Source organism: Cryptomeria japonica, chromosome 2 (assembly GCF_030272615.1).
Source record: "Cryptomeria japonica chromosome 2, Sugi_1.0, whole genome shotgun sequence".
Classification (NCBI taxonomy): Eukaryota; Viridiplantae; Streptophyta; class Pinopsida; order Cupressales; family Cupressaceae; genus Cryptomeria; species Cryptomeria japonica.
This window is the reverse complement of record NC_081406.1, coordinates 51,675,024-51,747,112: the sequence shown is the minus strand read 5'-3', so window position 1 is coordinate 51,747,112 and position 72,089 is coordinate 51,675,024. Positions and strand designations below refer to the sequence as shown.

Genomic DNA, 72,089 nt, shown 5'->3' with positions numbered 1-72,089 from the left:
TCACTTTGAGTCTTTTGAGAGATCTGCTGAAGTGAAGGTTCACTATGAGTTTAATGCTAAGAGGGTTCAAACTTTGAAAAGAATGATAGTTGATGATAGAGCCACATTAGAAACTTGTGTGAAAAGCATGCAAGATAGTTTAACAGAAGGCGGCAATATTTACAAATCATGCTTATCACTATTAAAATTCATTGAGAACATTGAGAAGAAATACAAGGAGCATAAGGATGAGTAAACACAAATATGTACGTCAGTTGATCCATTATCAGTCTTGGTGAGTATCCATCAAGATCAAGTGATATCATTACTTGAGAAGATCAAGAATTTGAGCCATGATAAGGAAAGAATAATTGGGAGAGTTAGTGAACTTAGGAGTCATATTACTCCCAAGTTGGACACTATGTTTAGTGCCTTGATAGATAATCAAGCTGCATAGGCCAGTAGTGAACCGACAGATCTCAAAGCAGTAGAAGCACAAGCATATATGTTCAATGGGCTTATAACGATTTTAGAATGCCTCCAGAAGGGTTGGGATAGCCATTTGGATTCGCTGAAGAAAACTTATGCAAATATCTTCAAATTTTTGTAAGGACTGTGTGTATATATGTATATAGAATTTTGGCTTGAATTTTGATTTCTGGATCCCTATCTTTTCCATTGATGTCAAAGGGGGAGTGTAGAGGAGTAAAAAATGTTGATCTAAGGGGGAGCCTTTGATTTATTTTTTTGAATCTGGTTGTTAGCTTTTTTGGTTTTGACACTTAGTCATTTTTTTCTACGTAGATGATCAAATGTTGTCATTGATGGAAACTGGAGTCAGATATTTTATCGGCAATTCTTAATTTGTTTATACTAGAAGATAGATTAAGTTATGGTGAGATTCGGTGAGATAAAACATGACATTTGGCAGAGTGTACAATATTTTGATTGGCAGTTCATTTTGGTTGGATATTTGGTGTTGCGGATCTTGGAGAAGCATTGTGGATGTGTAATCTACCTTATTCCAGGGTTGTGCTCTTTGATGATAATTCTTGAGTAAGTTGGAAGGTCTGGTTTTTTGTTAGAACAATGTTCATCAACAATAACATGTGGATATTCATTGTGCAGATCTTGTGGATCATTTTTGGTGATCATTTGTATGTTTGAGGATGTTTAGCCAACATTTGGGAAGCATGTGGACAATTATTTTTGGTCCACATGATTGTTTTGATTTGGAGTGAGTTGACTTGTCATACACATTTCATTTGCATGTTATGCATTTTTGGGCCGACATGTGAAAGACATAATTTGATGTTGCGGATATGAGAAAGCGATTGATGAACATTTTTTATATTGGTGATTGTGTGGTAAGTATTTGTGAGTGATTGTGTGTAGTTTTACGTGCACATGTGAAGGATTTGTGCTCCAATAAAATGTTGAACAATATAATAGAGCAGTGTAGCTGAGCAGAGTAAGATTATGTGTTTTGTGATTAACAAGAACTATACTTAGACATCTATTGATGCTATTCAATAGTTCAAACCTTCTTGTAATCTTTTGTAATAATTTTGTAAGGTAATGAGCCTTCTGGGGTTGTAGCCCTTATTATAAATTGAGCAACGAGCTCTAGGCAATGTGCCTGAATGCATGTGCATTCCCCTTATGTAATATTTTTATACTTCTAACAATGTATATTAATATTGTGGGTCTCAATCTCATCGTGGTTTTTCCCTTAACCGGGTTTTCCACTTATAAATCTAGTGTTATGGTGTTGTGGATATTTGCATGATGTATTTGCATCTTTCTTTTGTTGATTTAGATTATATGGCTGAAGAATCAGATTAATAATGTTAAAGATTGTAGAACATTGATTCACCCCCCTCTTAGTGTTCCTTGATTCCAACAACTACATCATCACAACTACATTCGTTCCCCATTAAGCTCTTGTGCAAGCATTAAAATCTGAGAGCAACCATAGCAAAAACAAGATCAAATGGAGATAGGAGAACAAAGAAGATGAAACCCATTTGAATGTGTGAAGGTATCATTTGTTTTATTTTATAGTTTTGCATGTTTGATGGTTCTTCATTGATGTGTTGTTGAATTTTATTATAGATCTAAGTTTTTTTGGTTGGAACTAGGGTTTGCAATATTTAGGGTTCAAATTTGACACATACATTTTGACACACCTGGTGGGACTCTTGTCCCTTGTTTATAACTTTTTCTTTGAGCTTTTAGTGCTTTCAGATTTGCAGACCATTTTGCATCAATTTATGAGCAATTTTGTATTTTTGGCAGTTTTTGTTTCTTTCGTCAAATCCTAATTCTTACTATGTTTTTTGGTTATTATCGAGGTGTATGCAGTCATTATGAACATGTATAGAACATATATCCCCATGTTTTTATTTTTTTTAATTCTATCCTAACATAATTTTGTTATTTTCTATTGCGTTTGTGGCAGGTTTAGGCATGTGTGTGATTTGTTTCGGTGTATATGGTTTAAATAGGATTTTCTAGATTTTTTTGCATTTTATATTTGTGTTGCAGATTTAGTAGTTATTGGCACACATATGATCATTTCTACTATGTATACAATTTTATATAGATGCGTCTGTGCAAACTCCTAATGTGTTTTTGTTTTGTATTGTTGTGTCTATGGTTTTGTAGGTATCCTATGCTTTTGGAGTTGTTTTTCATTTGTCGAAGACCCTCTTGTATTATTTTCTATTATTATCTCTCTCTAATCATTATGTTTGCAGGTTGGGGGTTACCATTTGAAACTACCGTTGGCATTGTGTTGTCATTGATGGCAACCGATATAGAATGTTACTAGTATAGCTTGTCACCAGTAAGAAGAGGATGTCAAATGATATTTTGGTCATTGGATTCACCACTACACAAGTTAGTGTTGGAGACATAAGTTGGGACGTTGACTGGTGAATAGGCATTAGAGACATTTGGCATTATGGTAATGCCAACCAGTGAGTATTGTGTTAGAAGTGTATGGTTACCAATCAGTAAGCAAGCAAGGTTGAGCTAATAGAGAAAGTGTAGGAAACCGGTATGCAGTTAGATGTCATACAACAGGCCTCCCATAGGATAAAGATGTTCTTCACCGAATGAAGAGAAGAATGACAGAAACTGTGTTGCCTCAGATAGAAAAGAAGACATATGGAAGTCTACCAGGTTATGTGTAGAAGATGTATCCGCTCAAATAAGGAAGTCATATTGGTGTAATACTGGAAGCAAACTGAGCACAATATGATGACAACCATTCCCATCAGTCATTGGCCAACAGGTGACAAGGATCCACTCCCACTGGTAAGTGTTAATGCTTAGCTTATCTCCCAACATGCATGGAATGCATTATAACTCTTCAAGATAGATTAGTCAAGAAGTTAAAGGCAGGTGATTGCGAGCTCACACTGAATGAACAAGTAAAAAACAAAGATGCCTCAGGTGCATGAAACCAAAGATGTGCACCAGATCAACAACAAAAAACATGATGAGCTACCGGCATAGAAGAGGAAGAGCGAGTTGTGATGTGTTTGCCACTTTGGCAAGCCGATTTAGAGGAACCAGTAAAATGAAGATGAAGGTTAGGGTGAGCAACTATAGACATGGATGTTATCGAAATGCAGATGGAGTTTGGTGTCACCAATGTGCATGGTATGTTACCAATATACAAATAGGAGATATTATCAGTATAGATGTCCACCGGTAAAGATAACAAAGAGAGAAAAGAGTGCAAAAGTGAAAGGCTCCCATCAAATGAAGATGAGCAAGTAGTAGATTGACAAGTTTGGTGATCGGGCTAATGTATCCCTCCTACAGAACAAGAGATTGCATGGTTCAAAGGTTGATCGGTTAGTGCATGATCGGTAGGGAAAGAGGACCACTTGTATAAAGTATACATCGGTTGTGTGTTGTGGTTGGTGACTGAGCCTAAATTGAAACAATGGATTGAGCTAAGATGGATGTCGACAAAGAAGACACATGGACTCCAGGTGTCAAACGTGAAGTTGCAAATAGACCATGCATTGTCGGTGAGGTAGTTGGTGATTAGTCGACATTAATATCAATTGCATAAATCATGGGTCGAGAGTAGAAGGATGCGGCTCGAGGAAGATTAGAAGGTTGATAGATGTGATGCAACAATCGATGCAAGATATCTAGGTGAAGATCGAATTTGGTGAAGGAAACAACTGAGACATTTATGGTGACTGACAGAGCAAGGCTGAAAAACAAGTTACGGTTTTCTATATTTAGCAAACGTGTATTGGAAGCAAAAACACAATGGAAGTGATTGATTTGTTGTAGGAAGTCAATCCCCAAGCAAGATTTGATTGGATTCAATAGGGATTGGGTCGGTAGAAGAAAAACCTATCGCCCCAAATTTGAAGTGATATTTTTGGCGGGAACGTGCAGAGATAAATAGGCAGACCAAAGATTAGAGTGTTTGACGATGCTGCCAGATGCTGCAGGCTAGAGAGAAGAGAAGAAGAGCATGACAGTGCCTTGTGTAGTCAAAGTGCAAGTTGCAGAAGATAATAGCAATTGAGTGTGTGGAGGTGCGACCGGTAGCAGGGTTTAATAGAGGTGTAACTAGTGATGTCAAGGTGACCGGTGAACTGTCATTGAGTATGACAGTGGTGTGAATAGGCAACGTGCGTACTATTAAGAAGGAAGTAGAGAGGAAGGCTACACAGAGTGAACTAGTGGAAAGAGTGGTTTAGGAGATCCAACAAGGCAGATAATAGTGCAGAGGTTAACTGGTAAGTTGAGTAACTAGTAATGAGTGCATGTTTTCACAGTTCATCTAACTAGAAGAGTTAGAACCAGGGAGTTAGCAACAGTGAGAAAAGGAGGGAGCAGAGAGTGAAGCAAAGTGTGAATCGACAAAGAAGAGGTAGAGTGGCAGAAAGAGAATATAATTGATAAGGTTGATGAGGAGTGAAACCGATAGAGGAATCATTTTCAGAGGTTACATAACTCATTTGTAATTGGGTCACAACTATTGTATTATTTGTAATCATTGTGATCACTGAGTTGGTACTCAGTGCAGGGGTTGGTGCTCCTTGGGTTGGTGCCCTAAACTTTGTAATATAGTGTTTACTGTGAGGCTAGATTGGAGCAGTAGACTCCAACAACATTTCTCACCGAGGTTTTTCCTATACTGGGTTTTCCTCATATATCCTATGTTGTGTGATGAATCCTTGTGTGTGCTTGCATAATTTTCTCTTCCCTTATCTCATCGGTATGTCATCTTGGTCTTTGATATGCTAACCGATATTCACATTTAGGATTAAAAGGGTAAAGATTGGAAACCACTAATTCACCCGCCCCTCTCAGTGGTATCTTGTGTTCTACAACTACTAATCCATTTTATTTGAACGGGTCATTAGGTGTCTATTTGTGATTTCATAGAATAGCTCACATTTTAATTTGGTCATTAAAAATAACTCTTGTTTGAAGTGCCTTGCACACTTGTACCCTTTATGTTGTAGAACCCTAAGGTGTTTGTGAAATTATCCTCTCACCTTGCCTTCATGGACTTTGGGTGTAAGATAAATTACTAAGCATCTTCTTTTTCTTTTTAGAGGGCCTACCTTTGGAGATTTGATCAATCCAAAAGACAACGACCCAAATAATTTTTTTCGTCGACCAACTATATAAAAGGTAAAGGTGAAAAATGGAGCCTAACTTGGGAGTATATGTCATGAGTGTCAATTTGGGGGTAAAATCTCTTTTTTTAGGGTCACACAGGGTTGATTAAATCCTTAAGAGGCTTACTAAGCAAGCAAAAGTACACGAGTCCCTCAAGCAATGACTAAAAACCTCATTTTTAGAGACCCACCCTATTGATTGAATTATTGGTGTCACTCTTAGTGCAAAGGTGTAGCAACAGACCTTGAAGTTACTCACCACCTGGCTCTCTTGAGAGGAGACAAATTCCTCGACTTTGCATATGGTATACGTAGCTTTTCAAGGATAGGGTGATTGGGTCATCCTTCCAGTCCTAGAGGCCCCTACCTCTCCTCTCTTGCAAAGACAAGATTGCAAAGCACCCCTTTAGGTAGTGCACTTTTGAGTCGAAGGAGATTCAAAGTGTAGGCTTGAGTTTTCTGCCATTGGACATTGACCTTAGGAATAGGAACCGTTTGGTGTGTCTTCTTTTGTGATAAGACTAGTGGAAATTTGGGCTTTGATGAGCCTATGCCATACCCTTATTACCATTAATCACACAACAACCATTGTGTCTTCTTGTTTGCAATATTTGTTGCCATAATTATCAACAAATAATTAGATTTGATCACATTGATGTACCTAAAAACAAGATTCAAATTTGGGCAGACATTAGGCAAAACATATTTTTCATTAAAAATGCATATTTGGACATTAATCTTACATATGAGTCATTTTATAGTGCATATATGGGACATACAAGAGCGTATCCTAGACATAATATCGTATATTTGACATATTATTGCCTCAATGGTTATGTAAAACTGTGTATTTGAATATTTATAATGCATATTTAGGCATTTTCATTACGTATCTAGATCTTTATAATTCCTATTTGAATATTTTCACTGCATATCTGGTATTCTTTCTATGTATTTGGTCACAGAGATTGAAAGATATTCTCAGTTGATTTCTTAGGATTCCCAGTCAGTCAACCATTATGTCTCCATTTTTGTCTTTCCATCTTCAATCTATTTAGACCTTCATTCATGCAAAAACATCAAGATTCTCAAAGTCAAAAAGTTGTCTTGATGTCCTCACTATCTTGTAATCAAAACTTTTGTTATCACTTGGTGGTTTCCCTCTTAGATCTATCATCTAGGGTGCCATTATAGTCTCTTGAGTTAGGATAACTTACCTTGGAGTTTGTCATCCCCTAGTTAGTCATATCTTTCTTGAGCTATCAATTTGTTCTATCTATCATAGTCCTAATCCTATCATCATTTGGAATTTTATTTTAGGACCTTTGCAAGGTAAAATTTTGATTTTGGTCATTGTTACATATTTCCTCCACCATCATCTTTGGTCATTCAATTATCCACCCAAGTCAAACATTTTTCCTTTTATGGTTGAAAATAGATCCCAAATACTTAGAAGAGAAGACAAGGAAGCTCGAACTTAAGACATGGATACATATGCCTATGATGAAGAAGAATTTTACAATACCAAGAATTTTGAAAATCACAATAGTATGAATGATTCAGATGAGGATTCATTAAAATCAGTATAACTTAAAGATTATTTGTCCAACTCAAGATTCAACAAGGTGATTGAGACAATTTTACTCAATAAACCACAACGTTATTTCATGATCTTTCCCAAGAGGGTGTCAAGTTACCTCCTGATTTTGATGTATTTGAACTTGTGGAGGAAAATCAAGATAATTTTGGTACTAGCCAAAATAGACATAGAGATATCCCCATGTTTGAGTCACCTTCATCCCTTTTGCAAAAACAACATATTCCATTCCACACACACACTTGATAAATCCATGAGAAAACTCATACCAATGAATTTCATGGTTGAAGAACTATCAATACACATACTAATGACCAATATCAAGTTCAATGTCAAGATACCAATCAAGGTCATAATCATGGTCATGCATTCATTAGACAACCATGTACTACCTTTGATGAGCACCATCACGATCATACTCAAGGCCAACATCAGGATACCCACCAAAGCCATAATCACAGTCATGGTTATGCTAGACAACCTCATGTTACATGTGAAGATCAACACCAAGGTCATTATTTCACTACCAACCATACTCATGGTCATGATGCTCACACTCATTCAAGGCCTTATGCTTAATATCAAAATTATGATCCTCATAGCTACATTCCTCCACCTAGCACCAGATATCTCAAATACATTTCTCCTCTTGGTGGTCATCATAATTATTTCATGTTGGATATTGCTAAAGAGTTTGTTGGAATGATGTGTTGTCATTGATTTCAACATATTCTTCTGTGTATTCTAGTGTTGTAGTCAAATTGGATGAGTTGGTTTGGTCAGTGTGTTGCAGTTGAGCTATTGTGGTTTGATGGGTTTAGAGATAGTAATCTCTAGTTGATTCAGCAAAAGTTTCAGAGGTTCACATGATGACTTTATTGAGTTATGTGATCCGGTATTATGGTTGGTTATTTAGTTGTTTGTGTTATTCGGTATTCTGGTTTGTGCTCCGCATTGCTCTGGAATTGCTATATCTTAGTTTGCGGATTTGGCAGAGTGTTTGGGATATTTATATGTGTCCTAAACTTAGATGATTCATGGTTTGGAAGCCCACAAGTGAATCTTTCAGGTTTACAGTCAGTTTAGTGTGTGTTCTTGAGGTTCGGTATATTAATGATGGAGATTCTAGTAAGTAGTGGTGTTGCGGTTGTTTCTATGGCATTCACATTGCATGTGGATGTTTCTAGATCATTTTCTATCTGTGTTGATGGTCCTCATTGACCATTATGTGCTTTATTGATCATTTTATTGATTTGAGGGTGTTCTTCTGTTAGGCCCAATATGGAAAGCTAATGTACTGAGAGGGGAGGGGTGAATCAGTACTTCAAAACTTTTCTTCAACAATAACTTTACTGTTATGCATAAACCGAATAGTTCAGTAACATAATATAAAGCTAAAACAAATAGATAAAAATCATACATGATTCACTCCATAACACATATATTTTGGTTACGCAGAAACTCTTGGTTAGAGAGAAAAACTGTAGTGGGGATGGCACCCACAACTTCACTACTGCAATAATAAAGGTTGCTCGGTTAGATCTACATGTTTAGCTATTTCTGATAGCTTACCCTATTAGGAGTATCAAGATCTATTAGATCTACCTTGCTAAAGGATTTTACAACACTTATCTAAATGCTGCACCTGGTTAGAGGCTTTACAATTTATAGACTTGATTAGAGTCTTTTACCCTGTTAAAGGTTTCTTTTACAACTTTAAAATATTACAATAAAATCATTACAAATATCTACAACTTTACATTTGGAATGTTATAGCAGATTCTATGTGCTCAGAATAAGATTACCTTGCTTATAGCATACCTCGGTAATCCATATAGTAACTCGGTAAACCCTTCTATTTACTCCGTTCGTTGACTGTTCTATGAAATCCTTCTCGGTGACCTCTGTGTCTCTGTAACAGTCATAACACTTAGTGCTTTCACATGTCTTGCTTCATATATTTCTATATCTTCCTTTCTGTCATGCTACATGTATATATCTGATCTTAATCCATGTTGTATAAATAGATCTCTTATGACGGTGATCCATCGATTGCTTCGATCTTACAAACATGTTTTATCGAATGAATAACCATGCAAAATATTTCATTGGTTAGATGACCTCAAAATCGTACACAATCTTTAAGTGCAATTTCCAATGTGATAATGGTTAGATGTTCCTCGATCTTGTAACATGTTTTCATATGTATGTCCAGGTTCAATGAATCTGGTAACACGTTTCACTCAGTGTATATCAACTCAGTGTGTCATCTTTGCTGCTCGGTAGACATGGAATGATACTCGGTAGATAGCTCGGTGTATACTACGCTCTGAGACTACTTTCTTCTATAACCAACTGGACTATGCATATCGACTGAATATCTCGGTAGAGATAACCGACTAGAGTATATAGATTAACTTTGAACATAAAACTAATGGTAACTTGATAAGTATTAACAATCTCCCCTTTTGACATTAGTTGAGATGTTTGACAAAAACTACTTTCAAAGTTATAACTCAATAATCTATATACTTGCAAAATTTGACTATATTGACAGTATATACAATAGTCAATGAAATAATATATCCAGATATACTCCCCTTATCGATATATTGTACAAAACTCTGATTTTGCATGCTCGGTGATCAATGTTTTGTTCGCACTTGTTCTTTGCTTACTATTTTGTTTACTACTCGGTACACTGCTCTTGGATACTCTACTCAGTATACTCTGCTCAGTATACTCCCCCTGTATACTACACTCCTTTTGTTTGATACTATACTATACTTTGATGCTTTGAATACTATATCACTCCCCCTTTTTGACAAACATCAAAATTTAGTTACCATTCGGTGGTGGCAACTGGTCAAAAATGGATTTATACTTTGTCCGTGCTTCGGTGAGAGTGACAGAGAGGGCACCCTTTACACTGTCCATTAAAGAATTCTGCGCTTGAATATTAACCAATAATGATAATAAGCCATCTAAAGTGCTTCCCTCTTGTGTAGTAGATAATGATGTGGCTCAGTTAATCTATTCTTGGACGGATGAAAGATGAGGAAGGAATAATGTTTGAACTATCATTATGTCCATCCTAATCTTGTGTTCTTCATTTCTTAGGTCCAATTGTTGAGCCATGAGTTGTTGTAACTTTGTATAGCTGGCTTTGTGGTCAACTTATTTGAGAGATCGATGATCTCTTTCTCAATTGATTCTGTTTTATTTTTGATGTCTTTAATGAATAAAGAAAATGTACAGAGTTTCTGAAATAAATAATGAATGTGCTTGAGTTGAGGAGTCAACTCAGCAATAAATTTGACAAGTTTAACTTTGCCAATAGCTATAGCTTTATGTACCTCTTCTATCATTTTTGCAGTGAGCTCCTTGTCTTTTAGCTTGCTCAAATATTCCGATGCATCTACTCTAGATGTCTCTATCTTTGTTAGGAGTTCATCCAATTGAATGTGGATGGATGCATCTGTTGACACTGTAGCTTCAGGTAGCATATCTACTAAGAGTGCTTTCACCTTCTAAAGTACTTTATTTTTCTTTTGAATCACCATTTGCTTCTCTTGTTTGGCCTTTGCTTTGCATAGTTCACCAAAATCAATGAGTGCTTGCCCCTTTAATTTGGATATATCAACATTGGGCAACACTATTGGTTTTGACAAATCTACTTTGAAACTATGCTTTTTCATCTTCTTTTCTTTACCTTTCACCGATGGAACTAAGACAATGGCTTGTGAGGCTTGATGACCCTCAGTAGGTTGCTCGGTACAGGCAACACTTTGGTCAGTTTCTTTAGCCTCTGTAGAGTCCTTTGGTGTCTCAGTACTCGGTGTCTCAGTTACAACATTTTCAGTGCTAGAAGGTGCTTGAGATGTCTGTTCTTGAGTAGTACCTTCTCCTGCTGTAGACTTGTGACCTTTGGTGCCTTGATCTGTATCCTGAGGGGCTTCAGTTGAGAAAGATTGGTTGACTGGTGGATAAGGCTGAACTTGTTCCAAGACTAATTCACTGGATACAAGTTTTGCATATGCATTGCCTTCTATCATTTCTTGTTCCGTTGCCTCAGTATCCATGATATCTTCATCTATTTGAATGGTGTCAGCAAGGTCTTGCTCGGTAATCTCAGGATCTTGCTCGGTGACATCAACTATTTCAACTTCAGCTTGCTCACCAGCATCCTTGATTTTAAAGATTTCCTGCCACTTTGCTTTTGTCTCATTTTCTACTTCAATATACATCCCATTCATTAGTTTTAAGGCTCTTTGTTTGACGAGAAACTTTGTGTTGTAGGTTGTCAGATGTTCTTTTATTTCAGCTACCGACATGTCTAGAAAGAGATGTACCAGACTTCTTTCTCTGATCTGTTTCTCTGAGTCCATTGCATACTTCCACCTATTGTCAATATGTAAATATAATTCATTTGGAAGTGACTTAGATAGTTCTAATGGAGCCAACAAGAATTTTAGAAGTGTGCAGATGACAGCTTCTTCAATTTGTCTCTTTTCATCATTATTTCTGGTTTCATACTTAACATATCTGAATCATCCAAATCCACCATATTCTTTCAGATTAGCACAAAAATTTTCAACACTATGTACATTTACCTTCTTGCTCTTGACAATCTGAAATTTGCTAGCATCTTCAGACTCTATGTCACTAGACTCTTTTGCCAAAATGAGTCTCCAAGTAGATTTCTTGTAGGTCTTTGTTACCTTGGAAACAATAACACTCTTTGTTTTCTTACTCGGTGAAGCTACATATGCTCTTGTTTTAGGTCGCTTTGCTCGAGGAATCGGTGAGACCTTTGATGTGTCCTGTTTCTTTCTTTTCAACACTTTTCCCTTAGGCAATTTGGTGCTTAGTGTTATAGCTGCCTCTTGGGCTTCAGATTCCTCTTCGGTAATGGCTATAGTGCCTTTGACAGGTGTGGAGGAATAATATTCTCTGAATTTCTCCGATAATGCCTTTATCATCTTTGTTGCCTTTCTTGTAGCTTTGGGTACTACAATGCTCATCTTTACTTTTTCCTTTTTTTCTTCATAGGTTCCATACGTCAGCTCGGTAGCATGCCTTGGTAATGTGAGAAATGCATCAATTTGCTGTTGTGTGATGTCAAATTCAATCTCGTAACGCATAGGAGACAAAGATTGAGTTCTTGGTTCCACAACATTCACATAACAGTAATCAGTGTCTACTTCAAAACATATGTCAGCTTTGTATTTTTCCACTAGCTTGGGTGGAATCCGGTACCTGTTATGCATTTTCTCTTGAAACTTACTGAAGTAATCATCCATAATATCATTAAAATGATCTCCTAGCTTCTTAATGAAGTCATTGATCTGATGGGTGATTGGTTGGTGTAGTTCCCAAACAACTTTACCGACTGATGGAAAGAATTTTTCAAAATAGAAAAACATGCATACAAGTAGTGATCCAAACTTTAGTGTATTAGCTGAGTTGTTCTTCTTCAGCTTCCTGATGGTGTTCAGATTCTCAAATAGGTTTTTTAGCAACACCTCACATAGATCAATTTTCATGCCCTTTTTCACAATTTTGTATGCTAGGTCTACTGTTGCACAAGGTACACTATTTTCCCTTGCCGATTGGAAGAAATAGTAACCTATTACTCTAATGGCAAATTTTAGTTCTGCATCACTGACATTGTTCAATTTCAGTCCTCTGCAATCTGATTCCACTCTAGTTAAACTGATCAATTCCTTCTGTGATATCATCTTTTGAGCTCAGGCATGATCATAAATAGGGTAACCGGTAATCAGATGAATGATTTCCTTGGTAATTTTAAATGGTTGCTCCTCTAACCACATGAAATCATCGTGAACTCTACTCATAACAAACTTGACCCACTGGGGTTTGAACACACGGGGATAGGTTAGGGCTTCAATTAATCCCTTGATCTTAATGTGGTCATACTTTCTATTCAATTTACCATCTGTGTACAATTCATCATAGGTGTCTTTGATTTCAACATGACTAAGTTCTTCAACATGACATTTGGTGAAGAATCTCACATCCTCGACTAATAACACTCTATCCAGGATGAGTGAAAATGCGGTTTTGTCATCCAGTTCAGATGCAACTTTGGGAGTTAAAGAGTATTTTAGTGAGGGCTTTTCAACATTCTTGACAACGATGGGATCTTGGATCTTAGGTGCCATTTGTAGATTTCAGATAAAAACTAACAAAAGATCCTTAGGGTTTGAGGATTTTCAAATGGCAGACGCTTCACACTTAGCATATAAATAATAACTTGATAAGATCGGTAAACCAGCTTAACAATGCATTGAGATTGATGTAAATACCTTGAATTTTGCTTTGTAGGAGGTTTGATCACCTTTGATTTGCTTTTCTCTACTCTCTCAAAAACTTGGTAAGTAAAAATGACCGCGTAAATGCTTTAAGTACACAATATACCTTATCGGGCTCCATGCGGGTTAGGTCAAAAACATTAAATGCACTCGGTTTCACTAAGATTTCTTTCCTTTTTCCGCTTTAACCGAGTAACCAAACTTCCTTCATTTACTGACTTGATAGGTTTCCTGTATTCACTGACTTGACAGGTTTCCTGTATAGTGCTCCAAAAGACTTTGATAGAATTTCAATACTTACTAATACATCTTTAACTATGTAGATTTTGACTTAAGTACATAATAAAATAGGAACTGTTAAGATTTAACCTTGAGAGAATGCAGTCCCTTCATACCTTTACTGATTAATTTGGAATAGGTGCACCTAACTCGGTAGGTAAGGTGCTTTCTTCATTTGACACAATTTCCTTCTTTTTCCAAATCATCTATAATTTGTCTTTTATTTCCTCAGTGTCTTTTCTAGGTTGATCTCTGCAATCTCCAGCCAAGTGTCCAACTTTGTGACAATGAAAACATGTCATACCAGGATTTCTCCATAATCTTTGGTTGTTCATTCCAAACCTTATAAAACAGTTGGCACTTATATGTCCATATCTTCCACAACATTCACACCATATCCTTGTATTGTAATCCCATGGTACTGTAGAATACTGTCGGTAAGGATTTGTGTGAGCTCGGTAACCTCTAGCATTTGCTCGTTGTGCAGACCACATATAGTTCTTTTGCTTAAACCAACACTTCTCGGTACTGTGTCCATATCTATTGCAGTTTTTACAAAACCTTTTGAATTTTGCCTTTTGATAATTGTTAACAGACTTTGTCCTACATTGATTAGATGTGTGACCATATTTATTGCAATTGTAACAATAACCTTTGGACTTAGTGACATTTGGTTGCTTACCTTTTCTAATTTGACACATGTTGGTAGTGTGACCTTGATTTCCACAGTAGTTGCAAATAGGCTTATTTCTTTTGATGTTCTTCTTGATTCCAGCTTGCTTTGATGATTCTCCTCTCTCGGTAGTATGGATTCCCTTCTCGGTAGAGTCTTTTCCTTTGTAACTGAGTCCTGCATCTTTGTTGGGTCTTCTTGTATTCAGTTGCTCATCCAACATCTTTGATGCTTCATAACTCTTCTTCAGTGTTTCTTTGGATTTCTTCTTTGTTTCAAGTTCATTGGACAACCTTGATACTTCAAGTTTCAATGCTTGATTCTCATCATTTTGTAGATTTTCTTCATGATGTGCATAACCTAGTTGATCTGACAGGTTTGGTTGAATTCCAGTCATCCTTGTGATTTCATCATCCTTATCAGATACTAAGGCTTCAAGTTGTTGTTTCTCTCTTTCTAGATCTCTTACTTTATCCTCGGTTGTCCTCAATGCATCAAGATTTTCAGTCATCTGTGTGCTGAAATGTTCATGTTCTCTTTTCATTGCTTTTAGTTGATCAGCCAGTGCTTTGTTCTTTTCTTTCAATACTCCAATCATTTCTTCAGTCTCTTCAGACGTACTATTCTCAGATGATGTCTCAATTTGTTCCACTAACTCTTGAGAGTCCTGCAAATCATCAGATAATCTTCTTCTCAATTTCAGAGGATTTTGCATTTTCCTTTGCATGTCTGCAATCACTTGATTAGCATGGTCCAGCTCTTCTTGTAGATACACAATCCTCCGAGATTGTTTATAGCCTTCCATTGATAAGATCTTTCTCTTTAGGTAGTTAAACCCTTTTCCAAGATTGAAGCTCTGATACCAATTGTTAGGCCCAATATGGAAATCTAATGTACTGAGAGGGGAGGGGTGAATCAGTACTTCAAAACTTTCTTCAACAATAACTTTACTATTATGCATAAACTGAATAGTGCAGTAACATAATATAAAGCTAAAACAAATAGATAACAATCATACACGATTCACTCCATAACACATATATTTTGGTTATGCAGAAACTCTTGGTTAGAGAGAAAAACTGCGGTGAGGATGGCACCCACAACTTCACTACTACAATAATAAAGGTTGCTGGATTAGAGCTACATGTTTAGCTATTTCTGATAGCTTACCCTGTGAGGAGTATCAAGATCTGTTAGATCTACCTTACTAAAGGATTTTGCAACACTTAATCTAAATGTTGCACCTGGTTAGAGGCTTTACAATTTATAGACTTGATTAGAGTCTTTTACCCTGTTAAAAGTTTCTTTTACAACTTTAAAATATTACAAATATCTGCAACTTTACATCTGGAATGTTATAGCAGATTCTATGTGCTTAGAATAATATTACCTTGCTTATAGCATACCTCGGTAACCTCGGTAATCCATATAGTAACTCGGTAAACCCTTCTGTTTACTTTGTTCGTTGACTGTTCTATGAAATCCTTCTCGGTGACCTCTGTGTCTCTGTAACAGTCATAACACTTAGTGCTTTCACATGTCTTGCTTCATATATTTCTATATCTTCCTTTCTGTCATGCTACATGTATATATCTGATCTTAATCCATGTTGTATAAATATATCTCTTATGATGGTGATCCATTCATTGCTTCGATCTTACAAACATGTTTTATCGAATGAATAACCATGCAAAATATTTCATTGGTTAGATGACCTCAAAATCATACACAATCTTTAAGTGCAATTTCCAATGTGATAACGGTTAGATGTTCCTCGATCTTGTAACACGTTTTCATATGTATGTCCAGGTTCAATGAATCTGGTAACACGTTTCACTTGGTGTATATCAACTCGGTGTGTCATCTTTGCTGCTCGGTAGACATGGAATGATACTCGGTAGACAGCTCGGTGTATACTACACTCTGAGACTACTTTCTTCTATAACCGACTGGACTGTGCATACCGATATCTCGGTAGAGATAACCGACTACAACATATAGAATAACTTTGAACATAAAACTAATTGAAACTTGATAAGTAGTAACATCTTCATGTTATGCAACATTCTTGGTGGTTGTAGCATGTTGCAGATGATCAAGGCATAATTCTTGGTGGTGTGTTTTGGCTTGCGGTATTGATTTGGGTCCAAACTATGTCTTAGCCGACATTGTTTTTGTCTACATATATTGTTGTAGTGTGTGAGTTTATTGTTTTGTAATTATTTTTGAGGGTTTAGTCGACCTTGAAATATAGGTTGGTGATTTGTATAAATATATGTAGTATTCATCCCTGAGATGTATCTATCTGTGCGAACATTGAATTGATCCTTCAGTACCAGAGGAGAATTGTGAAATAGTGTGAAGAAGTGGAAAGAGCAAAGTTTGAGTATATGTGCTTAACCAAAATTGTAACTGTTTATGGTGAAAATGGATAACAACAATAACAATATTGAAAAAGCTAAACGAATTCAACCACAAAACCCTTGCCTAACAACAACAAAGATCCACCATAACATATGAAGATTACCTAAGACAATGCAAATCAAACGAAATCACAAAGATTATACCATCACATGTCCAATAGGGTTTGAATCTTCATTCTTCCTATCTCCATTGATCTTGCTTGATATATTTGCTCTCAGATTTTATGTGCACAAGAGCTCAACAAAGAATGGAATGTGGTTGCAAGTAGGATCGTATATGTCAAAAGCGTAGTGTAGTCAAGTGCATAAATTGATTAACCAGGGTTGATAATGAAGGAAGTATCCTCTTATATAGAAGACACTGTAAGAAATGGACGGATAAGATTGAGAGGTGTAAAAGGAGGTCGACTATGATTAGAGGGTAGGTAAAAGAAATAATAAAATAATGAAAGGGGTAGGTAGTGTATGAATTAAGAGATGAATGACATGTGTCATAGGTAGAAAAGGTTAATGAATTAATTAAATAAATAAAGATTTATTTAATTAATAGAAGGAGTGGGATCAATTAAATAAATAAGATATTTATTTAATTTAGGAAAAGGATAATTTAAATAGATAAATGTATTTATTTAAATGAGAAATAAGGCTAGAAGAGGATAAATGAATTAATTAAATAAATAAAGATTTATTTAATTAATAGAAGAATTAAGCTTAGATAATTAAATAAATAAAATATTTATTTAATTAGACTGGACAATTTTGGGTGTCTACATTTTGCCCCTCTTTGAGACAATGCGGCTTGTCACGTTGTTTCAAAGAAGATAAGATGAACTGATACATAGTTACCCCAAGATGGGAATGATATGCCCCCTCAAGAAATTGGATGAAAATGTCTGAAAAGATCACAGACAATCTCTCGATAAGAAAGAGAGGCTAGAATGGACTGACCGGATAAAGTGACAAAGTCACGGGATAATGAAGGCTGACATATGAGACTAGGGCTAGGGCAGTCTATAAGATAGACCACGAGGGAAATACATCCTCATTTTCATCTACACCTCCAAGAGATTAGAGTGCAGAACGAGAATAGAGCAGCAACAGTCAGCAGCGATGGCCTTTGTTCACATATTTGATTGCGTTCGTCGATTTCAGAGGCCAGCAGAGGCAGGAGAGCCAGTAAGTACCACAAAACCTCTTTGTACTTTGATGCATTTATTGTTGTCATTAATGCATGCTAGGTAGAGTAATAAATGTGCGTTTATGTCAAGAAAACGCGTTTGTGTCCAAAAATGTGAATTTGTGTCTTCTAGATCAAATCGGTAGTTCTGTGATGAACATACGCTGTCGATTGGATAAGCTGCTGAGAGGATACACTCAAGCAGGTCCTCTAGGGAAAACTATGATAGCAAATAGGGCCAGGATTGACAATTCTATGATAGAACATACATTGCCAATTAGGAAACTACTCAAGAGGATTCACTCAAGCATAGGCCCTAGGATAAGATAGACCAAGGCACTTTGTGATGAACAGTGAGTACCAAGATATAGTACTTTGTGATGAACAGGGAGTACTAAAATATGAGCAACACTTTGTGATGAACAGTGAGTGCAAATGTGAGTAGTACTTTGTGATGAACAGTGAGTGTCAAACACGTAGTACTTTGTGATGAACAGTGAGTGTCACTAGGATAGAAGCAACACTTTGTGATGAACAGTGAGTGTCACGAGGATAGATAGCAACACTTTGTGATGAATAGTGAGTGTCACTAGGATAGATAGTTAGATGCACTTAGATAAAAAGTAGCATTTTGTGATGAACATTGAATGCCACGATGACTGACATGATTGATTTGCTTGATTGCAGGAGTATTTGCCTATGCTGGAGTCACGGGAGAGATTCCCGTCGACGCAGAGATTGCGACCTAAGCTGACCTTCGAGGACCAAGTGGCTATTGAGGCTATGGGTCTGAGACATATTCTGTATGTGCCTAAGTTTCGAGTGAACATGTGATTGCTGACTGCACTGGCAGAGAGGTGGCACTCTGAGACTTGCACTTTTCATTTGCCGATGGGGGAGATGACAGTCACCCTAGAGGATGTATACAGGATCCTGAGGATACCGATCGATGGGGAGCTGATTCCCTACGATCGAGATGGATACAGGGAGGCCCTGAGACGAGTGTTCTAGGACCCAGGACTAGAGATGAGGGCAAGGCACGTGGCTTGGGACACCATGACAGTGACAGGATTAGCGCTGCTAGCAGTGATAGGAGGAGCGATCAGTGGGTTCTTGTGTCCTGATAGAGCGACGTGAGGGTTGGTTGTGGGCTGGGGAGGAGCATTGGAGACACTGGTGACACAGCACACCAGATATGCCTGGGGACCGTGTGTGCTAGTGCACCTGTATTATGAGCCGCATTAGTTTGTGTACCACGGGTCAGTGGGATTGGGCTGCGGGGTCACATTGTTACAAGTGTGGGCCTATGAGCATCTGCCAGTGACAAGATCGATACATTTTAGGGGCAGAGGTCACGGATGCAGTTTTGAACACTTGTATGACATGATCACTTCGCAGCCACAGATTGGCAGGTTAGAGCACTGGCGGCAGGTGATTGATGACATTGATATGGTCATATGGAGGCCATACCTTGGATGTGAGCAGTGGGAGGATGATGTCGTAGAGCTGCCCTACACCTTCCGGAGCAGGTATCTGATTGGGCAGACACCCTATGTACTGGAGAGGCAGTTAGTGGACAAGGTGGGCAGGCAGTTTGGCAGGATCCAGTGGATGCCACGGGGTTCAGGCATGTATGCATGGACTGTCAGAGATCAGGCACAGTTTGGGCCTTTATTATCATATGATTAGGCTGTTACATAGCTAGTAGAGATGATGCTCCTACCCTGGGACATGTGGCCAGAGATTGAGGATGCCGACATGGATGCTGAGTACACAGCATACTGGGCCGAGCATCCATTCCCACGCCTGACAGATCCAGGAGAGCTACTAGATGGAGATGGTGGTGGGGATGGGGATGATGACAGAGATGATGGAGGTAGAGGCCAACGGAGGAGGAGGGGGGCAGTTGGAGAGAGGAGGGTGGCACCACGGAGGGAGGGTGGAGAGGACAGGCAGGCTCAAGTGGTGAAGGTTTGCGGTGGATTACCGCTATAGGTGCAGGTACAGGGATAGATACAGGGATAGGCATCAGTACAGGCACTAGTACAGGAGGAGCCATAGGGGGCTGAGGCAAAGGAGGACGAGCTGACAGAGCTAAGGGAAATCTGCCAGGGACACGCAGATGAGATCGAGGAGCTAGAGAGAGAGAGGGATAGGCTCAGGAGGCGGCTCAGAGATAGTGAGCGGGAGCGGGATCAGACCATTTAGCGCTACACAGAGGTTGAGACAGCACTAAGGGCTGGGAGGCAAGTAGCAGAGGACATAGGGGTAAGATATGCCTATGTTTTGCGAGTAGGGGAGGAGATCGGTTACTGGCGAGATCTCTATTATGGTGCGGTGCCAGCTGATCAGCGGGCGAGGAGCTTCCATAGACCATCACGGATAGCGACAGCTACGGGAGGGAGCCAGAGGAGACATGCATCTAGTGGTGGGGTTATGGGTCCTCCACCACCACTAGATAGAGGCGACAGGAAGGATGATCCTAGGGTGGGTCCTTCGAGGGCTCAGATTCCGTTGAGGCCAGGTGGCTCTGAGGGAGAGAGTTCATCATAGCCGTAGAGGGCTCCCTATGTATCAGTATTGTACCATTTTGTATGATGATGTAGACACCTTCGGGTGATTGTAGCCATATGATTTTGACATCATTGTATCATGACACATTATATATATATATATATGAGATGATTCATTTTTGTGGTAGCTATATGCATGTGTACCTATGTGATGTATGTTTCTATGTGATGCTTATGATATGGATGCAAATATGTACATGAGGAAATGCAATATATTTTTTTGTTCTTTTATGTTTTATATGTGTATGCATGATGCAAATGTGAATGTATGAAATGCAGATGAATATGATAATGCAAATAATTATTTACATGATGAGAATATAAAATGTGCTAATATGTGTTGTGTGCAGGATGTGATGCAATTGTGATATTTATATGTATGTATGAAATGCTTATATGTGGTAATACAAATGCAAACTACATGAAATGCAAATGTTTTTGGTGTGTCATTATACTCAGTCATGTGATAGCAGGCTATGCGGACTCGAGAAGGACGATGGAAGTCAATCAAGAAAGGGGGATGAAAGATAGAAGATATCAAAGTGAAAGAGCTTCTTGTGCGTTATCATCATTGAGATTTATTATGGCAAGTAGATTATGACAATCGAGGCATATGTTCGACCCAGAAAGTCATTGTACCTGTTTGCATGGAGATAAGACAGTCACAAACAAAGAATGCCCTAGTTCATACTAGACTCATAGTGTCCTCATATCCTTGGACAAGTCATAACATTACTAAGAGACAATCCACAAATAGGAAATACAAATAGGTGACGATACCCCATCCTCGCCTTTCTAGTCAAAGACATCCTGGAGATAGAATCTCTAGTCAGAGACATCCCGGAAAAGCTAAAAGACATGTCACCACAAAAAGATGAAATCAAAAGAAAACCAAGACTCGACACCAATATCCACTATAGTCCTCAAATTTAGTGTCTCTTGTCACTTGTATAAGTCTTATTTGATTGTGGTCACAATGTTTACTTTCACAAAATGGATAGATAGCACTGAACTATAATGTTGTCTGAGTCTGTTGAAAGATTTGATTTGTTGAAGCCCATTGTTGCTGCTGTGTCTCATCTGAAACTGATTGAATCCATGAAACTGATACTTTATTGTGGAGAAGATGGAACTTTATTACGGATCTGTGATGCAAATGTTGCTTTATTGCGGATTGTGCGTGGATAGACTGAAGGAAACTAGAAGAAACTGTACTCTTCGAAACATGTGATGTTCTTAGTTCCACACCCATCACTAGACGTAGGATTTGCCTTAGCCATAGATAGGAGCTGATTTATTATGGATGGAAATGGAGGTGAAAAGGGAGATTTATTATGAATGGCTAACCAATCTTGGGTAGATCAATAACAAGCCATGATGGGAATGGGTAAGTTTATTATGAAAGAATAGGTTGTGAGTGTGTGCAAAGTGAAATGATGAAAGTGAATCCTGAAGGAGGGAGGAGCAATGTCTCTACACATGGCGCTGGTGACCCAGTTTTCACCATGGTACTTGCCCAGGGCGCCATCGAAGTGGTTTTCACCATTGGACAAAACTATTTCTCTTTACTTTTTTCGATTTTTCAATGTTTTTTTTGTGTCACAAGGCACCTGTTTGCCAGATTTTCACCAAGTAACGATTTTTTTTTTGTTTTATAATTTTTTTTTGTATTTTTGTATTTTTTGAATTTTTTTGTATTTTTTGAATTTTTTTGTATTTTTTTGAATTAGGATACTTTGAAGAGCTATGTGTAAAACCTACGAAGGTGCATGCTGTTGATAGTATCCTCCAAAGGTTCACCTTTTGTAGTTGAGAGCTGATATGCACCAGATCCATATGCTGCTGTAATGATGTAAGGACCAAGCCAATTTGGTTTGAACTTTCCCTTCTTCTCTCTGTCTTGCTGATTTTTGGGGTTTTCTCTGAGAACCAAATCACCTACCTCAAATGTGCGAGGCTTGACCTTGTGATTGTAGCTGCAACTCATTCGTTGTTGATAAGCCTTGAGATGATTAAAAGCAGTTTGTCTTCGTTCATCCACTAGTTCAAGCTCTTGTAAGTGAGAGACCCTATAGTCTTCATCACTGATGATGTTTTGCAAAGAGACCTGTAAAGAGGGTAGCTCGACCTCAATAGGCAAGATGGCTTCAGTGTCGTAGACAAGTGAATAGGGTGTAGCTCTTGTAGGTGTGCGGACACTTGTTCGGTAGGCCCAAAGTGCAGGATTAAGTTGGATATGCCAATTATGGCTAGCATCGTCGACAGTCTTTTTTAGGATTTTAAGGACTGTCTTATTAGACGCCTCAACTTGACCATTACCTTGGGATAATATGGTGTGGAGAAACGATGTGAAATATGGAAGTGGTCACAGAGTTCACGAACATCCTGGTTTTTGAAGGGATGCCCATTATCAGTGATAATGGAAATAGGAATACCGTATCGACAAATGATATAGTTGAGAATGAACGTAGCAATATGTTTTCCAGTGACTTGTGTGAGAGGCACGACTTCAATCCATTTTGTGAAATACTTTATGGTAGTGATAATGAATTTATGACCATTGGAAGAAGGAGGATGAATCTTGCCTATGAGATCGAGTCCCCACTGACAAAAGGGCCAAGGATACGCAATTGGTTGAAGTTCTTGTGCTGGCACATGTATGAGGTCTCCATGAATTTGACACTGCTTACATTTCTTGACAAACTGATATGAGTTCTTTTCCATATTGGGCCAGTAATATCCAGTCCTGATGAGTTTCTTGGCTAAGGTAGGACCACTAGTATGTGGACCACATATCCCTTCATGTACTTCACGTAACGCTATTTGAGCTTCGTCACTTTCTAAACATCTAAGAAGAGTGCTGGTGCAGGAGCACCTAGAAAGACAAGGTGGAGTAGGGTCACTGATAGGCTCTATGGAGGATTTGATGAAAAATGAAGACAAAAAAGACCTATAAGGTCTTTAAATGATGTAACATGGTCATGTGAGTCATAAAATGTAGTGAAATGCAATGTAATGGTCAAAAAGTGTAAAATTGCCATTTTGAGCAATTAGGCCTAGAAAAGGCTAAAATTGGGTTTTTGGGATAGAAGTGTGTTTAGATGGATAAAATATGTTTATAAGGTCATCTAATGACCATTTTAATGTTTTAGAAGTTTTTTATATAGTTTTGGCAAGTTGACATACATAGTTGTCAAACTTGACAACTTTGGAGCAACTTTTTGTTGTCAAAAAGTTGTCAAGAATGCAAAAAGTTGTCATAAGTTAGTTATAAGTTGGTTTTAGGTTGGATTTCGACCTAGAAGGCCTTGAGGGTTATAAATGGATGAAATTGAATCATTTGTGGTAGTTGGTAAAGGTTTTTTGATCAGGTTTGGAGTTTTGAAGCAATAAAAATATGATTTTCATGTGTATTTTCCAGGTTTCCACATAGAACAGTCTGATTTTCCATTGTTTTGAGTGCTTTTATGAATTAGTTTTCATTATTTCATGGTTGGAGATGTTTCTATAATTAACTAAGTTTATTTTGGTTTTGGTTTGAAGTGACTTGGTTTTGTTTTGGTGAAGATGTCTAATTTCTTGTGAAACCAGTCATATCCCTGCCATAGGGTTAACAAAAAGCATGAAAATGTTGTATATTTTATTTCCAGATTGATATAACCCAAAAATGGGTATGATGGTGTATTATATTGTATATTTTCATAATATTTAGTCTCAGGAGGCCATGCACAAGATGGCATGTGCATTGTGGGAGTAAAGGTCTGAAATTTTAGGGGCAGACTATTGCAGAAAATACAGTCCTAATACGGGAGCCATATCTCACATTTTCACCGTTGGATTTTTCTTATTTTTGGATATGTTTTGTATAACCAAGTTATGAAGACTTTCACTGGAGCGATCAAATAAATGTGTTCATTTGCAAAAGTTATGAGTGACTGTGTAAGGGTCTATCAATATGGCAGCAAGGTGGTAGTTTTGCAATGATTTTTCTTTGTCAATACATTGAGGCAGTTTGTAAAGTCTCAAAGGGTCTTGTATTGTTAAGTTCAAGCTGGGTCCATTTGTCTCCCTATCAAGTGCCATCTAAAACTCACCGGTATAGGATATCGAGAGGATTGGCAAATGAAAGTGCGACGTTGGTTATTTGATAGATCAGGAGGTAAGGTATTGTCACGAAGGTATGTGAAAATGGAACCATATAACTGGGTCTCAGGACTGACAACACATATCATCTCAGTAGGAATGATTTCATATGAAGGAACCAAAAGGTTATCCACCAAGAACTCATAGCGGCTCTCATTTGGAGGTAGATCGATCAGTGAAACAATTGTAGCCATGGCATCTGCGGCGCGATTCTGCTCTCTTGGTATCTGCTCAAAATCTATCTTGGTGAAGTGTTGTTTCAGGTCATCCACCATTTATTTGTAAGGCATTAATTTTTCATCTTTTGTTTGGTAATCATTAGTTGCTTGACGGATTACAAGTTGAGAGTCCCCAAAAACATGAAGTTCCTGGATCTTCCACTGAACTGCAATCCGTAATCCAGTTGTTAATGCCTCATATTCCGCTATATTGTTAGTGCAAGGAAATGATAAGCGGTATGATTTTGGTATAGAATCCCCTTGAGGAGTTATAAAGAGGATGCCAGCTCCTGCCCCATGCTGTGTGTATGAGCCATCAAAGTACAGTTGCCATGGCTTTGCATGTGACATTGTTAAAATGGATTCATCTGGAAATTCTGAACTTAGAGGAACATCATCTATCATGGGGGCATCTGCAAATTGATCTATGATGGCTTGTCCTTTTATTGCTTTTCTGTCCACATACTCGATGTTGAATTCACTCAGGATCATTACCCATTTGGCCAGTCGCCCAGTAAGTGTTGCTTTATTGAGAAGGTATTTCAATGGATCGATTCTTGCAACCAACTTAGTCTTATGAGTGAGCATGTAATGTCGTAATTTCTGCGAAGCAAAGACCACAACGAGACATGCACGCTCAATTGGTGTGTAGTTTAGCTCATATCCCACCAATGTGCGACTGATATAGTACACTACTTTTTCCTTGCCCTTCGTAATTTGTTGTGCTAAGAGTGCCCCCTATGTTGTTGGAGTAGCTGATATGTATAGTAACAGAGGCTGATCTGGAACTGGTGGTATCAAAACTGGCGGATTCAGAAGATAATCTTTGAACATTTGGAAAGCCTGTTGACAGTTATCATCCCATTTGAATTTGATGTTTTTATGTAGCAAGTGCTGAAAAGGATTACACTTATCTGCAAGTTGTGCTATGAATCTTCGTATGGACTAGAGTCTGCCTTGTAAAGACCGAAGTTGACTGATATTTCTTGGTGGTTGCATCTCCAAGATGGCCTTGACTTTTGCTGGATCTGCTTCGATTCCTCTTTTGGATACAATGAATCCTAGAAGCTTCTTGGAGGTTACTCCAAAGACACATTTCTTGGGGTTTAATCTTACTTTGTATTTTTCCAACCGATCAAAGATGACTGAAAGTATGTCCAAATGTGTATTTCTATCTATTGATTTGCCTAAGAGGTCATTGACATAATCTTCCACAGTTACGTGCATGAGATCATGAAAGATAGTAGTCATGGCTCTTTGATATGTAGCACCTACATTTTTTAGTCCGAAGGGCATGACATTCCAGTAGAAAGTTCCCCACAGACAAGTGAATGATGTTTTGTGTTGAACCTCGGGCACGATCCTTATTTGATTATAACTAGAGAATCCATCCATCAATGATAACATTTCATGACCTGCTATGAGATCGACAATCAAGTCAATATTTGGTAATGGGAAGTCATCCTTTGGACAAGCTTTGTTAATGTCTCTGAAATCTGTACATATTTTGATGCTGCGATCTAGTTTACTGATAGGCACAAAGTTGGAGATCCATTTAGGATAATCAATTGGGCGTATGAATCCGACGTCCAATAATTTCTCAAGCTCTACTTTGACCAATAATGCAACTTGTGGATGCATCTTTCTTAATTTTTGTTTCACTAGTTTTGCCCCCAGTTTAACTGTCAAATGATGCATTACCAAATCCAGGTCTAATCCAGACATATCAGCATATGACCAGGCAAAGTTGATTTGTCGTTCTTTGAAGAAACTTATGAATTTTGACCTTTCTGACTCTGTCAACGATTGAGCCAAGAATATGTTGTGTGGAACCTCTTTTGTACCAATGTTTGTTTTGATAGTCTCCTCTACCAACATGGATGACTTTTCCTCATATGATGCTGGGAGAATGTCGAGCCTTCCATCTTCGAGTGCCTTAGAGAGGTTTTCGCCCTCAGATACATCCTTTCTTTTTACTTTTTTGGGGTCAGAAAACGCTACAGTGTGGTTTTCGCCATAAGACCCTTGGTTTGTTCTTATTTTCACATTTTTGCGACTAGAAGGTCCGACACCCTCACCAAAATATGCCACGCTATTGAGTTCTATAGTGTATCCCGCTTTATGGTCCTCAGGAGGAAGATCATCTCATATGCCAAGATAGTCAATAAAAGCCTCATCATTTTGGAATGTGTCAAATTGTGCAGGTCCTTCATGATCCCAGTCAATGAGTTGGTGTTGAACAAGGGGAAGGCCTTTAATGTCTTCGAAGTTAGCAGGGCTAAGAGTGAAGATGCAGTTATATTCGAGTATGTCAAGGTAATTATCGAGGTCATCGATGGCACTCTCCTCATCAGTCTTGATCGTGAATGAATCCAAATTATCATCACTAGTAGCGCATTCTGGGACAGGTGTTCTCATCCTATGTGATTTCAACCTAGGACCTTGAGGCAAGGACTGTGTGGAATCCTCATGGGTTGTTTCTTGACCAACTTTGAACTTTTTATAAAATGCCTCTTCTTCTATGGGTTCATCTAGCTCTCTGAATATCTCGGTGAGCTCGTAGTCACTAGAGGAATTATCTGAGCTCCATTCCCATTCGTTGGAGTCTGTGGAATAGTGACCCTCTTGTTGAATTTTGGCAGCTTTGATTTGTAAGGCTTCTCCTGTCCTTTGAGTGTGGACCTCGGAAGTCAAGAAACCAAGTCCCTTCGAGTGTTCCTTTTTGAATGTCAATTCAGGTTGTAAAGGTTCAATGATGCCTTCCTTTCATAACCCAAGAGGGTTTTTTCCATCATACCCGAATTTTTGTAGAATCTTGAAGCCTTTTCCATATTTCTCACATGGTAAACTGATGTGATCTTGTGTGTCATCTTCAATGTCTTTGTAAAGCATTTTGTATAAGTCTTCCTCTTCCAGTTTGCCCCATCCTTGAAAGGTAGTAGGGTCCCATTTGAGTACCATGATGGATACTTGCTTGTTAGGATGTGGTCTTCCATATTCTTTTGGGGAACTCATGACTTGTTGTAAGTACATGGTCTGATTTAAAGTGTATTCCCCCATGCCCTTGTCCTAAAATTTGCCTTTAAGCTCACCTTGTTTTGATGTCGAAGGTTTTAATGACTCAGGATCAATGTATGCCGAAGAAGGAACAGCTTCGCGATTACTGGGAATGATGGTCTCAGTTTTCAATCTCAGGTTATTGCAGTATATGAACGGATTAGGATCACCGTTAACTGTTACTTCTATTCCATTGTGAGGAAACTTAATGCATTGGTGATATGTAGATGGGATTGCCCTCATTTCATGAATCCAAGGACGTCCTAGCAATATGTTATAAGTGAGATCTAGATCTAGGACTTGACAAACCACATCCTTCGTAACTGGCCCAACTCTGAGAGGTAAGGTGACTGTGCCCTTGGATGAACGCTCTTCATCATCATATGCCTTGATGGTGATTTGATTTGTAGAATTCATAGCTTTATCAGAGTATCCCAATTGTTTAATTGTGCTCAATGTACAAATGTTTAGACCTGCTCCTCCATCTATCAAGACTCATTTTATTTGATGTTTGTGTATGAAGGCTTCAATGTGTAGTGGTGCATTATGTGGCTGACTTACGGAGGTGTCATCAACTTCTGTGAATGTAAGAGAGTGTGGAATGGAAAGGTATCCCACCATGGCTTGAAACCAGTCCATGTTCAGATCAGTAGGAATGGCAGTGTCTCTCAAGATTTTGTCAAGAATGGCCTTATGTGCAGGGGATATGCGTAGGAGCTCAAGAATGGAGATGAGCGCGGGTGTCTTCCCTAACTATTCTACAAGATCATACTCAGGTTTGGTTGATGAGGAGCGATGTTTTTAGCTGGAGCACCTTGCAAAGTGAATTTACCTTGGCGGGTTGTGACATTACATTCAGAGGTAGGTTCGGAAGAAAATCCAACACCTTTTAGGACAATCTTGGGTCTCCAGGTAGAATTCTCAGGGTTTTTGTCCTTGATGATAATGGTAGAGACATAATTGTCCATCGAGATGTGATTGATAGTTGAATCATAGTTATAGGTTGCTCTGGTATAGTTGGTTTGGTCATCTATGGCTTTATCTTTTCCCTTGTCATACTTTGGGAATGGTTCCTTAAACATCTCATTTTCTTGATTGGATGAGTGTCCCTCAATCTCAATGTCACCTCTATCAATGAGATCTTGTATGATGTTCTTCAGTCGATGACAATTTCCTGTCTTATGACCCTTGCTCTTATGAAATTCACAATACTCATCATCATTCCACCAATTTGGTTTAACCTTTGGTTCATATGGAGGAAAATCTGGAACTGTAATTATTTTGTTTGCCACTAGCTTTTTGAAAACTGACTCAAGTGGTTCTCCCAATGGAGTATACTTCCTTCGTGATTTAGAAGTTGTTTGATTATTCACCTGATTGTTTGTAGAACTTGATCCAGAAAAAATGAATTTGGGTCGCACTGTGTTGGCATCAACAACACCATCATTGACTGTGTTCTTGTTTTTATTCCAAAATCTCGGCTTGTCTTTTCCTTTAAAGTCATCTTTGTTTTCCTTGAATATCTTAATGACTCCTTGTTCAATTAGGACCTTTTCTATCGCTAAGCCTTTTTCAATGACGTCCTTGAAGGTGGACAAACAATCTTTCCTTAGATCATAGCCAATGTCTTTGTTAACATTTTGGGTGAACATTTCTACCATTTGTTTTTGTGGAATTTCACAAGAGCATCTACTGGCTAGATTCCTCCATCTTTGTAAAAATGATGCAAAAGACTCTCCCTCTTTTTGCTTTGTGTTGCACAAAGTAGTGACTGATATGTCTATCTCTATGTTGTAGGAGAAATGTTGAATAAATTCCTCTGCTAGATCACCCCATGACTTAATACCAAGTGGGAGTTGGGAGAACCATTCCATAGCTTGATCACCTAGGCTTTGTGGAAATAATCTCATCAAATATGTCTCTTCTACTTCTACCTCAATGCAAGCTGTGAAAAACTATCTTATGTGTGCCTTAGGATCCCCTTTTCCTCTATACTTATCAAATTTAGGTGTCACAAGGTGTGTAGGAAAAGGAGGCATTGGAATGCTCTTGTCAAATGGATAAGGACATATGTCTCTCATTGTGTATGTTGGCTTTGGTGTATTTATGTCCTCCATTTTCTTTTGTAAGTCCCTGATTTGTTGCTCCAAATTGTTCTTAGGTGGAGATCGACTTCTTGGACCATACCCCATGCTTGAGGCACCAATTGGAGGAGAAGCATGTTACATACATGGATGATATTGATCATACACATGTTCATATGGAGGAGGTCTATAATGATGCTTCATATATGGACCACTTGGTATAGATTCATGTTGAGGAATGAAATATCTACTTTGTCCATGTATACCATACTCTACAGGCATGTCATGTTCTAATGTGTTGCCCCCAAATTTGACATGGGGTTTCCTTGTGTCCAAATTTTGAGCATGCCGTTGAATATCCAATTGATTTGGTGGTTGATCCTTAGCATTGATATGTGATTGAGCATATTTCTCTGCATAAGACATAATGGTTTGCGAAGGTGAGTGTCATATGCTTGACCACGTGTATGTGGGACCTCTGGTTTTTGAAACAAAGATGATGGTGATTCAGGCACCATATGTGGTCCTCTATTGTCTCCACTATCAGGTCTCCTTTGATCCATGTTGGAGTGGGTTTTTTGCAAAGGTCGATTTTCCATTATTTGAGACATGTCAAAATCATGAGGTATCTTGGCTCCACTTTGTGCCATCATTTGTAAGAAGTATTGTCTATCTCTCCTCATTATTTCCTCAATCAGTCGATTGAAGCGGGGGTCCATAATGGATTCTTCCACATCTGCTGAATGTACGGAAAATTTGTCCATATCATCATTGTGTGTGTCATTGTTGTTTGTAGTGTCCATGTTCTCAACATTTGGAATGTTTCTATAGGCATCCATGTCAGGTAATGTAGTATGATTAGAATTGAAAAAGATATCATTGTCATACTCATAAGAACTCATGTTTGCAGACTCTTGAGCCTCTTTAGTTTCTCTCCTAAATTTTTGAAGACGGGTTTCAACCATGAACTAGGTATTGACCGAGATGTGTGAGACTAGATGAAAAATGGAAAAAGTATGGTAGACCAAGAGTTGGATGGAATGTAAATGAATCTGAGGTGTACTTGCAATGTCCAAAGTGTAAGACCAAGTATGTATGTAGTAGAGTAGGTGTGACTTCCAAAGAGAGGATAGTTTCTCTTGATGAGGTAAGTTGACCTTGACTCTAAGTAAAACCAAATGAGACCCAAAGGTGATGGACCTTGATGAGAGGACCACTTAGCAAAGTGTTGTTGTATGTAGTGTGTTGACAAAGTATGATGAGGACAAGCAAGTGACCTTTTGACTCAAGTTTAGACAAATGTGAATGTAATGTGAGGTGTAAAACAATGATGGACTTTGTGAGACCCAAATACAGGTTGAATGCCAAATGAAACCCTGGAGAAATGACCTAGGAAGCTCAAGAATTCCAAAACTGATTGCTCTTGTTTGCTGGACTGTAAATTTTTTCCAATTCTGAACACAGACGCGCCTATATACTTAACAGATGCGATTTCTTGACATAGACATGGTTCTGTTTAACACAGACATGCTTCTGATATTTTTGTAAAATGCACTGTTGATTTTGGAAACACAGACGTGTTTCTACCCTTCACAAATGCGGTTACACAACACAAACACTATTATGTCAAACACAGACGCATTTCTGCAAAATTTGTGCAATTTTCCAATCTGTGAAGTTGTTTTTGTTGTGACCAGATCTGACTGTTTGACTGTTTTTCATGACAAGAGGACACAGTGTTGATGAAGACCCAATGTTTGTAAGTCTCTAGACTCAAAATGACTCCAAGAAAAGTGTGTTGTTTGATGTAAAAATGTTTTGCATACACTTGAAGACACAAAAGACACAATGTTTTGCTATTTGGTCTTGAATGTTCTGAATGTTTAAAATAAGTCAAGCACAATTCTTATGGCTGGCCAAGACAATAGTTGCTGATCCCACATGGGGTTTTACCCCCGAGGCTACGCTATTTAGAGCAGATACTTAGATGCTTGACCTCACTGGCTCCACCCTCGGCACTCACTTCTCGGGTCAGCCAAGCATCAGTCCCCATGAAAACTCCCTGTGGCGAACTTTGTATCTCTACTAAGAACCGTATGTGTGTGGGCCGCTACCAGAGGTCCAACTTCCTGCCCCAACAACTAGAAGGATTTGGGCTTCTAAAACAAAAAGGTGCTAGTAAGGGCATCCGCTCGTGTGGCCATACATGCGACACTTTCAACTCTGTAAATATAGAAGGCTCCCAGCCAGTAGGGGTTACGCCCTACAACTGATCAAATAAATTTGATCAAACGGGTTTATGGGGAGACATAGTGTCAGTATGAACTAATCAGCACACGTTGTCCATAGTTTTCACCATGAATACAATTGTTTATAGTGGTTCGGAAGAGGTGGGTTTTCCTCGCTACCACTTGGGTCGTTCTCTTCTCACTAGTAGTCCTAATGACCACATGGGAAGACAAACCCTCTAAAGATTAAACAAAAAGAGCCTATTGCTCAAGACACAAAAGACAATGATTCAATTTTAGTTCACCAATTGAAGTGTTTGCTAGTCTATGAAAACAAGGCACACAATAAAAACCCAAAAACCCTTGCCAAGGACCTGCAACAAAGATTTATCAGTAGTTTGGATTGTTTCAAATAATCACCCCTTCCTACAAGCACACAAGTTAGGTAAATTTTAAATCCAAAAGACTTTGTGAAAATAGGGGCCTTCAACCAAACGATTTTGCTTTCAAGACAAGCTGCACCAATTTCGTTAGCTAGATCTGAAAATGTTAGCTCAAAATAAACCAGATCCGAAACCTTAAATGCAAAACCCAAAACTAAATCAATAACTCAAAATTTGAAACCGGTGCACATAGACGTGATTACCTTAGACACAGACGTGACTTTATGATGCAGACACGGTTCTGTGAGACACAGACGCAGCTATAGAACCCAAACGCGACTTCTAGACACAAACGCGTCTAAAAACACCTTAGATGTGACTTATGAACACAAACACGGTTTCCAAAATCTGCAAAATAAAATGCTGTCGATAAGACAGACACGACTTCAGATGTCGCAGACGCACCGAAAAATCAAAAACGCGATCCGAAAGTGTGCAGACGCGAAAATATCAAAATGCTATCGAAAATGTTAGATCTGCAGCTTCAAAAACACAAAATCTGCAACAAGGATGTTAAATGCAAAAAGGGATAAGAGTCCCACAGGGCGTGCCAAAATGTTTATGGTGAAAATGGATAACAACAATAACAATATTGAAAAGGCTAAATGAATTCAACCACAAAACCCTAGCCTAACAACAACAAAGATCCACCATAACATATGAAGATTACCTAAGACAATGCAAATCAAACGAAATCACAAAGATTATACCATCACATGTCCAATAGGGTTTGAATCTCCATTCTTCCTATCTCCATTGATCTTGCTTGATATATTTGCTCTCAGATTTTATGTGCACAAGAGCTCAACAAAGAACGGAATGTGGTTGCAAGTAGGATCGTATATGTCAAAAGCGTAGTGTAGTCAAGTGCATAAATTGATTAACCAGGGTTGATAATGAAGGAAGTATCCTCTTATATAGAAGACACTGTAAGAAATGGACGGATAAGATTGAGAGGTGTAAAAGGAGGTCGGCTATGATTAGAGGGTAGGTAAAAGAAATAATAAAATAATGAAAGGGGTAGGTAGTGTATGAATTAAGAGATGAATGATATGTGTCATAGGTAGAAAAGGTTAATGAATTAATTAAATAAATAAAGATTTATTTAATTAATAGAAGTGGGATCAATTAAATAAATAAGATATTTATTTAATTTAGGAAAAGGATAATTTAAATAAATAAATGTATTTATTTAAATGAGAAATAAGGCTAGAAGAGGATAAATGAATTAATTAAATAAATAAAGATTTATTTAATTAATAGAAGAATTAAGCTTAGATAATTAAATAAATAAAATATTTATTTAATTAGACTAGACAATTTTGGGTGTCTACAGTAACTAGACATATGGAGATGCTATTTTCATAGTTCATGTAATCTAGAGTGTTGTCTGATCCTTGTAAGGTAGTGAGCCTTCGTCAGGGTTGTAGCCCTTCTTGTATTTGAGTAGTAAGCTCTACGTTGTGTGACTGAATGCATGCCGTTTCCCCATTGTAATATTTACACTTATTCCTAACAGGGTATTATCTCATCATGGGTAGGTTCCCACCGTGAGTTTTCCCTTAACCGAGTTTTCTACGTAAAAATCTTTGGGTTGTGTGTTATTGATGTGGTGTTGATTTATGCTTTTACTATTTATTATCAGATCTGAATTTAAGTTTAAGCTATGTAGACTCTGTGAGCAAACAGATTCACCCCCCCTCTCATATTGTTTTATTGTTGCCAACAATTACTATCAGAGATAGATCCTTCAGAAGAAGCTTGGCCGCTTGAGGTGATCTGAGATGACAAACTTTACTTTTAAGAAGGATAGTCTGAGATTTGATGGGATGAATTACACTCTTTGGAAGAACCAGATGGAATGTCATTTGAGATGCATCAGTGGAGACTATTGGAAGATTACTAAGAAGGTCTATAATGCTCCTTAGAATGGTCCTACCACTCCGGATGAGATAAAGGAAGCTGAATTCAATATTAAAGCTAAGGAAGCATTGTTGAATGCCTTATCTGATTTTGAGATGACTAATGTGATGAATTTGCAGACTTCTCATGAGATCTAGAAGAAGTTGGAGACTTTTTATGAAGGTGACAGTCATGTGAAAGTTGCTAAGTTGCAAAGCTTGAAGGGAAAGTATGAAATGTTGAAGATGGGAGAAGATGAGAAAATTACCTCCTTTATGCAGAAAGTGAATGAGCTTGTGTTGAACATCAGATGTTCTGGTGGAGTATTGGAAGAATCTAAGATTGTTGCTAAAGTGCTGAGATCCTTTCCTCCTTCTTACAAGCACAAGGCTGCTGCTATTAGAGAGATCCAGATTGTGACAGATGTGACTAGAGATATGTTGACTGGTAAGCTTGTTGCTTTTGAGTTGAGTGAGTTTGGTGAAGTGCCCCCTAAATCTGAACCGACATTTAAAGCTACTGTATTCGGGAAGTAGAAATATGATCCAGGAGAAAGTTTAACAAGAGTATCCAAATATGAGAAGGAAATGAGATAGCTTGAAGAAGATGAAAGAGAGCTTGGAGAGATTGAAGCCTTGATTGCTTTAAGATTGCCTAAGGGTGCTGGTAAGTATGAAGGAAAGTTTCCTCTTAAGTTTTTTTCGTGCAACAAGATAGGACATTTTGCCTCAAGGTGTCCATAAAGAGTTTCTAAGAAGCCATTTATGCCCTATAAGTCTAAATATCATAAGAAGTGTTACTTTGCTGCTGATGAAGGTGTGACTAATGATGAGTCTGAGAAAGGAAATTTAGGAGATGAGTGGGTGTTCATTTCTATCAAGGAAGATGATTCGGTGACTGTTGATTCTACTAGTTGTATTGTTAAAGAGAAAGCTTTAGCTGCTAATATCGAAGAGATATATGAATGGGTAATTGATAGTGGTTTCTCTCATCATATGAAAGGTGATAAGAGTAAGTTTGTGAGTATGGGAAAGTATGATGGTGGTGTAGTAAGATTTGGAGATGACAAAGTTGGTTTAACTTGTGGTAGAGGTTCTATTTCTCTTGATGGTAGGCATAAAACTGATGATGTCTTGTATGTTGAAGGTCTAAAGCATAATATTGTTGGACAGATAGTTGATAAGGGATATGACTTGCAAATCAAGAATGGTAAATCTAAGATCATGAGTAGCTCCAGAATTTAGATTGCATTAGGTACAAAGACTAAAGGTAATATCTTTCACTTGAATGTTGGTGGTAAAAGTTGTTTAATTGTTCAAGTTGATGAAAGTTGGTTATGGAAAAGAAGGATGTGTCATGTAAATTTTTACTGCATGGTTAAAATAAGTTCTACTCAAGCTGTAAGAGATATGCCTAAGATTGTAAAGCCTTATAATTTGGTATGTGTTGGTAAACAAATTTTACTCTCTCTATTTATTTACTCTTTATATTCTATAGCTCGAGAAATGAAAGATAAATTTTTCACCAAACAGTTGAAAAATCATTATATTGATTAACCTCTGAATTAAGGTACAACTCCCTATAATAAATATTCAATCAGCTCCAAATTACACACAACCAATATTATACTTTTCACCAGAAAGCACAGAAAGGTAATTGCATTCACCACTCAACACCAAATGAACGCAAGCACTGATTCATATGTAACTCTTTGCATAAAGCTGACATACTTCACATGTACACTAAAACAAAATGAAAAGCCTAAAAGATGAATTTCACTGATAATTTTATGCGCACATAGAAAGTTATAACAAATCTTTTCTTGAAATAGATTCTCACAGAAATCAAATTTCAAACATCAAACACACAGATTCGAAGTCAAAGATAGTTGTCATTTAGATTTTCATTCATAGATGGTCATCCACCTTCCACATACACAAAGTCTTTCAGAAAAATTAAAGAGATAGTTTTTCAAAAACTTAGTGAACCCCCTTAAAGTCATTACAAAACATATAAATAGGTTGCCAGACCAATAGTTTGAACCAAAGGTAAAATTAAATCAAAAGAGTTAATGAGAAACTACCCTAACTGCATAACTGAAACTTAAAAAAAATGACTAGACTCGCTAGCAAACAACTGCCAGCACTACTAGTCACGCTGTCGATTCCGTCTCAGTTGGATTGCCCGGGTTATTATTTTGGATGGACACCATAACCACCTTTGCCACACTCCACTCTCGATGCACCTTCAAGAACTCCTGAATTACTGTTACATGCGGCAGGCTGATGTGTATTACCCTTTGCTTCTAGAGTTCTTCCTTCCTCTTCACCATCTGTACTTTGTCCCTATGTGAATCCAAGTGATCCAGACAAACTGTGAGCATTGATTCCACTTTGGAAATCCTCATAAAATCTTCCACAACCAAGGAATTCTCCACTTTAATTTGTTTAATGTGGCTGCTGAATTGATTAATCATTTCTACTAAATCTTCCAAAGTCCAACTATCCTCCTTAAGCAACTGGACATCTACGCAGCGCAAATCCTTTTGCATGGTCGATCTTAAGGTTGTTAATTCACCTCGTAGGCTAGCTAATTCACTATGATCCTGTTCGATGATTGGGTTGTGCCACTCTATGCTTTCTTTGCATATAAACATTATATCTTTGTTTAACCCTGGCACTTCTCTTTGGGCAAGAAAATTCATCAAGCCATAAAACTGAATGTCACGCATTTGCTTTGAAATCACTGCCCATTTAGTCTTTTCTTTTTCCACGAGATTAATTCGGAATCAAACTCCTTGGTAACTTCATTAGCATCTTTGAAAATCTGAACTAAATCAGATATGTAATTGATTCCTTGATGCACGATCGAGGTGAGCCATTCAGAGAAAATCTTTCCAAACATCTTGTTTCGTTGAACCTCATCAAAGAACTTTTGATTACCTGGGGATTTTGAACTAAAGGGCACTGAGCTTTGAGACAATGGCAACAAACTTTTCTGTAGAGCATGAATATTTTGGGCCATTTGCATTAAATTCTGCTTCAACTTACCCTTGTCCTTCTTGTCCTTCCAAGTGCGGGAGATAATCCATTTGGTCGAAGTCTCCAAATGTTTCACATCAACTGCTCTAGTTCTAACCCCCAAATCAACTCGTTCAATGGTATAATCTACCTCTGAAGTAGTTGCATCATCCTTATCAGATGTAGGTTTAGAAATGTCTGCATTCCAATGCTTTATGTCTTTGTCAAAACCAATCATAGTCTCCAGTTTTAGCCGCTTAGGCTTCATGGATCTTCCCAGGCATTTACTCAGAGCATCTTCCATCGACACCAAAATAGGCACCACATTTATTTTCCTAGTAATTGAGTCACTTAACCATTTAGGTGCTAGAGTTAGTTCCTTAGATTTCATAGGGGGAAGTTCTCCTGAAGGCAGTAGTGTAGCATTATCTGCGTTAGACCGGATATCAAGCACTTGTGAATCCTGGATAGTAGCATCTGAATCAGTTGAAACCTTGTCAATATTAGAAAAAGGGGTTGCCATATTGCCCTGTACCTCCTCGGCATCCAAATCAAGAATGAGGTGGGCGATAGGTGGCTGAAAATTCTTCTTGTATCTTGACTTGGTTACTCGAACACCAATGGAATGTATAGCTTTAGTGTCAATTTTTTCTTCTTTAATCTTTGCCTGCCTTTTTCCTGCAACAAAAACAGGGATGTTAGTTAAAATAGTAGTTTTGCTTGCAATCTTCCTCTTTCCATTTTTGTTTCTTGAACTAGTTGCCCTCAATGGATGAAATCAGCAACTCCTAAGCCAATTTTTTGTTCTGTGAATTATGTTGAAAGTGCATGCATGTATGCTATCTTCCATCTTTTTACTCCAGTCAACTTCTGGGAGAGGTTCATTCCATTTCATAAACTCTAGATCTAGTGCATCTTCATTATTAGTAGTGACACCTGAGGTATCCATTGGCAATTTCATGCCATGAATATGTTTTAGAGTTAACTTGGACCAACTCCTCTTTCTCACTTCAAACTCATCTGGGCAATCCTCTAACTGAGGCACATGTTGATCAGGCACTATCTTTTTGACATATTGGGCAATAAAACCTTTACTATCAAAGTTATCCCTTTTCTAGAAAGGTTTTCAAATGAAATCTCTTAAACTCTAACTCAAGATTTAGTGCATCAGAAACAGACCTACAATTGTAATGGCCTAAATCGATAGGAAAAATTCCACTTGTGCCAGAATCTTCACCATAATCCTTTTCAACATAGGCTAGCTGCTTGGAAACTTCAATCAAAATACAAAAGTCTGAAACATATCTAGGTACCCTAAAGGGTTCACCTTTAAAACCTCCAACCCTTATGTAAGTGAAGTGATTAAATTGTGTAAAGAAACTACCATAGATATTAACTAGTTCAACTGCTACTGCAGACATTATCCTATGCAAGTTATCTTGAAACTCAAAGGTCAACCTCCTAGTAAAAATGTCATTCCAGCGAAGGTAATTATCAACATGTCCTTTTAAAGTCAAATGGGGGTGATACTCATAAATTTTAATACCTTGAACCCATTTAGCATGGAATAATCTAGGCCACTCCCTCACACAAGCTAGCATATATAACAGGTATGAAGACATATAGAAATTCGATATCCCAGGGTAGTTACTCAAACCCTCATGCAACCTTTCTGCAATAACGGTTCCCTAGTCAATGAACTGGTTTTTTTCGAGAGTGACTTGGATGAAGAAATACATCCAGTCTTCCCAATAGAAGGAGTGTGAATTTCCCTTAACCCTGCTCAACATTATTACTAAATCTCTGATTCCAGGAACCAAATGCTCTTGGGTTAAGGGTCTTGGCAATCTTGAGCCACCTTTTTGAAACCTCAAAAGCCAATTTCATGCGATAATAGTTTTGTAATACTGCTTTTTCTTAGAATAAATTTCATAAGATTTTCCAATAGTCCAATCTTCATAGGGTTCCCGATGTGGGATACCCTTGGCAGCCATTACTGTTTGTCTAGAAGTGGATAACAAAAACTCACCATTATATCTGTTAGCTTTATCATAGTGATTCATACATTCTAAAACCAATTCAAGATAAGGGGCAATTGTGGGAAATGTGTCTGCTTCTGATAAACCATTTTTTGCAATATCTCTCATCATAGAATTTGCGGCTGGGTTCTGTATTCTTTCTAGGAAATCATCTAAATCTAATTGAACTAAAGCTGTATCACCCAGCTCTGGTAAGGAACTTACAAGGGAAGAAGAGTTCATTAATTTAGGCAGAGTGGGCCTCAAGCTTAACTCATGATTTTTTCCCAATCAACCCAAACAAAGAAGAAAAGGTAAAACAGAAACAAACAGCTAAACAAAATACCTAGATCTTTTCTTAAAACTATAACAATTAGGAAAGTCATTGAACATACCTTCCTCTGTCATCTGCAAAACCCTTTTTGCAGTCTACTTTCTTCCCGCTCCAAAACTCTTCTTAAAAATAATTCACAAAATGACAATCTCGACAAGATAACTGCTCAATTTAAAAGTCGAGAAAATCTTAAGCATGATTACCACAAATTGTCATCATTACACTTCACTTGTGTGAGACCACTCTGAAATGATCACAATCAAGCATGCATTTAATAACAAGTCACTTCATATCTAAAAATACGGATCTCCATGCCATACTTGCCATAAATGTCAGATTTCAAATCATTAAAGAAAGAATATTCCTCTTCTCTGCCGCCGTTAATCATATCTTAAAATCTGCGCTGTCACCTCATGAAAAGTCACATGATCTCCAAGAGGTCAAAACATTGAACTCTAAATCCCGAGGACCAATTGTGACACAAAAACATAAACATGACAAAACTTGAACTTTGAACCTTGAACCAAAAAGGTTCAAGTTCAGGGTTCAAACAATGCTAAACACTGACCAAAACTAAAGAAGACTTAAAGCCACGTGGGAGAAAAAAACCTTTAATATGAAACCCATTAAAATTTGAACCTTGAACCAAAAAGGTTCAAGTTCAAGGTTCAAGTTCAACACAGTGAAACTTAAAGAAAACAACAAAGACTGGATTACATGGGGAATTCAAAGCACATGACTCGACCAAAGGACCATATGGGGACATGACTCAATAAGGTGACATATAGAATGGAAATTTTATATGTGCCACCAAAAGTGGCTCTGCATGGGGAGTGGAACTATAAAGTACCAAGCAAAGAACCTCAGAATGGTTTCGCAAAATGACTTAAAACAAAGGTTTGACTCACAACAAAACTGACGCACCTATACTAACACAACAAAATTGTATGTACAAACTAATAGGGGATGCCTATTTACAATTGATACAATTTTAAGTCTTGCCCATTTTAGGACAGGGATAAATCAAAGCCATCCTGGTAAGCAATTTTAATAGAATTGGGACCCCTTACTTCATGAATTACATAAGGTCCTTTCCACAGTGACTCAAATTTGTCATGAGCGCCTTTTGGCGCTCTCCTTTTATCCCATAACAACACCAGATCACCTTTCATGAACTTCATGGGTCTTGCCTTCTGAAAAAAAAATCTTTTTAACCCTCATCTAATGTTCTGTAATCCTGTCAACCAACTTTTCTCTCTCTTCCTCAATCTTGGTTAAGTACATAATTCTCTTTTCAAAGGAGCTCTAAAAGAATGCATCTTCAACTAAAGTTTGCAATCGGGAAGCCACTAACTCTAAAGGAAGAGAGAGTTGGGTGCCAATGCCATATAGCAACTCAAAAGGTGACATCCCTATGGCTCGTTTTGGTGAAGTTCGATCTGCCCACAGTGCCTCATGTAACTTCATATGCCAGTCCCTGAAACTCTCACCAACCAACTTCCTCATGATGTTGATTAAGTTCTTGTTACTTGATTCTTCTTGACCGTTACCCTGTGGGTAATAATCAAAAGCATGTGCCAAAGAAATTCCATGATCATAGCAAAATAAAATTAACTCAGATGAAGAGAAATTTGATGCATTGTCTGTGACTATTTTCTGAGGAACCCCAAACCTGACGAGAATATTGTCCTTAAAGAATGCACACACAATCTCTATAGTGGTCTTTTAAATTGGGATAGCTTCCACCCACTTAGTGAATTAATCCGTTTCTGTTAACATGTGAGTGTGCCTTGCACTGGAAATTGGGTTCAAAGGACCAATGAAATCTAACCCCCATTGTTTAAAGGGCTCCTCAATTACTATGGGTCTTAAGGGAAAGGCAGCTAGCTAGGGTTTACCTGTGAACAATTTGCACTTCTCACACTTTGCCACCCAAGCTTACACATCTCTAGACATTCCTGGCCAATAGTAACAATTCCTCAAGATTTTATATGTAGTAACCGTAGAAGAGAAATGACCCCCGCATGCTTCACTATGAAAAGTTTTCAATAAAGCCTCTTGATGCGGTTTATCCACACACCTGAGAAAGGTGCCATCAAAACCCTTCTTATATAGTATATCATCAAAGATAACATACTTTGTAGCTTTCAGCCTCAAATTTCATTTCTCCCTAGAAGAAAGATGATCTGGACAATCCCCATAAGTGAGATAAAAGGCAACATCGGTGAACCAAGAATCTGAATGACCAACAAATAGAGTTAAGGGAAAGTTCTTCTCCTCTTAAAACTTATTCTCCACCATTAATTTATAAAGGCCTTGTCCTTTGACCAGTTTAGTGGGCTTGATGTCCAAATTGATTTCCTGAATCTTAGAGACCCAAGATGCTCTATTGTTGATACCAACATCCTGTTGGGTTAAAACACTTTTCACTACAGAGTTGGGAACAAAAACATTTGCATGTGAATGAAGTATATGGTACCTGAATTGTTTCACAACTTTTACTACTACATAAGCTTGCTTCTTTGTCTGTGAGTATTTTAACTCATGCTTCTTCAGAGGTACACTCATGAAGGAAATTGGAACTTCCTCATTATCCTCGCTTTTATGCACTAAAATTCTAGACATTGTATGCTCTGATTCATAACAATAAATAATAAAGTCTTTACTAAAATCCGGATTAACTAGACTAGGTGCATGTGCAATTGCCGCTTTAATTTCTTCAAAGGCCCTTTTTCCTGCCTCAGTCCACTTAAAAACTACCTTCTCACTCATCATATTTACAATATATTTAGTAGTTTCAGCAAAATCAGGAATAAAACGCCTTAGAAGGTTCACCTGTCCAAAGAAGGACCTCACTCCATTTCTGTTGGAAGGAAGACTGAGCTGCTGTATTTCTTTTACTCTCTATGGATCTACCTTTACCCCCTCCTGTGAAACAATATGTCCCAAAAGTTTTCCTTCTGTGACACCAAAAATGAACTTTTTAGGATTTAACGATACTCCATGCTCTCTACATCTCACCAAAACTTTCCTCAAATCCCGTACATGATGTTTCCTCTTCCTAGAGAAAACAATCAAATCATCTAAATACACCACAATGATCTTATCCCTCAAATGCCCAAAGGAAAGATCCATCGCTCTTTGAAACGTTGCCCCTGCATTAATCAACCCAAAAGGCATTCTATTATATGCAAAAGTGCCCTAGGGAGTTATAGAGGTTGTCTTGTGTTGATCTTGCTCCGAGACACTGATTTGGTTATATCCAGAGAAGCCATCCAACATGGACATCATCTCTGAACTTGAAACAGTTTGTAAAATATGGTCCATTGCTGACAAAGGATAATTATCTTTCAAGCTTGCTTGGTTTAAGTTTCTAAAATCAACACAGATTTGTATTTCACCGTTTTTCTTCTGAACAGGAATGATATTAGCAATCCAAGTGGAATGATGTAAAGGATAAATAATTTGGGCTTTCAACATCTTGTTGACCTCATGGAAGATCGCTTCTGCTACTTTTGGATTAAAATTCCTTAACTTCTGCCGGGAAGGATTGACACCTGGTTTCAAAGGAATGTGATGTTGGAAATTACCATCCCTAAAATTCTTTAAATCATCGTAGCTCCATGCAAAAATATCTTTGAATTCCACCAACAAGCTGATGAACCTCCTTTTCTCCTCTTTGGAACAACATTTTCCTAGATTAACAAATTTAAGATCCTCCTTAGTACCAATGTTGATTTGCTCATACTCACCAGAATTTTGAATTGCAGGAGCCTCTTTCTCCCCTTTGGGATAACATACCCATCCTTCCTATCAAAAAGACATTCAAGAGAAACTAAACCATTTGGGATTTTATTTCCTTTCAACTGTAACACTCCATCATTCAACTCCTCCTATGTATCAGGAGAAAACTCTTTACAACTCGCCTCTGATCCTTCATAAAACAAGGATGTGAAAATCTCAACACACTGTAACAAGTTCTGAATCTGTTTATCATTTTCAAATACCTGTCAGGATTCAGAATTGTCAGGCATGCAGGGTCTATAAACTAATTCTACCCTGTAAGTATCTGTTGTAAAATCAGAATGAGGCACTAGTAAAGCTGCAGATACTGCTAAAGAATCAACCTTCAAGTTTAACTCCCTTGGTACTGCTTCAATTGAAAAAGCATAAAATGCTTTGATCTTGTCCCAAACACGATTTCTGTAATGTATCAGTCTCTTGTTTTTCACAACAAATAAACCTCTCACTTGTTTTACAATAAGTTCAGCATCACCTCTAACTTTCAACATTTTGATCTGCAATCTCCTCGCTTCAACAAGACCTAATAACAAAGCTTCGTATTCGGCCGTATTATTCGTGCTTTGGAATTCCAATTTCAAAGCATAAGGAATAACTTTACCTTGAGGAGGTATTAATACAACCCCGACCCCTGAACCAGAAGATGAACATCTCCCATCAAATTCCATAGACCAGAGTTCATCAGACATACCTGAATCTATAGCCTTTTCCACACCTTGAGGATCAATTGATATCATATAATTTCCAAAACCACAATCTTGATACAAAATCTAAGCTTTCGGATCATCTGAGGGAAAGACTGTGTATTTAGCTTTTGTTTCAAGGCACGGAATAACTCTCTGTTTTCCAACAGTGATCATTGCCTGAGACCAATCCATTCTAATTTCCCCTCCCATATCTTTACAGAAGGTGTGACTCAACAACATGCCATAACTAGTAAGGATGTCATCGACTAGAATCGTCAACTTGATTCTCTTGTCAAGATGTGCTACTAAAGCGAACCGTGCATCCTTAATTTTCCCTAATAAAGGAACTTGCTTGGAATCCATGGAGTAACATTTGCCAAAGGTCTTTGTTAAGGATAAACCTAAAGCTTTTGCTATGGCCGAGGGCATGACATTGTCTGATGCTCTTGAATCTATTATACAATTACTCAATTTATGCCCATTAATATATAAGGACACATAGAAAGGTTTTGGTTAATTTTCAAGATTAGGTTCAATGAATTCGGCTTGTTCAGGAATAGTTTTCTATGAGACTTAGGGAATTACTAAAGCAGGATTGACATTTTTCGTGTCGTAGAGAATTACCATTCACCGAAATTTGGGTTTCACTTGCTAAGGCATGAGCATCGTTTCCCTTGACAAATTCAACTAGTCTATCTAACTCGTTTGGGTTCAACTTCAAATACTCAGCCAGAGTAATTTGAACACAAGATGACTTACAAAATTCAATGATAACAAAAGGATTATTAAATCAATCAGAACTTGAAGAAGCAACTTCTTGAACAACTTTTGGAAACACCTCCATGACGAGGCAAAATTTCCCTTTCTTTATAGTGCTATGGACAGGTGTTACAACATCTTGAGATTTCAAATTTTGTTGAGCTCTAGTAAGAATTGCATCTGAGGACTCTTCCAAAGAGACCATCATGTTTCCTCCCCTTTCTGAGTATATTCCATATAATGAATTTTAGAGTCGCCAAGCATACTTTGGGAACCTCCTTCATCAGCTTCTAAGATTGTTTCTCCTTTACTAATCATTTGAGAAAAATGAACCATCTCTGGACATGAAGAACCATCATGTTCATCAGTTAAATGAAACACACATGTGTTTGTCTTGAGGGGTGGTGCTTCAATAGCAAGTCTTTGTTGTACAAGAGGTAATTGTAATTGTCTTCCTCCACTTCCTCCCTGTTGGTTAGGATATTTCCTAGGAATGTCTTGGTATGGTTGGGAATATGAAGTACTTGCTTTAGGAGCCTGTCTCTTTAGGGCAATTACATCATTCATTAACCGTTGGATGATAGTATCTGAAGAAGTTGAAGGTTGAGCACAAGGTGTCTGTACTTCTCTTTTCCATTTACCCATTGTGATCAAATCATCTTCTAATTCAACTACAAGAGTTTTAGCGGCATTCAAATCTACAACCCTTTGGCTACGAATCAAGAAACTTATTTCAAAAAGCATAGAATTAATAAAAAAACATTTAATATTGTCCTATAAGGGCTTTTGATTAATTGTAATCTTGTGCAAGATCTTATCAAACCTCACCACAAAGTCCCTCATAGATTTAGGAATTTCTTTTTTTAACTAGGATAATTGGGCTAAAAGGGAATGTTCGTCCTCAGCTACCTTAAATCTAGCTTCAAATCTTGTCTTCAGATCTTTCTAGGTTGTTATCACACTATGTGGCAATTGATAAAACCAATCGGTTGCTACCCCTGTTAGTGTCTGGACAAACAACCTGACAACAACATTCTCATATTGAATTGCTATTACTCCATAGGCTACACTGAAAGCATTCAGGTGCTCATCAATGGTGATCGTCCCATCTCTGCTAAATTTTGGCAAATGATCCCTAGCACCGTTTGGAAAGGGGTTAAGATTCAAACCTAAGTTCAGTGGGCCTACAATAGCCCCCCAAGGGTTATTTTCTGCCATTGGGAGTATGATATTAAGAGGGGTTGGGTTGAATATATTGGGCAAGGCAACATCGTGCAGGGTCAAAGCTTGACAAACTAAGGACAAAGCTGATGATGGAAATGGAGAAGGAGGTCTACTCCTTGCCCTTTGTTGAGGTGAGAAGGTAGGTTGAAAATTTTAATTCTGCAACTCTTCAAAGACAAGGTCAAAAACCCCCTCCCTTATTTGGGATCTAGTATACGGCTTAGAGTCCAGTGTGGAACGATCAGGGTAAAAAGCGTTTAGGATTCTGTATTTGATTACAGGGACTTGAATAAAGAAAACCCTAGGAACAATCACCCTCTCAAAGACTAACATAGGATGATCTGCTTGTCTTTCTATTTTGTCGAGGAAAGCACTTATTGTATTATATTTAGCTCGACTTCTTCTATGTCTCTAGGCTAGAGTATCTAACTCAGAGATAATGTTACATTGCTCTTCTTGCACCCAATTTAAATTTGGTTGTAAAATAGGTAAAAACCCTTCATGAGGCAGCACCATTTATAAAGAACAAAGCATCACTGAAACGATGACCTTGTTTTTAAAACCAATTGTTCTCATTCTCCCCAGCAGAGTCGCCAAAAATTTGTTGGTAAACGGATTTGTCTCTCTCTATTTATTTAATCTTTATATTCTATAGCTCGAGAAATGAAAGACAAAATTTTCACCAAACAGTTGGAAAATCATTATATTGATTAACCTTTTAATTAAGGTACAACTCCCTTTAATAAATCTTCAGTCAACTCCAAATTACACATAACCAATATTATACTTTTTCACCAGAAAGCACAGAAAGGTAATTGCATTCACCAGTCAACACCAAATGAACGCAAGCACTGATTCATATATAACTCTTTGCATAAAGTAAACAGACTTCACATGTACACTAAAACAAAATGAAAATCCTAAAAGATGAATTTCATTATAATTTTCTGCGCACATAGAAAGTTATAACAGATCTTTTCTTGAAATAGATTCTCACAGAAATCAAATTTCAAACATCAACACACAGATTCGAAGTCAAAGATAACTGTCATTTAGATTTTCATTCATAGATGATCATCCACCTTCCACATACACAAAGTCTTTCAGCAAAATTAAAGAGATAGTTTTTCAAAAACTTAGTGAACCCCCTTAAAGTCATTACAAAACATATAAATAGGTCGCCAGACCAATAGTTTGAACCAAAGGTAAAATTAACTCAAAAGAGTTAATGAGAAACTACCCTAACTGCATAACTAAAACTAAAAAAAAATGACTAGACTCGCTAGCAAACAACTGCTAGCAGTGCTAGTCATGCTGTCAATTCCGTCTCAGTTGGATTGCCCGAGTTATTATTTTGGATGGACATCATAATATCCTTTATCGCACTCCACTCTCGATGCACCTTCGAGAACTCCTAAATTACTATTACATGCGGCAGACTGATGTGTATTACCCTTTGCTTCCAGAGTTCTTCCTTCCTCTTCACCATCTATACTTTGTCCATGTGTGAATCCAAGTGATCCATACAAACTATGAGTATTTATTCCACCTTTGAAATCCTCGTAAAATATTCCACAACCAAGGATTTCTCCACTTTAATTTGTTTAATGTGGCTGCTGAATTGATTAATCATTTCTGTTGTATCTTCCAAAGTCTGACTATCCTCCTTAAGCAACTGGACATCTACGCAGCGCAAATCCTTTTGCATGGTTGATTTTAAGGTTGTTAATTCGCCTTGTAGACTGGCTGATTCACTATGACCTTGTTTGATGATTGGGTTGTGCCACTCTATGCTTTCTTCGTATATAAACATTATATCTTCATTTAACCTTGGCCCTTGTCTTTCGGCAGGAGAATTCATCAAGCCATAACCCTGAATGTCGCGCATTTGCTTTGAAATCACTTCCCATTTAGTCTTTTCTTTTTGCCACAAGATTAAGTCAGCATCCAACTCCTTGGTAACTTCATTAGCATCTTCGAAAATATGAACTAAATCAGATATGTAATTGATTCCTTGATGCACGATCGAGGTGAGCCATTCAGAGAAAATCTCTGCAATCATCTTGTTTCATTGAACCTCATCAAAGAACTTCTGATTACTTGGGGATTTTGAACTAAAGGGCACCAAGCTTTGAGATAATGGCAATGGACTGTTCTGCAGAGCATTAATATATTGGGCCATTTGCATTAAATTCTGCTTCAACTTACCCTTGTCCTTCTCATCCTTCCAAGTGCGGGAGATAATCCGTTTGGTCGAAGTCTCCAAATGTTTCAGATCAACTGCTCTGGTTCCAACCCCCAAATCAACTCACTCAATGGTATAAACTACCTCTGAAGTAGTGGCAACATTTGTATCAGATGTAGGTCTGGCAATGTCTGCAGTACAATGCTTTGTGTCTTCGTCAAAATCAATCATAGTCTCCACTTTTAGCCGCTTAGGCTTCGTGGATCTTCCTAGGCATTTACTCATAGCATCTTCCATCAACACTGAAATAGGCACCACATTTATTTTCCTGGTAATTGAGTCACCTAACCATTTAGGTGCTAGAGTTAGTTCCTTAGATTGCATAGGGGGAGGTTCTCTTGAAGGCGGCAGTGTAGCATTGTCTGCATTAGACCAAATATCAAGCACTTGTGAATCCTGGATAGTAGCATCTGAATCAGTTGAAACCTTCTCAGCATTAGAAATAGGGGTTGCCATATTGCCCTGTACCTCCTCGACGTCCAAATCAAGAATGAGGTGGGCGGCAGGTGGCTGAAAATTCTTCTTGTATCTTGACCTGGTTACTCGGCCACCAATGGAATGTATAGCTTCAATGTCAAGTTTTTCTTCTTTACTCTTTGCCTACCTTTTTCGTGCAACAAAAATAGGGATGTTATTTAAAATAGTAGTTTTGCTTGCGATCTTCCTCTTTCTGTTTTTGTTTCTTGAAGTGGTTTCCGTCGCCGGATGAAATCGGCAACTCCTAAGCCAATTTTATGTTCTGCAAATAATGTTGAAAGTGCGTGCCTATATGCTATCTTCCATCTTTTCACTCCAATCAACTTCTGGGAGAGGTTCATTATGTACCCGTTTCATAAACTCTAGATCCAGTACATCTTCATTATCAGTAGTGGCACCTGAGGTATCCATTCGCAATTTCATGTCATGAATCTTCTTTAGAGTTAACCTAGACCAACTCCTCTTTCTCACTTCAAACTCATCTGGGCAATCCTCCCAATAATCCTCCAACTGGGGCACATGTTGATCAGGCACTATCTTTTTCACATATTGGGCAATAAAATCTTTACTATCAAATTCATCCCTTTTCACAAAGGTTTTCAAATGAAATCTCTTAAAATCTAACTCAAGATTTAGTGCATCAGAAACAAACCTACAACTGTAATGGCCTAAATTGATAGGAAAAATTCCACTTGTGCCAGAATCTTCACCATAATCCTTTGCAACATAGACTAGCCGCCTGGAAACTTCAATCAAAATACATAATCTTGAAACATATCTAGGTAACCTAAAGGGTTCATCTTTAAAACCGCCAACCCTTATGTAAGTGAAGGGATTAAATTGTGTAAAGAAACTACCATAGATATTAACTAGTTCAACCGCTTCTGCAAACATTCTCCTATGCAAGTTATCTTGTAACTCAAAGGTCAACCTCCCAACAAAAATGTCATTCTAGTGAAGGTAATTATCAACATGTCCTTTTAAAGTCAAATTGGGGTGATACTCATAAATTTTAATACATTGAACCCATTTAGTATGGAATAATCCATGCCACTCCCTCACACAAGCTAGCATATATAACAGGTATGAAGACATATAGAAATTCGATATCCCAGGGTAATTACTCAAACCCTCATGCAACCTTTCTGCAATAACAGTTCCCCAATCAATGAACCGGTTTTTGTCGAGAGTGACCTGGATGAAGAAATACATCCAGTCTTCCCAATAGAAGGAGTGTGAATTTTCCTTTACCTTGCTCAACATTAATACTAAATCTCTAATTCTAGGAATCAAATGCTCTTGGGTTAAGGGTCTTGGCAACCTTGAGCCACCTTTTTGAAACTCAAAAGCCAATTTTAGCACTTCTGTAATACTGCTTTTTCTCAGAATAAATTTCGTAAGATTTTCCAATAGTCCAATCTTCATAGGATTCCCAATGTGGGATACCCATGGCAGCCATTACTATCTGTCTATCAATGGATAAGAAAACCTCACCATTATTTTTCCTTATGCATCTATTAGCTTTATCATAGTGACTCATACATTCTAAAACCAATTCAGGACAAGGGGCAGCTGTGGGAAATGCGACTGCTTCCAATAAACCGCTTTGTGTAATATCTCTCATCATAGAATCTATGGATGGGTTTCATATTCTTTCTAGGAAATCATCTAAATCTAATTAAGCTAAAGCTATATCACCCAGCTCTGGTAAGGAACTTACAAGGGAAGAAGAGTTCATTAATTTAGGTAGAGTGGGCCTCATGCTTAACTCGTGATTTTTTCCCAATCAACCCAGACAAAGAAGAAAAGGTAAAACATAAACAAACAGCTAAACAAAATACCCAGATCTTTTCTAAAAACTATAACAATTAGGAAAGTCGTTGAACATACCTTCCTCTGTCATATGCAAAACCCCAGTTGCAGTCTATTTTCTTCTAGCTCCAGAACTCTTCTTAAAAATAACTCACAAAATGACAACCTCGACAAGATAACTACTCGATTTAAAAGCCAAGAAAATCTTACCCATGATTACCACAAATTGTCATCATTACACTTCACTCTTGTGAAACCACTCTAAAATGATCGCAATCGAGCATGCATTTAATGACAAGTCACTTCATATCTGAAAATATGGATCTCCATGCCATACTTGCCATAAATGACAAATTTCAAATGATTAAAGAAAGAATATTCCTCTTCTCTGCCACAGTTAATCATATCTTAAAATCCACGCCGCCACCTCATGAAAAGTCACATGATATCCAAGAAGTAAAAACATCAAACTTTGAATCCTGGGGAACAATCGCGACACAAAAATATAAACATGACAAAACTTGAACTTTGAACCTTGAACCAAAAAGGTTCAAGTTCAGGGTTCAAACAATGCTAAACGCTGACCAAGACTAAAGAACACTTAAAGCCACATGGGAGAAAAAAACCTTTAATATGACGCCCATTGAACTTTGAACCTTGAAACAAAAAGGTTCAAGTTCAAGGTTCAAGTTCAACACAGTGAAACTTAAAGAAAACATCAAAGACTGGATTACATGAGGAATTCAAAGCACATGACTCGACCAAAGGACTAGATAGGGACATGACTCAATAAGGCAACATATAGAATAGAAATTTTATATGTGCCACCAACAATATGCAAGGAATGTGAGTTAGGGAAGCAGACAAGAGTTTCTTTTAAAAGAAAACAATATACTTCTAATGGGATATTGGATCTTGTGCATACTGATTTGTGTGGTCCCTCTAGAGTGAGAAGCTTGCAGGGTGATAGGTATTTCAAGTTTTTGATTGATGATTATTCAAGGATGATGCACATTACTTTCTTAAGGGAGAAGTTTGAAGCCTTGGAGAAGTTCAAGATTTTCAAAGCTATGGTTGAGACATAGACTGGTCAGAAGCTGAAGTGTTTGAGATCTGGCAGAGGTGGAGAATTTACTTTTGATGAGTTCAATTCTTTCTATGAAAAGCATGGGGTGAAGAGACAATTATCTTCTCTGTGGACCCCTTAGCAGAATGGTATTGTGGAAAGGAAGAACATTATAGTTTAGGAAGCTACTAGAACCATGATGATTGAAGGAAATGTTCCACATATCTATTGGAGAGAAGCTGTGAGTACTGTAGTGTATACTCTTAATTGGGTGCATTTCAAAGTTGATACCAGTAGGACTCCTTATGAGTTATGTTTTTGTCATGCTCCTACAATTAGATATTTCATACTTTTTCGTAGTAAATGCTATATCAGAAGAGATGAAGATCTAGGGAAGCTTGATGTTAGAAGTGATAAAGGAATCTTTCTTGGCTATTCTACTGAGTAAGGCCTACTGGTGTTATAATAAGAGATTGAGGAAGATAGTTGAAAGGGCTAATGTGAAAGTGGATGAAGGAAATGAGTATCAGCCCAGATACTCCAGATATAATTAAGATGATCAGATTGTCAGTGCAGATAAAGGAAAGCAAGTGCAGATGCAGAACCAAGTTCAGATTGCCCCGAAAAAGCCTAAGAATGAAGGAGAAGCTAGTGCAGAAGAAAGAGTTCAAGAGTCTGAAAATCATGAAAGTCCTAAGACTCCCAAGTATGTAAGGTTAAATCATTCAGAGAATCAAATTATAGGTGATAAGAATAAAGGTGTAATGACTAGGAGAAGAGGTGCTGAAGAGTATTGCTTGATTTATAAGATTGAACCTAAAGATGTTGATGAATCTTGTAAAGATGAAAATTGGGTTAAATCTATGGAAGAAGAGTTGAATCAGATTAAAAAGAATAATACATAGATTTTAGTTCCCAGACCTAAGGATAAGAATGTAATTGGAACTAAATGTGTGTTTCAAAATAAATTGAATGAGCAAGGTGATGTTGTTAGGAATAAAGCAAGACTTGTTTGTAAGGGTTATTCTCAAATGGAAGGTATTGATTTTAAGGAGACTTTTTCTCCAGTAGCTAGAATTGAAGTTGTTATACTATTTCTTTCTTATGTTGCTTACAAAGATTTCAAAGTTTATCAGATGGATGTCAAGTCACCCTTTCTTAATAGCGAGTTGGAAGAAGAAGTCTAAATTGAGCAATTGGATGGTTTTCAGTTGATAGATCAGAAGGATATAATTTCAAGGTTGAAGAAATAGTATGGATTGAAGAAAGCTCCAAGAGCCTGGTATGCCAAATTGGATAAGTATTTAATGAAGCTTGAATTCAATAAAGGTACTGCAGACATTACTCTATACTTCAAGATTGATAATGATAACATCTTGTTTGTTCAAGTTTTTGTTCATGATATTATTTTTGGTGGAAATGATGGTTTGTGCAAGAAGTTTAGTGATGATATGCAAAATGAGTTTGAGATGTCTATGATTGGTGATATGAAATTATTTTTGGGATTGTAAATTACTTAGTTGGATAAAGGTATTTTCATATCTCAATCTAACTATGTGAAGGAATTGTTGAAGAAGTTTGATTTGGATGATGCAAAGTCTATTGGTACACCTATGGTGATCAGATGTAAGTTGATAAAGGATGATGATTCTTTGAAAGAAAATCAGACTAGATACAAATCTATGATTGGCGGTTTGTTGTATTTGACTCAGACTAGACCAAATATTATGAATGTTGTATGTCTTGTTTATAGATTTCAAGCTGATCCTAAGGAATCTCATGTTGTTGTTGTGAAAAGAATTTTCAAATATTTGAAAGGGACAATTGATTTTGGTTTGTGGTATCCTAGAGATGATGATTTCAGTTTGAGTGCTTTTACTAATGCTGATTAGGCAGGTGACGTTGACGACAAAAAGAGTACTAGTGGTGGTGCATTTTTCTTGGGTAAGAGATTAGTTTCATGGATGAGTAAGAAGTAGAATACATTGTTGCTACTAGAAACTATACTCAGGTGATTTGGATGAAGTAGATGTTGAAGGATATCAGAGTTACTTTTGGTAAGCCTACTGCTATATACTATGACAATTCAAGTACTATCATTATTTCTAATAATTTGGTGTTGCATTCTAAGACTGAGCATGTATCAATCATGTTTCAATTCTTGAGAGAGAAGGTGAATGAGAAAGAAGTCAGATTGGAGTATGTATCTACAAAGGAACAAATTGCAGATATCTTCATGAAGTCTTTGCCTAAGGATACATTTGAGTATATCAAAGTAAAGATAGGGGTGATTTCCCCTCATGATGAGAACTAAGATGCTTAGAGTCGCATCAGTCTAGTGGACTTCATAGAGATATCCTGTGATCTGGATTGATGAGTAAGGATGCTACTCAGGGGGAGTAGTTAGTATGTGTTTTAGATGTTCAGAATTGTTAGAGTGTGTGTCAAAAGGGGAGAGATAATCTTCCTATGGGGGAGAGATTATTTGGTATAGGGGGAGAGAATCAAGATTGGTGTTGTATATGCCTTTTGCATTAATGTCAAAGGGGGAGAGATGCATGCAAAAAACTGTTATATCCTATGCTGATCTCAGGGGTAGATTGTTTGAGAGTTATGGGAGATTGTTAGTAGTTGTTTTATTTCTTTGCATTGATTGTTTTTGACATTCATATGTTGCCATCAATGCCAAAGGGGGAGATTGTTGGATATTACTGAAAAGTTTGCTGGAATGATGTGTTGTCATTGATGTCAACATATTCTTTTGTGTATTCTAGTTTTGTAGTTAGATTGGTTGAGTTGGTTTGGTCAGTGTAAAAAATACTATATCCTATGTTGATCTCAGGGGGAGATTGTTGGTTATTGATTTATTTCTTTGCATTGATTGTTTTTCACATTCATATGTTTCCTGTAGGAACACAATGGACCACTGAGAGGGGGGTGAATCAGTGGTAATCAATAAAAAATTTTACTTTCTAAAGATCTAAGAAGCAATAAATTTTATCACAAAACCATGAGCAAAGATATTAAACAAATAAGCACGCACACATGAGAGGCAACCCACATACCACTAGATGTATGAGGAAAACCCAGGGTGGGGAAAAACCTCAGTGACAAATGCTGCTGAAGTCCACTGCTCCAATCTAGCCTCACAATGAAAATTGATTACAACTTTTATGGCACCAACCCAAGGAGCACCAACCCCTATAGTTTATGGGCACCAACCCCTAGCTTTATGGTACCAACCCAAGGAGCACCAACCCCTAGCTCTGAGAACCCACTCAAAGATTACAATGAAGGTATATTCAAATACATATAAAGTACCTTGTTACAGATGATATTATGTAACACCTTACTGATCTACACTTGAGATTGACATGTCTCTTTTCTACTCTATGTCCCTAGGCTTCAATCTCAACTCGTTGCTCTCTATCTACCTTTGCTCTTGTTCTATGCACTTTTCTATTTGTGTTCAACCCGACTTACTTCTCCCTCTCTGCCTCTCACAATATACACAACCCACTATGATATTTGACTCTTCTCTCCACACTCTAATCTCCAGTTCTGTTGTACTCTGATCTCTTCTTTCTACATGTGTCTACAAACATCTCTCTCTTTTTCCCTGCTACTACACACTCTTGTTCTCTACTTGCCTTTGCTTCTGCTCTCTATCTTCTCTACCCTTCCTCTCTATGTTTTCATCCTGCAACCACATTGACTTCACACTCTGTTCTTGCCTTTTACTACACTCTATGTTTGTAGTTCATCCACAACTTGCATCACGCTCTCCTCTTACTTCACAACAACTCCTCACAATCAGTCAACTACCCTTATCAGATCACATTCACTATTCTACTCTGCTCTACACATTGCATTCATCATCAACACCTATGTTCATGATCAACTTTTAATCCCAGTAGTTGATCTGCTAGATTCAACCATGAGGTCTACATCATAATCATCATTGTGATGGTTGCATGCGCCACATCATCAACCATCTCAGGCATATGCACATTCACACATTGTCTCGAGAGCAGACATGCATTCCTATTGAGAGCTGAAGTTCAAATGTACATCTAATAGATCAAGCACATTTGATCTTCTAAATCTGCTTCAGATATTTTATTCCCATCATCATTAAATGTAGTAGCTTCCTTCTTCAGTTCAAACACTGGGTTTAGATTACTATATTTAGTAATATTCACCTACTGCTGTCTGCTCTACTACAACTCAACCACCATTGTTAAATCTCATCAAAATGCTTCTTCATTTGGTCAGATCTGAATCTGCAACATCAACTGCTCTCATAAAATGTGTTCTATCTATCTTCAGGACATTCTGTACATAGATTACTAAACTTAGTAATCTTCTCAACTAATTTGATCCAACATCTGTTGCTCACCTCAAGCCCATCAACCAACTACTACTAATCTACCATTAATCCATTCTTTATCCTCCATCGATCTCTGCATTGATTGGATCGACCAACTGCCAGAGTGAAGTCCACAGTTAATACCTTGTTCAATAATTTTGCATTATGTTCGAACACCTCGAGAACGCATGTCATCATATTCGGCATCCAATTCGCTCTATCAATCATAATCAGCATCCTCATGGACCTTTAATTTCGTCGACTTGTAGACACATTTGAGTTGTCCATTGACCTCTGCATTGATTGGATTGATCATCTACCTCATTCAACATCCTAGTATATTTTCTTGATCGCTTGGGGTACGCGTGTCTTCAAATTAGTCATCCAAGTCACTCAGTCAAAATAAGTCAACTGCCATGTAGACAATTGGGCTGCTCAGATTAGTCGAACTCCATGCTATGAATAACCTTTGTGTTATGTAGGCATATCGGGTTGACTATAATCGTTTATGCCAATCTATTCTATCTTTTGAATTTCTCTATGCTCATGTTCATCACCATAACAATCCCGACATCGGTTTCTCAAAAATTCATCGATATAGTTTTAACTATCAGGATGACATTTTGCCTCTACTTCACCTTCAAAACTTATCTCGATGACCATGTGATACATTTGGTTCCTTTCTTCGGCAAAATAAACTTTCATCATTTCGACAAGTGTCCTCTGATTTGTTCCGTACATGCCACATTGTCGGGTCAAGCTTGGTCAAGGCCCAAGTGGACTATTGGGCTCTTCATATTGTGGTTGATCATTGTGTTATATGCCTCAGGACATGCATACATCTTCTTATTTAGCATCCAAGTCACTAGGTCAATCCTGGTCAATCGGCGATGTAGACCTCAGAGTCTATTGATAGGAATTCATGGCATCAAAATTCTTTTAAATCGTCATCCAGGTCATCTGGTCAAACTTGGTTGATCACCACATGGATCTCCTCATCTCAAGGGACACTATCTTCTTGTGCTGCAAGACCATCTACATGTCCAACTTACCCATGTGGGATAAGCCTACACAAGATAAGCATTTGTTTCTTTTCTCTTTGCTTTTCCTTATCCCCTAGGCATCTTCTCATCCAATCTTGGTCACGCAGGATAAGCAAGCCCTTCAATTCCTTTTGTTTTCTTATCCCACGAGCCCATTGTTATAGTCCTCGTCTCGTGTGGGATAAATGCCTTCAAGTTAACATCCTTTGATTTTCTATCCCGCAAGAGTATTTCTCCCCACGTTTTACCATGTGAGCTAAGGAAGTGCCTTTACATTTGTTATCCTGCGAGAACCTTGTGTATCCTCTTAGCCTACATGGGATAAGGGAATCAGAAATCTTGGCTTAAGTTTTTTTTATCCCGCACGACGTTTGGATGTCTCTTTTGACATCGTGGGATAAGAGGGACCACTTCACTTAAGTTATCACGTGCGACATTTGAGGGTCATATTTGATACTACAGGATAAGAGGGACTGCATTGTCCATTGAACATATGTTATCCTGCAAGGTCAAAAATCTCTCCCAAGAATGCCATGAGATAAGGGGATAGCCCGATTGACTAGCCAACAATGTTATCCCACAGGGTCATACACCTTCAACCACACATGTTGCAGGATAGAAAGGATCACATAACTTGCATGTTATTGACATCCTCTACCATGAGACCAATATGACTAACAATTCATGTTATTGACAACCTCAGTCATATAACCATCATCTTACTAAAACTTACAGACACATAACCATCATGTTATTGACATATGCAATTACACCTTTCCCAATTCAAACCGGTTTTCTTGATGCCTTCACCACTGCATTTCCCTTTGTCTTGTTCATCCAATTACTTGTCCTCTTAGAACATTCCAAGCTTGCCTTCTGTATCTCCTCGTGCATATAACATGGCGTGTTATATGATGCTATAGTAGTACTTATGCCCTTGGTCCTCTATCCACCTTTATCAACCTCCATGTATACTAATTTACTGATTTAACCTGCATAACTCTGCTACCTAGATACAACACTATATCAACTACTCTGATCTTCCTCTAGGATGTTCATCATTGCTACATCACTGAACTTGCCATCCTAATGTCTCTTCATGCCTTTGCATCTCTCTTCCGCTCCATCTAGTGGGTGTCCTGCAAGGTCATAACTGATCTCTTCTACTGCATCTGCCATCTTCATCAATCTGATCCATCAACCTGATCACTGTGATGTCTACAAGTCTCTCCAACTTATGACAACAATCAACCTGATCATTGCCTTCAACTTGATCATAACAACTCTTTTGCAACTTCATCATCCCTGAACACACACATGTTGACATCAATGACAACCTCAATACCATCAATCTCCCCCTTTGGAATTGATAACAACACCAACTTTCACTCTCCCCCTTTGACACCAATGGCAAAGGGGCTTGACAGACATTATAATTAGACTTGTTATTCTCCCCCTTTGAATATACAGTATGAAACATGAAATGTATCTTAACCTTTGTATGCCTTGACTTGTCTTTGCATTTCTCCCCCTTGGACACATGAGCGTATACACCATTGTGTCTAGATGAACCATTATTCCAATATATATTGGAAATGATCTAACATTACAAAAACTAACCTCTGATTAGGTCTCCTTCACTCCCCTTGAGAACCAAAATCAGTACACTCCATCTGCTCTACTTTCTTCCATCTATCTTCATCCTGTCCTGTGAACAATGATCTTCCCTTGAGATATATAACTTCTACGCTCTATTTCCCTTGGAGTACACACATGTTCAAGAATGAACAAGGATGTAATCAATAAGCCCCCCCTAAGCCAAAGACATTTGCAACCAATGCACCAAATGCTCGATAAACCATTAATACAATATAAGAAGCAGTGCCAACACTACTTATAAAAATTGCTTGTCTTCTCCTGAGACCCGCAACAACCATGCTGAAACATCCTACAACTTCTACTTATCTGACTTCTTCCATCTTCATTCTTGCTAACATGTTCTAACCCATTTTTTGTGTGTAGACCATCTATTGGCTCTTGCAGCAGTAATCAATCTCATATGTACATGTGTAGCTACAACAAAATAATTGTAGGCCAACAATGTCAAAACGTAATATGCTACCAAGGCATAAACTTCTCCAATATACAACTAGAGAAGATTTCAAAATATCTTAATCTAAATCAATCATCAACTATAAATATGCCATCTCATCATCTTCCTCCATATCTGCAACATTATGTCCTTACACTTATTCTTTTAAATATTTTGGGATAAAGGATGTGATCATTATGTAGCTCCCCCTAAGATTCTGCATCTCCTTAAACTTTGGGAGATTTCACTTGTGCATGAAATGCACTATGCTGGCCCATGAATACATTCTTGCCATTCTCACATGTTGTGTTCTGTCTCATCCTCCAAACTTGCTTCATTTATTTCCTCTTCTTCAGTACAACTCTGGAGTAGAATCAATCATCTTTCTTGATATGGCAATTCTTGTCTTGCAGTACGGCCAAGGTTGTTGTAGTAGTTGCACACTCTATTCATCCCAAACAGAGGGGTAGAGGAGTTTCTATTGACTTGATTTGATCTTCTTCTCCGGACCATACCATTGTGACGAGCTGATGGAACGAATTGATTTCTGGAACATTCTCAAAACATTTCTTTCTTTATTCCATGGAGAAACTTGTCTCACATAATGACCATTATAGTTATTCAATATATTTTTGTTGTGGGAGGAGGTGTAGGAGTTGCCATTAGACTGAAATGATTTTATTCTACATTCATTACTTCTATGACCCATTTTATTGCAGGTATAACATACAACATTCCTATCACCTAGGACAACAGTAACATTCTTGCTCCCATATTTTGGAGCTGATCTATGCATAAATCTTCTATTTGACATCTTATGTTCATATGCATCTAGATTTATCATAAACCTATTCCTACTTTCACTTTGTCTATGCCCATAACCTTTGCATGCAAAACAATAGCCAAAGAAGGATGGCTTATAACTTACAAATTTATTTTTCCAAACATGTGGAGATCTTGCAAGCTTGTTTGTTCCCCTTCTTCCTTTGTTTCTAATCTTGGGATGCTCATTTGCAACAACATTATTTGATCTTCTTCTAGCAGGAGGTCTTCTATAATTTCTTGTGTTCTCATCTCTGATGGAACCATCATCATTCAACTTGCCTTTACCTTTTGGATTAGCACCCTTCCTTCTTGCAGCAACAACCTTCATCTTAGTTGTAGTTATATCTATCTTCTTCCTTGGGGCATTCTTGATTGTGAAGGTATGTTTATTACCATTCAAGCTAGAAGACACTAAATTTATGTCACCTTTTGATGATTCTCCACTGGTAGAACATTTTCCAACCTCACATCATAATCTGGTGGTATCTTTTGAGTGTTTTTGTTTACTGAATATTTCATCCAGTGCTTTGGTGCCACCATCATACTTCTTCCTTGGTTTGAGCTCATCTTGACACTTCTCAAGCTCTATTGTGAGCTTTGCTATTTCATCTTTTAGGTTCTTACACTCCTTTCCCTTTGTTTCCACTTCCAACTCTAACTCCTCACAACTTCTTTTCTTGGCATCAAAAACTAATTTTATTTCCTCAGACATTTCTTTGGCTTCTTCTAGTTGAGTTATCAATGTGTTGATATTCTTATTTGATTCTTCAAGACATTTTCTCAACTGATCACATTCTTGTTGGACTATCTTCTTATAATTCTTAAATTCTTTTCTAACATTTTTCAATTCTTCAAGGGCACTTACCAACTCACCCTCAAGATCCACTTCAGCATCAACTTCTTCTTCTTCTCCATCACTGCTAGAAGGATCTTGTCTACATGATTGTGATGCACTATCACATCAATATTTAATCTCCTCATCTTGTGTCTCTTGTTCCATGAATGAATGTGATTTATTCTCATCTTCAATGCAAAAACTAACAGGTTTGCACTTATCAACTTCACATTTATCTGCATCATAAATCTTCTTGCTTCCACAATATGATTCAACAATGCATGGTTCATCTCCATAGAGTTTCTTTAGTTTGTCCCATATGCTCTTTATAGACTTGCATGTATCCACCTTTGAAGACACTATATCTGGTAGCCGACTGAGAATAGCCGTCATGACTTCATCATTGCATTCATATATATTTTTTGAATCAGGATCAGTAGGAGGACAAGTAGGAACATAGTAACCATTTATAATTGACATCCAAACGTCATAGCCTAGAGCAGACAAATAGACTTCCATTCTTGCACTCCAAGTGACATATTTTGAACCATTAAACATAGGTGCAGGGATTGGCTCAAATTTAACCATTGTGCTCACAAACCAGAATCTACTCAAGCTAGAGGAAGCTTTTCTAACCGGGAACCACTAAGAGGGGGGAGATATTAAACAAATAAGTACACACACATGAGAGGCAACCCACATAACACCAGATGTACGAGGAAAACCCAGGATGGGGAAAAAACTCAGTGAGAAATGTTGTTGGAGTCTACTACTCCAATCCAACCTCACAATGAAAACTGATTACAAAATTTAGGGCACCAACCCAAGGAGAACCGACACCTAAAGTTTATGGGCACCAAACCAAAGGAGCACCAACCCCTAGCTTTAGGGAACCAACCCAAGGAGCACCAACCCCTATCTCTGAGCACCCACTTAGAGATTACAATGAAGGTATATTAAAATACGTATAAAGTTCCTTGTTACAAATGATATTCTGTAACACCTTACTGATCTACACTTGAGATTGACTTGTCTCTTTTCTTCTCTTTGTCCCTAGGCTTCAATCTTAGCTTGCTGCTATCCATCTGCCTCTGCTCATGTTTTGTGCACTTTTCTCTCTATCTTCACCTCAACTTACTTCTCCCTCTCTACCTGTCATAGTATACACAACCCACAATGATATTTGGCTCTTTTCTCCACACTCTAATCTCTAGTTCTCTTGCACTCTGATCTTTGCTTTCTACATGTGTCTGCAGACAACTCTCTTTTCTGCCCTATTGCTACACACTCTTGTTCTCAACTTTCCTTTTCTTCTACTCTCTATCTTCTCTACCATGCCTCTGTGTTATCACCCTCCAACCACACCGGCTTCACACTCTGTTCTTGCCTTCTACTACACTCTTTTTCTGTAGTTCAGCCACAACTCGCAACACGCTCTCCTCTTACTTCACAACAACTCCTCACAGAGAGTCAACTATCCTTATCAGATCACATTCACTATTCTTTCTACACGTTTCATTCATCATTAACACTTGTGTTCATGAACAATTTTTAATCTTAGTCATCGATTTGCTAGATTCAACCAAGAGGACTAGATCATAATCTTTATCGTGGTTGTTCCACATGCCACATCATCAACCACCTTAGCCTTATGCACATTCACACTTTGTCTCAAGAGTAGGAATACATTCCTGCTAAGAGCTAAAGCTCAAAAGTACATCTGATAGATCAGGCAACTTTTATCTTCTAAATCTGCTCCAAAGATTTTCTCCCCATCATCATTAAATGCAACAACTTCCTTCTTCAATTAAAACATTGGGTTTAGATTACTATCTTTAGTAATCTTCACCTACTTATGTCTTCTCTGCTACAACTCAACCATCGTTGTCAAATCTCATCAGAATGCTTCTTCATTTGATCAACTTTGAATCTGCAAGATCAGTTGCTCTCGTTAAATGTGTTCTATCTGTCTTCAGGATATTCTGTACATAGATTACTAAACTTAGTAATCTACTCAACCAATCTAATCAACCTCTGTTGATCACCTTGATCCTATCAATGAACTACTACTGATTCACCATTAATCTATTCTTTGTCCTCTATCCATCTCTGCATTGATTGGATCAACCAACTGCCAGAGTAAAGTCCACTGTCAATACCTTGTTCAACAATTTTGCATTCTATTCGACCACCTCAAGCACACATGTCATCATATTTGATGTCCAAGTCGCTTTGTCAATCATAATCACCATCCTTGTGGACCTCTAAGTCTGTCGACTTGCAGACACATCTGAGTTCTCCTTTGACCTCTGCATTGATTGGATCGATCAACTGCCTCATTCAACATCCTAGTATATCTGCTTGATTGCTTGGGGTACATGTGTCTTCACATTAGTCATCCAGGTCACTCAGACAAAACTGGTCAATTTCTATGTGGACAATCGGGCTGCTCAGATTAGTAGAACTCCATGTTGTGAATAACCTTCATGTTATGTAGGCATATTGGGTTGACTATAACTTCTTATGTCGATCTATTCTGTCTTTTGAATTTCTCTATACTCATGTTCATCGCCATAGCAATTTCGACATCCATTTCTCAAAACTCCATTAGTATAGTTTTAACTATCAAGATGACATTTTGCCTCTACTCTGCCTTCAAAACTTATCTCGATGACCATGTGTTTCCTTTGGTTCCTTTCATTGGCAAAATACTCTTTCACCATTTCGATAGGTGTCCTTTGATTTTCTCCGTACATGCCATGTTGTCAGGTCAAGCTTGGTCAATGCCCAAGTGGACTATTGGGCTTTTCATACTGTGGCTGATATTCGTGTTATACGCCTTGCTGCATGCAAACATCTTCTTATTTAGCGTCCAAGTCACTTGGTCAATCCAGGTCAATTGCCCATGTGGACCTCAGAGTTTATTGACAGGCATTCATGGCATCAAAAGTATTTTTAATTGTCATCCAGATCATCTAGTCAAACTTTGTTGACCGCCACATGGATCTCTGTATCTCGAGGGCCACTATCTTCTTGCCCTGCAAGACCATCTACATGTCCAAGTTACCCATGTGGGATAAGCCTATGTGGGATAAGCGTTTGTTTCTTTTCTCTTCGCTTTTACTTATCCCGCGAGCGTCTTCTCATCCAAGATTGGTCACGTGAGATAAGAAGGCCCTTTAATTCCTTTTGTTTTCTTATCTTGCGAGCCCACTGACATCATCCTTGTCTCATGTAGGATAAGAACCTTCAAGTTAACATCCTTTGATTTCTTATCCCGTGAGAGCATTTCTCCCCAAGTTTTACCACGCGAGCTAAGGAGGTGCCTTTACATCTGTTATCCCACATGAACCTTGTGTAGCCTCTTAGCCTACATGGGATAAGGGAATTAGTAGTCTTCCCTTAAGGTTTGTATCCCGTGCGACAATTGTTTGTCACTTTTGACACCACGAGATAAGAGGGACCACTTCGCTTAAGTTATCCCACGCGACATTTGAGGGTCACATTTGATACCGCGGGATAAGAGGGACCGCATTGTCCATTGAACATATGTTATCCTACAAGGTCAAAAATCTCTCTCAAGAATGCCATAGGATAAGAGAACAACTCGATTGATGAGTTAACAATGTTATCCTGTAGGGTCATACAACTTCAACCACACATGTTGTGGGATAGCAAGGATCACATAACCTCCGCGTTATTGACATCCTCTACCGCGAGACCAGTACGACCAACAATTCATGTTATTGACAACCCTGGTCATGTAACCATCGTGTTATTGACACTTGCAGAGACATAACCATCATGTTATTGACATATGCAGTTACACCTTTTTTGATTCAAATCGGTTTGCTTGATGCCTTTACTACTACATTGTCCTTTGTCTTGTTCATCCAATTACTTGTCCTCTTAGAAAATTCCATGCTTGCCTTATATATCTCCTTGTGTGTATAACATGGTGTGTTATATGATGTTGCAGTAGTACTTATGCCCTTGGTCCTCTATCCACCTTTATCAACCTCCATGTATACTGATTTACTGATTTAACCTGCACAACTCTGCTACCCAGATACAACACTATATCAGCTACTCTGATCTTCCTCTAGAATGTTCATCATTGCTGCAGCACTGAACTTGCCATCCTAATGTCTCTTCATGCCTTTGCATATCTCTACCTCTCCATCTAGTGGGTGTCCTACAAGTTCATAGCTGATCTCTTCAACTACATCTGACATCTTCATCAATCGGTTACATTAACCTGATCACTGTGATCTCTACAAGTCTCTCCAACTTATGACAACAATCAACTTGATCACTACCTTCAACCTGATCACAACAACTCTTTTGCAACTTCATCAACTATGCACACACACATGTTGACATCAATGACAACCTCAATGCCAACATTGCCATCAATACCAAATGGGGAGATTGTTGGATATTGCTGAAGAGTTTGTTGGAATGATGTGTTGCCATTGATGTCAACATATTCTTCTGTGTATTCCAGTGTTGTAGTCAGATTGGATGAGTTGGTTTGGTTAGTGTATTGCAGTTGAGCTATTAAGGTTTAATGGGTTTAGAGATACTAATCTCTAGTTGATTCAACATAAGTTTCAGAGGTTCGCATGATGATTTTATTAAGTTATGTGATCCAGTATTATGGTTGGTTATTTAGTTGTTTGTGTTTTTCAGTATTCTGGTTTGTGCTATGCATTGCTTCAAAATGCTATATCTTGGTTTGTGGATTTGGAAGTGTTTGAAATGCTCATATGTATCCTCAATTTAGATGGTTCATGATTTGGAAGTCCGCAAGTGAATCTTTTAGGTTGACAGTCAGTTCAACGTCAGTTCTTGAGGTTCGGTATATTGATGATGGATATTCTAGTAAGTGGTGACATTATAGTTGTTTTTATAGTGATTCACGTTGCTTGTGGATGTTTCTATATTGTTTTCTATCTCTATTGATGGTTAGCATTGATCGTTATGTGCGTTATTGATCTGGTGGTGTTCTTCGTGTTGTGTGATATTATTGGTGGTTGTAGCGTGTTGTGAATAATCAAGGTGTAATTCTTGGTGGTGTTTCTTAGATACGGTATTGATTTAGGTCTATACTATGTCTTAGCCGACATTTATTTGGTTTGCATGTATTGTTGTAGCATGTGAGATTATTGTTTTGTAATTTGTATTGAGGGTTTAGACGACCTTGAAATATAGGTTGATGATTTGTATAAATATATGTAATATTCATTTGTGAGATGTATCTGTGTGTGTGAACATTGAATTGATCTTTCAGTAGTAGAGAAGTGTGAAAGAGTGTGAAGAAGTGGAAAGAGTAGAGTTTGAGTATATGTGCTTAATAGGAACTATAACCAAGCATATGGAGATGTTATTTTCATAGTTCATGTAATATGGATTGTTGTCTGATTCTTGTAACACAGTGAGCCTTTCACAGGGTTGTATCCCTTCTTGTATTTGAGCAATGAGCTCTAGGTAGTTTGCATGAATGCATATGTATTCCCTAGTGTAATATTTACACTTACTCCTAACAGGGTATTGTCTCATTGTGGGTAGGTTCCCACCATGCTTTTCCCCTTAACTGGGTTTTCCACGTCAAAAAAATCTTGGTGTTATATGTGTTATTGATGTGGTGTTGATTTATGATTTTATTGTTTATTATCAGATCTAAATTAAAGTTTGAGTTGTGTAGAGTTTGTGAGCAAACTAGTTCAGTTTGATGCATTGTTGCCAACATTTCATTCCTCCTCATCCTCCAATCAGTGAATCAGGCATAGTGCTAGAATGAAAGAATACAACATCTCCTAAAGATGATTTGTAACAACAAGTGAAGAAATTGTAACAACAAATAGCTAGTATACATATACTTGTCAAGAATTACAAACTTCAAAACATTTTTCCTTGTTGCTTTGACAAGACTATACCCATGCCACCCTTTCCTCCTAATTTTGATGCACCTAAATTTGACAAGTATAAAGGAAATGGTAATCTCAAGAAACATATTAGAGAACTTTTTAGTGCTTGGATAGAGGTTGCTCATAAGGATTCTTACTTAATATGCCTCTTCCCTTGCAGTACATGAGGGCAAGCTATGGAATGGCTTTCACAATTACCACCTAGGATTTGTTCTTGGGGTGACTTGGCTAAGAAATTTATTCAACACTTCTCCTATAACATTGAGTATGAGATTTTAGTGACAACTTTATGTACCACTAAACAACACAATGGAGAATCATTTTCATCATTTTTGCAAAGATGGAGAAGTTTCGCTAGTCATTTCTCTTGTCAGGTGCCAAAAAAATAATTGATTGAGATGTTCAGATTGAATGTAAATAGGGAAATCAAATATGAGATTCACAAGTTATGCTTGACCATACTTCAAGAAGTTGTTGAGAAAGGTCTATCCACTCAAAAGGTTCTTCTTGAATAAGGTCTTATCAATTTTTTTAAAGAGAACAAATATGATCCTAATACAAAGGACAAACCCCACTTTTGGAACAAGAATAATAATAATCCTTTTATAAGATTTCCTAGAACTGTCTCATCAAGAAATCATGCGAATACCCATAGGGAAACAAGGCCTATGAGACAAAAGAAATACATGCCTTTGGGGGAACTAATTGAATCAACATTGCAAAATTTGGTTGCTAATAAAATTATTACTTTACCAAAAAATCAACCTTTTGAGCCAAGGGTTAAGCCAACATAGTGTAATGACAATGAATTCTGTGAATATCATAGTAGTAAAGGGCACAAGAATAGAAATTGTCATAAGCTTAAGAATCTTATTCAAGATCTCATTGATAATGGTGCAATTGAAGTTGAGGGACATTCATCCAATGAAGAACATGCGATTTTTAAGGATTCTTTCCCAAAAAATGATAAAGGAAAAACTCATAAGACCAATTTTGATGCCAATAGCAATTATGCCAATGTTTCTTATGAGTATATGGTCAACCATATTTCTAAGATGGACCATCATGTTTCTACCATAACTATCAAGGACAAAACCCTTGAATGCAATGTGACAACTCCATTAGGATAAGGTCACCCTACAAGGAACCAATGTCCAAACCCTCTTCATCCTCCAATCAATATTACCTTGTTGACAAACTTGGAAAAACACTAGCCCGCATATCCATTCTTGATATTTTACGCATATCCCCTTCACATAAGGTTATATTGGATAAAACCTTGCAAGAAACCTTTGTACCTACCGACGTAAACATTGATTAGTTTCAAACCATGGTGGGACACTTATCCTTTCCTATTCACCTTACATTCATATAAAATGATGATACATCTCCCCAACAACCTCATAATGCACCCCTCCATATTAAATTTTTTGTTCATAAACATCAAATAAAATGAGTGTTGATAGATGGAGGAGTAGGTCTAAACATTTTCACTTTAAAAGTAGTTTTAGCGTTGGAATTATCTAAAGGGACTGTGGATTTCAAGAGAAAGATAACAATCAAAGAATATGATGATGAAGAACGCTCATCCAAAGGAACAACCACCTTATCAATCAAAGTTGGGCCAATAGCACAAGACTTGGTGTACCAATTTTTAGACCTTGATCTCACATATAAAATCCTCTTGGGTTGTCCTTGGATCCATGCCATGAAAGAAGTTTCTTCTATGTACCATCAATGCATCAAGTTCTTGAACATGGAATAGAGATTACCATTCTTGTAGATCCAATTTCATATATGTATTGCAATAAATCATACTAAGTCAAAAGCTACAATACCTATCAATCAAAAATCTAGTTCATCTTCATCTTACATCAATCCCAAGTTGTTAAAAGATTCTACTTCTAAGCAACCTGAAATCAAGGCTAAGGTAAAAAAGAATGGTATGGGATAATATACTTTGCAACAATCCATGTATCTTACACAACTTATGTAATCCCCTAATATTTATGGCAGACCATAGTCTTCACAACTTGTGATGGTAGTTACTATTAAGTGGGATCCCACAACTTTTACTAGATGGGGTGAAATCAAAGATGAAGACCTTATCAAGATGTTATTTAAGGAGCCAGAGGAAGAATCAAATCATGATAACATTAGAATACATATTGATAACTATTAAAAACGCTTCTAATTCATACAAAAAATGGGATATGATGGTAAAGGCCCTCTTGGATTGAAAAAACAAGGAATCGTGGAACCTATAAAACCCAAATTAGAAAGGACTAGGATATGCACCTTTGAGGTTATATGACTATAACTCAATAAACATTACAAATTGGTCGTTCAAGTTCCACTAATGAGAATGCACCAATTGAAGATCATCCATCTATAGATTCCGATGAATGGGAAAGGAAATCTGATAAGTCATCTAGTGATTATGATCTTGAGGAAACTTTCAGAGAGCTTGGTGAACCTATTTTTGAAGAAACGTTCAACATTGGACAAATGTCAACAAGCCAAACACCCCTAGATAATAATGCTAGTGGCAATGCATGGATTAAAAACTTTTAGGATACCAAAACCTCTACACCTCAAAGCTCTAGGTCTAAGCCATGATAAGTGAGAACTCTTGTTGTTGAGTTTCCTTCTAGTAGTGTCATTCAAACATCTTTCACGATCAAAATTAACAAGGAGAGTACTAGTGATGACCCTGGTAAAATCATTGACATTCATGAAGACTCATGTATCTTTACCCTTACTTCTTCCAATATTGATCAAATCAATGGCCTTTCGCTTGCTCATCCTCAACTCATAGACTGGGACCAACAAGGGCCTCCGCAACTCGATACTTTTGAAAAGGATGAGGCTACCATTGATAAACTTGAACTACGAGACGATCTTCCTTTCAGGGAGCATAGAAAAGGGTTCATCATTGAACTCAATAGTGTGGCTTAATTTGGAGAGATTTTCAAGCCTTTCAGTTGTAAATATATAAAATAAATAATAAACGGTCTTCTAGTGAAAGTCATACTACAGTGCTTTTAGACCATGCAAAAGTAAAAAGAAAGAGTGTATATGATGGTGAAAATATCTCTGAGGTGCCATAGTATGGAAGGCTTGACACTATCCCCTTGACATCATATTATAAGAGATCACCTATGTTGGTGGAAGAGACAATACAAACAAATCTTTGGACTAAAGAAGAACTGCATAACATCTAGCTTGCAATATCATTGACAAAACATGAGCATCCCAAGTTTGTTAAGTTCTTCAAGGAATGAAAGATCAATTTTACATTGTCATATGCTGATATGCCTATTTTAGATCTTGATCTTGTTATGCATCATCTAATGGTAGCACTAGGCACAAAACCAATAAAATAAAAATTGAGAAAAATGCATCCACAAGTGGCACTTCTAGTCAAAGTTGAGCTTGAGAAATTAGTATATGCTAGTTTCATCATATTGATTGATTACCCATAGACGATTTCCAATATTTTACCAATGGGAAAACCATATGGTCGTACTTGATTATGTACATACTTCATAGACATCAACAAAGCTTGTCATAAAGATGATTTTCCACTACACAACATAGACTTAATTATGAATCTTACAAATGGACATGCAATGTTATCACTCATGGGTAGATTCTTTGGCTATAATCAGATAAAGATCACACTTGAGGACTAACATAAGACTTCTTTCACATGTCCTTGGGGAATATTTTGTTAGAATGCCATGCCTTTTGGCTTAAATAATGCTGGTGCTACCTATCAAAGAGTTATGACCATAATGTTTCATGATATGATGCATACTTTGATGGAAGACTATTGTAGATGACCTCTTGGGAAAATTTCTCACAAGAGAAAGCCATTTGGATGTTTCAAACAAAAATTTTCAGTCAACTAGAAAAGTATAAAGTGCAATTAAATCCCAATAAATGTGTCTTCAGGGTAACCTCCGAGAAACTCCTAGGATTCATTGTGTCACAATGAAGTATTGAAGTTGATCCGGTGAAAGGAAAATCTATTCTAGAGATGCCTCCACCAAAGAATATTAGTCAACTAAGATCATTACAAGGGAAGCTATAGTCAATCAGAAGATTCATTGCTCAACTTACAGACAAGTGTCATCCATTCACACATTTACTACACAAGGGCATTAAGTTTAGATGGGATTATTAGTGCCAATAATATTTTTAAACAGTCAAATATTATCTCATGAATCTTGTTGTTCTCATTCCATCGATTGAAGGAAGTCCCCTACTACTTTATATATCAACAACAATAACAACACGAGGGGAACTTCTAACACAACAAGACTATGAAGGAAAATAAATAACCATCTATTACATCAGTCACACATTAGTATGATATGAGAAAAATTACACCCCTATCTAGCATGCATATCATTTCATAGTTTTTTCTTCGTAGAAATTGTGAAACTACATGTTCACTCACAAAACAAAGCTCATAGCAAAGATCGATCTCCTAAAATAATTTATCAACAGAGCGACTCTTATAGGTAGTTTGGCCAAATGGGTAAGACCCTCAATGAATTTTATATTGAATATGTCGAGAGAAAATCCATCAATGGACAAGTCATTATAGATTCGTTAGGTAATGCACTTATGATAGATAATCATTCATTGATTTCAAAATTTCTAGATGAATTCATCCTAGCAATACGACTTCAAGATTATGGCAACTCTACTTTGATGGATCATTCACACAACATGGAGTAGGTGCAGGAATCCTTTTTATCACACCAC

The 72,089-nt window shown here is 37.6% G+C and overlaps 1 protein-coding gene across 1 annotated transcript; it reads right to left on the bottom strand.

The window, feature by feature from the left end:
- Positions 1-44,159: 44,159 nt before the first annotated feature.
- LOC131046185 (uncharacterized) lies at positions 44,160-44,687 on the bottom strand. The gene has a single exon (XM_057979858.2). The coding sequence runs from the start codon at positions 44,685-44,687 to the stop codon at positions 44,160-44,162; it is 528 nt and encodes a 175-aa protein (XP_057835841.2).
- Positions 44,688-72,089: the final 27,402 nt, after the last annotated feature.

Bases quoted from the DNA above. Each gene is read 5' to 3' on its own strand.
- LOC131046185 (XM_057979858.2), bottom strand. From the start codon at position 44,687: ATGATATCAATTGATCCTCAAGGTGTGGAAAAGGCTATAGATTCAGGT.